We start from the raw sequence: 69,527 nt of genomic DNA, 5'->3' as shown, positions 1-69,527 counted from the left end.
ATATTTCACCCAAATTTTAACTGCTATACTCCACCATTCCGGACGTCTACGATATTCTTGTAATAAGTACAATATCATTTTAATAGCATATTTTCTATGCTTTTACCTGTTATTTAGCTCGTTTTATGCGCTTAAGTATTTAAAAAGCTCATTTAATAGATTAAATAATAATCAGTAAATTTATTATAATTATCGTGAATAGTTATCGTATTTTTTAGATTTGGTACCGCTTTTGAAGTTTATATTTTGTAAAAAAAAAGTATATGAAAGAAAAAGAAAAGCATCTTGACATTCACTTTTATTTTCATACTTTGTAGGATCATATCTAGAAGTACATGTGAAGCAATACCAAAGACTTGTTCAAATTTCTTTTGTAATACTTTTTTGGCAAGTGCATACTGCATACTAGTTGAGTATTAGTAAATGATGAGGAGTCTTGTTGTTTAAAGGTGCATTCATTATTGATTAGCCTGCTCTACATTGACAAACATCCCCAAAAATTGCTGGCATCAGGTATTTTATACGGGTCAAATATAATACACCTTTTTTTTTTGGCGGCGGTAAAGAAAGGTATCAAATGAGCCATCAGAGGTGTCATTTGAAAGTTTTTTCTTTGGTATCAAATGAGCCAGGGAGCATTACGTAATAGGACGTGGAAATTCGAACTTGGGACATGATGTTCATGTACCTGTCTTAACCACTATATGTCATTTGAGAGTTATCGTGATTAAGCTTTGAGCATATGTCAATTGTATCTATGGTAAAAAGATGGAGATAAGGGCACATCAATAAATCTAGAACGAAACAAATAAAGTAGAAAAGTCGAGCATATGAATTTCATGTTCGAATTTAAATATCGTCATGTAACAAACTTGTACCTTTTGCAATAAAGAAAAAAGACTTCCATTTTGTATTGATTAAGAAAAATAACATATAATCTTGAATATTTTAATCACTGGTCTAAGACCTCTTCGATAATAATGTAAACAAATGGGAGGGATGACGGATTAACGGTGAACACAAACTTCCAAGTCTTCAACTGCCATGAGACTAACGTGCTGGTTGTACCTCGTTAGCCAGAGAGTAAATTGTCAATTATTAGTTGGTTTGGAAGTTTAGAAACCTTCCAAAGTCTCTAAATTATTATTAGGATAACTGGGCATTCACATACTACAAATGGTAGGGACTAGGGAGTCTAATCGGTAGAGGTGGTAAATGGGTCAATCGGGTTGGGTATGGGTCGGGTCAGTTTGGATCAGATCATTTCGGGTCTGTCATACATTTCAGGTCGGGTCATTTCGGATTTCGGGTCAATTTCGGATGACCTGTTGTCGGGTCATTTCGGGCTGGGTCAACTTTATATCAGGTCAGGTCGGGCCATTCGGGTCGGGTCGGGTCGGTATTCCCTTTGACGAACGTCAAACTATCATTTTCTCAAAGAACTCGAAAAATGAAACTAGACTAACAACTCGAAAACCTAAGATGAATGTGGTGACTATAATAGGTGAAGGGCAAAGTTTAGCCAATTCCATTCCGTCTTGCAACTGTATTGCCCTTACGGCTCCTTAGTCCTTATATAAAGAACAAGTCCATTGACGATGAAATAATTATCACACGAAAAAAATACAGAAAAAACCACAGTAACTAAGCATCCATAAGTTAATTATTCAGTTTATGAATTTTATGCATAAGGGATGAATACTATCTCCACCAAATCCAGACCATGTGTGACCAAGTACAGATGAATCTAACCTACCGATATCATTGGTCACATGCTCTGTGGTGCAGTAACTCGTCCCAGAAGAAGAAACAACGAGAAGGGCAGTCGGTAAACTTGGAACCAACCAAAGTGGACTGGTTAGCATTAGCAGCACCACAACCTTTGTCCAGCTGCTGCTACTTTAGCGACTTGTACTGAACTTTGCACTCAAGATACCGCAACCACCCTTCTCTTTACTACTGTAAAAAGATGCATACAAATAGGAGAAAATATTAGAACGACTGACGATTAAGTTTGAAGATACGCATAACAATACAGATAGTCCGGTCTGGACCGAATGCAATCCGGTCCGCTCTCCAGGTCCACATAAATATTGTGACCGGTCTCCGGTCCGGTCCAAGCAACAAAAATCACCTCAAATTACCTTTAAAAATAGAGCGGTCCGGTCCAAACCCGGAAAAAACCGGACCTAAAGGGTTCAGGTCTGGTCCGGTCCGGGTTCCCACCTACCTGGTCTGGTTTCCGGGTTTGGGATATGGGGTTGTCCGGTCCGCCGGTCTTTACGGTCCGGTCCGGTTTTGGACCGGTGAACACCCCTAATTAACCATGTCCTAAACAATTTAAAGTACAGAGTGGTGTAAGCGGTTTCTAAGCAATAATAGCTGCATAGCATTAGAGGATAACTGGAACATAATGCAATAAAACAAATGCAATAGCTCTCAACATCCTTCCTAGTCAGGTAGTTTCAGATCCGATCCAAATATTGTTGTTATAGGAAATGTTGGAACGGAGTTAGATAGGCAGAAACAGCAGAACTCTTCATATAACAAACTATGATTCCTAAGCATGAAAAAAGGTTTTGGATGTTTACCTATAATGGTACAGACTAGTATATCTCATCGTCAGGGATTTCTGGTGTCAAGAACTTCTTGATATCTTTACTGATCTCCACGTAGTTCAAGGTTGACTTCACTCTCTCTGGAACAGGTTCAAGTGGAATAATGCTATCTCTATCAATGACACCATCAATGAGGCCATATTCAACGGCTTCGATAGGAGACATATAACGATCCCTATCAATATCTTTTTCTACTTGTTCTAATGGCCGCCCTGTAAACTCGGAAACAATTCGTGTAATATTGTTCTTGCTCTGCATGATCTCCCGGGCTTGAATTTCAACATCAATTGCTTGTCCACTAGCACCTCCAAGAGGCTGGTGAAGCATTATTCTTGCATTAGGCATTGCTAGCCGTTTGCCTTTGGTTCCACTACCCAGGATGATTGAGGCCGTTGATGCAGCAATGCCAAGAGCAACTGTGGACACATCAGCCCGAACAAGCTGCACAACATCAAATATCGCCATTGTAGCACTGGAAAAAAAAAAGCCAAAAGGAAAAGCCATAGTTAGCAAGTTGATTTTCAAGAAGAAGGGGAACGTGATTTTCAAGAAGAAGGGGAACGTGAGCTGCATTGGCAGGTAAAAAAAGCAAAAGGGTTAATTTCCGACCACAGCACCACCACCTTTTCCAAATCAATAATCAATGAACATAATTATAAATTTATTTATTTTTTGGCCTAACAAAGCGCGCACTTAGTCGCATTACAATAGATCAGTCTTAACAACTAGACTAAGACATCCTCGGTAATGCACATAATTATAAACGGAGAGGGAAAATGGTGGATAATCTACCATCCCAAGTTATATAATTTTTCTTAAAAAGGAGAATTATCCTGGAAAATCAAATTCGTAACAGTGTACATATGACGGACACCAAACTAGCCTGTGACATAATTGATCTTTATTAACAATTAATCAGCTTCACAAACTGTCCATATTCTGATGACTGCCTGGATTTACTTGTATGAAGAAGTTTCTATTGGAAATGGTGATTTTTTCTATTGTTTGACTTTATTAAGGAACCGGATATGGCGTATTCTTTCGAAGCTTCCAACAAGCATAACTAATTATATGTACAAGAAATTCCAATCAGCAAAATAACAACCAAATAGAGGTTAGAAGGTTCGTGTACTACTGGACAAGTAGTGTGACCATCAAAGATCATCTAGCAAGGATGTTGCTTTAGTTTAGTTATTTTTCTATCATAATTACATCCACTCCACAATCCACGATCCAAATGACCACATGCCTAATTCTCAAAAACGTAGCTCACTATTTGTTTTGAAAAAAAACATTGAAATCACTCAACCATTTATTACTGTGTTTTCTGTTTAGCAACAATCATTCAGAGTTGCGAAACACTTGAGGGTATTACTATCTAAGGACTTTGCCTACAATGAAATTGTATAAACCATGTTTCGGGAAAGTTTTGTGGACAAAGCATGATGCAATCCCTGACAAAATTCCATTCACTATGCAGCAATGATGATGCACTTCACAAAGTACCCTAAATTTACATGCCACAAAAGTTGCATATACTACCGAGGGCTTACTTTCATTAGCAGAGGTAAGTTGGTGCCACTACTCACAATTCACCAAACATTCAAACAACCTTTACTCTATCAAAACATAAATCCCACACCATCATTACCCAAGTACCGGTACAGGTTAGTATATGGCACATAAAGGAACATGTACACGGTCCCTCCATGTGATCATAAGCTCAAATAAACATGGCCAAACTTTTTGCCTTTCGAGATAAAGCATAATGTAATACCAGAAATACTTATAGTCACTATGCAAGTATGCAGCAATGATGATAAACTTCGCGGAGTAGCCTAATTTGCAGTTCTCGCAAAAGTTGCACCAACCACCGAGAGCATACTTTCATTGAAGGTAGGAAAGAGGTGCCACTACTCACCATCCACCAAATATGCAAAGAGCCTTACTCTATCAAAACATCAATCCTAACATTACCTCATTACCACACCGTCATTACCCAAGTATCTCCAAAAAGGTCAGTGTTTCAAACGCACATAAACAGCACAAACGTACACAATTCTTCCACAGCCATTAGAGAAATGTTCTTTCCAATGACCTTCACCAAAATCGGGGCAGTCATATGCTTGAAAATAAGTTTAAGGGTCTTAAAATCCATTTAAATATACTCCATATCTGAAAGCCAGAATAATAAGGTTTCGAGTTGCGATTGATATTTGAGGAGATGATGAACCACATCCTCGCCCCTCATACAGAACCAGCTGAACCTCTGGCTCCACCAGAAATATGGACGCAATTCCGACATAACTTAACTTCTTATGCCCCACAAAAGTTGCGTCTGCCATAGGAGCAGTATTTGCACTGATCTCAAAACCAAACATACCACATTACCACCCCTTCTCTTCTCCTAATAACAAAATAGCTGAAGCAACGAAGCCCTGCCGTTGATGATCCAGACCAGCCTCACAGATTCCTATTGTTGGTTCACTTATTCCTCTTTGTCAGACTGAAAATTTAGGAGAGGAAAGAGATGGAAAGGGAGGGAAGGTGGAATGGAGCCCTGGTTTGTTTCCTTCAGATATTTCCCACGTTTTAAGGATTTTAATTTGTATTATAGGAGGGAAAATACATCCCTCCTGTTCACTCCAAGCAATTCGATATCTGAACAAGGGAAAGTGTTCCTCTCCCCTTCGCTCCAAATCTCTCTATCCAAACAAAGGGTTAGAGTTTGTGTGCTCAAAACATTCACGCCTAGAGACATGTTTTATCCAAAGCTTCCACCTTTAAAACTTTAATTAACAGTAACGTACGTATACAAACAAGGGTTACATAATTTGTTCAGTTTAGCCTGTACATTTTATTCTCAATTCGAGCCTGATAGGCTCCCAAACAATCAGACTCGCCTCTTAACCAACCTAGCTTAATCTTTACAAGCTAATCTACAGTCAATAGTACACATAAGTCACATTATAAACAATACGTCCAAGCCAAATTGGGCAACCCAACACAGTAGAGGAACTAGGGGGCTAGCAGGAGCAAACGCCTCCTCACAACAACAAAATTGAACATTTGGACTCTTTTTACTAGTTTATGTTATTGCATTACTAATTAACCCGATGAAAATTCAAATTTCCGCCACTAATTACAAACATGATTCCAGTATTCCACTAGTAACAACTATCCCACCATTATAAACAAAACGACCTGCCAAATAGCAGCACTCAACACAATAGCGGAACTAAGGGGCTAGCAGGTACAGTCGCCCCCTAACACGAACAAAGATTGAAACTTTCGACTCTTTTTACTAGTTCACATAACTGCATCACTAAAGTACCCCATGTACATTCAAATTTCCGCTACTAATTACAAATCCATGATTCCACCACTAACTCAACACATCCACAACTATCCCACCATTAAAAAAATTCCGACCTGCTAAATTGCAGCACTCAACACAATCGCGGAACTAAAGGGATAACAGGTACAGTCGCCCCTTAACAACAATAAAAATTGAAAAGTTCGACTCTTTTACTAGTTTACCTTATTGCATTACTAATTTTACCCCCCAACATTCAAATTTCCATCCCTCTGACAACAAAAATTGAAAATTTTAATTCTTTTAACTAGTTCACCTTATTGCATTACTAATTTTATCCCCCAACGTTCAAATTTTCGCCCCTCTAACAACAAAAATTGAAAATTTCAATTCTTTTAATTAATTCACCTTATTGCATAACTAATTTTACCCCCCAACATTCAATTTCCGCCCCTCAAACAACAAAAATTGAAAATTTCAATTCTTTTTACTAGTTCACCTAACTGCATTACTAATTAACCCCATGTAAATTCAAATTTCCGCCCGTAATTACAAATCCGGGTTCCGCCACTAACTCAACATATCCATTTATCCACAACAATCCCACCATAAACACACAAATCGAAACCGAAACAATAACAATAACAATAACAATAACAATAACAATAACAATAACAGTGGTAAAGGTACTACCTGAGAGAACCACCAGTGGAATTAATAAATAGGCGGATATCCCGGGTCGGGTCGACAGCATCAAGCAATAGTAGCTGACTAATAATGGCGTCGGCGACGAAATCATCGATACTACTACCTAAAAACACAATCCTCTCCTTCAACAACAACCCCATAACATCCGCCTCCGCTGCCCGCATCGCTGTAGCCGGCGACTGAGGCCCCGTTGCTGTTATAGCACCGGCTCTGCCATGAACGGCAAGGACGGCGGAGATAGGGCGGCGGTTGGTGCGGTGGAGACGGAGGTTGTTGTGGTTAGGGTTAGGGTTGAGGAGAGAGAAGCGAGGTTTGAGAGAGGAGGAAAGCGGTGAGAGAGTGGTTGCGGAAATGGCGAAAGCTTCCATTGTTGCCGGTGGTTGGTGGTGGTTTGTGCGGTGGAGAGAGAAAGACAGAGGAGTTGTGTTTGGTTTGGTTGGTTTGGGTAAGGTTGGTTAATGAGAAGTGTTGAAAGTGCAACTGAAGTGTTTATCTAATCCGTGTTTCACTTTGGTTTCGGATGTTGGATTAGTAAATTTTTGTATGAGACGGTATTTATAAAACGGTTTTTCTAACCTATGCCCTTTAGGAAAAGTAAAAGTAATACGGAGTAGAATATACCAATTTTCCATAATATCCTCATTTAATTCTTTCTTTTTTTGTTTTCTTATCCTATGTCTATTAGAAAAAGGAACATACATCGGATGTATTACCTCAGATTTTACTTGTTTTTGAGCATTTTTGTATTTTTTCTGAGCTTATTACCTCAAACTTTATTTGTTTTTGAGCATATCTGTATTTTTTCTGAGTTTATTAAAGTTAATAAGTTAGATTTTAATTTTTTTCCGTCAAAACTCAAATATAAGTAAGTTTGTATGTAATTTTTTTGAGTTTTATTGTAATTTTTTTGAGCTTAATGTTTTAGTGAATGAACTCAAAAACTTTATAATAAGACTCATAATTTTTAAAACAAAGCTCAAAAACTTTATTATAATGCTCAGAAAGTGTTGGAAATAGGAGAAAAGGAAGAAGAATAGAGTAGAGTAGGAATTGTGTTGTTCATTCATTAGCTTGGTAGAGAATATATAGTACAATGGTGGGAGACAAACTCATTAGGAAGAGGCCTAAAACAAGGAAAGGCAACACCCACTTGCCACAAAACAAGGTCCCTAAAACAAGGGATCCCTAATATCCTAATAATAAGCCTTTCCTTGTTTTAGGCCTCTTCCTAATGAGTTTGTCTCCCACCATTGTACTATATATTCTCTACCAAGCTAATGAATGAACAACACAATTCCTACTCTACTCTATTCTTCTTCCTTTTCTCCTATTTCCAACATGGTATCAGAGCCTCTTTCTTGAGGACTCTAGAAAATCGTTTCCGCTTTCTTGCCGGTGGGCGAAAATTTGTGACGCTCACCGGTGGGATTTTCACCAAAATAAATAAATATATGTCAATCTTTGCTCTTATCTTAGCCGATCAAATAAGAAATTCCATATGAAAGTCAAACATATGATGATTTGTTTTTTTTCCAGCCGATTCTGAAGTTTGTGGTTCATGAACTCTCAAAGTCTCACGCTTCATATTGTATGAATCTTCTATCCTCTTTGAAATTTACAAGTCTTCTACTTCGTTTAAGATGGTACAAAAATTGATCAAGCGAGTTACGCAATTTTAATCACCATGATGGTGGTTTTGATCTATTTGGAGTTCGAAAAACTTAGCGTTCTCCAAATATTGATTTTGACGGATAATTTTCCGTTTTTCTGAAATTTGTTTAGGTCCGATTAGTGTTCCTAACAAATCATTTGATATTCGACAAGTCCGAAAAGCTTAACGTTCTTGTTCGAATAAATTTTCTACGAGTTTTATACTCGTTTATCTTACCTACCTTTGAAGACGAAGAAGAAGATTACCGAAGATCGAAGAAATTGAAGATTTCAGGTTTTTTTTTATATTATTTCTCTTGTATTTCTATGTTTTTCTTGTATTTCTCCAATCGTAAAGTTAAATGCTACGATCGCTTTTACGATTGCGGGAGGAAGTATTAGGATATTAGGGATCCCTTGTTTTAGGGACCTTGTTTTGTGGCAAGTGGGTGTTGCCTTTCCTTGTTTTAGGCCTCTTCCTAATGAGTTTGTCTCCCACCATTGTACTATATATTCTCTACCAAGCTAATGAATGAATAACACAATTTCCACTCTATTCCATTTCTCTTATGCATCTCCTTCTCATCTCATAATTCCAACAGAAAGTATAAAACTTGTGGTAGTACATCAGAGGTATAATCCACTTACTGTAAGCCAGAAAAATTACATACAAACTTACTTATATTTGAGCATTATAATAAAGTTTTATAATCCTCCGACATTATTCGTCTAAAGCTGTAGATGGATCCTCTCACAAAATGCGAGTGGGGGTATCAATTTCCAACCCACTTGCACTATCCACCGCATTTTGTGAGAGAGACGCTACCTGTCTACAGCTTTAAACTGATAGAGTCCGTCTGAGAATTTGAGTTAATTTAATACTCCGTATTAGATTAGGTAATATTTCGTTTAAGTTATCAATTTTGGCTTTAGTATTAGGTTTACTGTTGATAGTGGCTTTTTATCTGAAGGGTTATAAGTTTATAACCCACTCGGAAATGTACTTTGTCACTTAAGAAACAACTTAAAATAATTATATAGTTAAGCTATGAGAAAAATTATGCTCTCACATAAGGGTGTTCACTTATTGGACTGGTCGGATGGACCGGCAGACTGGCCAGCCTCATATCCCAAAATCGAGTACCAGATCGGTTAGGCAAGGACCAGATCGGATCTCATTAGGTCTGGTATTTTCCAAGCTTGGATCGGACCGAATCAACTATATTTTTTTTTTTTTGGCAGCTGGACCGAATCAACTAGAAAGGGTACTTTGCGGGGTTTTTTTTCCAAGTTTGGGTATACATCTCCGTTTACACATCTGATTTAATTGTAATGGAAGGCAAAGAAATGCATATACATTATAAACTGAACAATTTAATCTCATTTATGTAAAATCTGCTGCTTACTCGAATCCGAGAGACAGTAAGCTGCAATAATTCCATCCAATACTGTATCAGGAACTACTCCTTCAGACAACATTCTTTGATAAAATAGATTTGCTTCTCTTATACTCCCTGCTCTACACAAACCATGGATAACAATAGTGTAAGCGACAACATCCGGCATTAAACCCTTGTTAACAGCAGAGCGGAAAACAGTCAACGCTTCCTCAATTAGTCCTCTTTTGCACAAGCCATCCATCAGAATGCTAAAACTCACTATACTCGGTTCTATGTTGTTTCCTGACATTTCTTCGAATAACCCAAAGGCGTCCTCTATCTTGGAACATTTCGAGTACCCATCGACTAATGAGCTGTATGTGACCACGGTAGGAAACAGCCCCTTTTCCAACATCTTCCTGAACATCATTACCGCCTCATTTAGTCTACCCTCTTTACAAAGGGCATCAATGAGAAGAGTAGGAGTGATAACAGTGGGCCTGATTGGTCCATCGGAGAGGGTTTCATACAACTGAATTGCTTCATCCAACCTCTTGGATGAGCAAAACCCGCAAATCATTGTGTTGTAGGTCACAATATCAGGCTCTGGCCCGTTAGCAAAAAGCCCTCGGAAGATGGTAACAGCATCTTCTGCTCTGGAGTGTTTGAACAGACTGTGGAGAAGCACATTGTAAATCACAATATCGGGTTTCACCCTCCCTTGCAACATCAGTTGAAACAGGTAGAGAGCGGCTTTTAAATTTTTTTGCTTGCATAAGCCATGAATTAGTGTGCTATATGCAATGACATCCAACGACATATCCAGCTTAAGCAATCGAAAGAAGAGACTTAATGCCACATCATACTTGGCCATACCAACCAGAGCTTTGAGGAGCAAGGTGTATGTTAAAGTATCAGGAGTCAAGTCATTCATCTGCAAAAGACTATACACCTTCATTATGTCGTCCATTTGGTTTAATCGACAATAACCGTCTATTAAGCTATTAACAATATACACATTAGGCTGTATACCCCTCATTGCAGCTTGGAAAAACAGTTGAAGAGCTTCAACCATGTACCCTCCTTTGCTAAGCCCATTTATAAGCACAGAATACAAGACGAGATCTGGAACATGGCCAATAACCAACATCTTTCTATACCATCTAAATGCTTTTCTCAAATTTCCCAGTTTACAGAAACCATCAATAAGACAGCTATAGGCTAAAACCGAAGGGTGTGATCCACACTTCAGAAATTCCCCAAAGACGGCAGTAGCATCAAGAATACGACCACCTTGACATAACCCCTTAATTATAATGCCATTAGTAACTACACTAGGAGAGATGCCTTCCTTGCTCATTGTATTGTATACCTCAATTGCCTTCTCTAAGTCTCCTACCCTAACATAAGAATCTAACACCGAGCCAAAGATGACCGAGTCCAACTTGATACCTCTACCTAAAGCCTCGGCTAAAAGCTGGTAGCCTTTTTCCACCTCTCCATTCTTAAAAAGGCCATCAATTACGATACTATATACAATCAAGTCCGGTGCTATTCCCCTCTCAATCATCAAATTATACAGTCTAAATGCCTCATTCAAGCTCTTTTCCTTGCAATACGAATCTATTAAGGTACTAAATGTCACCAAATTCGGATTAGGGCCAACTTTAATCATAGTATCAAAGAATCGTGATGCAACTTCCACCGACTTTTCCCTACAAAGAATCTTCAAGATCTTATTGCAATCAACCACAACCGGCAAAAGACCCCTATCAATCATCTTGCGATGAAAACTCAACGACATCTCGAACAAATTATTACGAATAAAACACATCATTGTAAACTCATAAACGTTAAACCCTTCCTTCAACTTTCTCTCGGACTGACCACACAACTCATCAATTACTCTAGAAATGCCGTCAACATAAGACGAGGAAATCAAAGAATCCACCATAACTCTCAAAGCATAAGAAGCAACATCAATCCCCATCCCCGACATTTTCATCAAAACATCAATTCCCTCATCAAATTTGCCATTTCGACAAAACCCAGCTACCAAAAAGCTATAGCCAGTATTGACATTACACCTATACACCTTAAACCCCGAAACAAACACCTCACAAACATCATTCCCATCACAAACTCTCAGAAGCATTTCATCAAACACTTGGTGTGCACGACTAAATAAACGATGATTAAGCAACACAAAAACAACAGCAGAGTAATGTCGCATAGAATGATGAAATCCCAACACATTATGAGACCAATTAAAGAACTTAACCGCTGAATCGGGTTTCGACCGAAGAAAGAAAAGGAGGTGATCAACAATGGTGGGTCGATTCTTCAACAAATTAGGGTTTTGCAAGGGTTTATAGTTTTCATCTTGGAATGCAGTTGAAATGCGGATACGACGTCGGATTGGAGAGAGGGTAGATAAGTAGCGTAATGGTGAAGGTTTTACTAACTTCCATGGCGTCAAAATCATAGTTTGAAGTTTTTAAATGCTGAGGAAATTGGAGACGTGATTCCATTTATGCCAACAAACTCACTTGTTCAAGTATCTATATTATATATTAAAGCAACAGCCGGTAACCGCCGTTTTAGAGCATAAAAGGTGACGTGTCGCTCTTACATTAATTGACCGTATATGATACGTACATATACAAATCCATATGCGTATAATAGCAAACACGACTTTCCACTAACCCGATAAACTACCCACTATTGCTTCAATAACCTCCCCTCAAACATATCACTAAAACCATCGACTATGACAGAAACTACGGAGTATACAACAATGAGATCTTCTCCTTCATTCATTATTGATCATTAATCATCTTCTCTTTACTCCATCATCCTCAGCATCGCCTTCGTCACTCCTTACGCCCCAGTTTTAATATGTTTAAAAACGACACTCTTCTGTTTCCGATCAATTTCAACTTTGAATTTATTAGAAACTATACTTAGTTACAAGTTTATCGACCTGAGATCTCGGGTTCAAATGCATCAGAAAGTTTATAGACGCTTCTAAGGGGTGTTTGTAGACTAACAGATCATAATCGTATCTGATCATTATAGGACCTGCATCAGTTCTGCAGAACTGGGAGAATGAATTCTCTAACTGGTCTACTTTTCGTATTTAATGTAAGTTTTCAATTCAATTTCCATAATCACATTTCCATAAATTGTTTACTTATTCCATGATTTTGTTAAGTTTGATTTACCCCCCTCCTCTAAGTTACTGATAGAAATTCAAGCTGTGATAATTTGTCAATTTTTTGATCAAGTTAAATGTTGTTTATTGAATCTTAGGATCAATATGGTGGATTTGTAATGGAGGAACGTCTTCTACAGCTCTTAAACTCAAATCTCTTTCTTTTCACAGTATTATTATAGTTAGCCTGATAATTAATCATCAAATACTTTATTAACTTCATACTATATGTAGTACTGTCATTTTATCTTAAGTAACCATATTCAATTTCGAAATAACTGTCTTCCATTAAAAAATAATTTACTAATGAAAATACTAATCACAATTTTCCGTAAGTAACTTAAAACAATGTGGTCGTCTATAAATTAAGAACTACAATAATTTTACCTTTTGTTAACCAAGTTCAAGTGTTTGGGTTCCAAGTTCCAATGCATGAATATGAACTACCTTATATCATTTCGCCTATGTTTGAAGACGTGCGGACAGTACAATCTTCGTATTTGGCATGGGCAGCCACCATATTCTATAGGGATGTCTACCCAGTGTTTAGTCTATAGATGATATATTTGTATACAACCATAGGAGTATATAGTAATAAAGTTATACGGCTGCTGGACGTTATGCTTGAAGTGCGTTTACCCTGCTATGGCGGTGACATTTGTAGAGTGTTCTAATATACATAATAGTATAGGTATCCTATGAATAGATTTCCAAAACTAGCTCCAAGTCGCCTCTATAGCTACCTGCATCCAAACCCGTTTCCATAAATTTACCCCCTTTGTCCTGTTCGTTTTTTTACCTTTGATTTAAATACCTCTCACAAAGAATAAAATGAGGTAAACAAATGATTGAGATGGAGGTAGTATTACATATTTGAGGTGCCTATATTACTTATAGTGTGTGCTTGGATACATCATTAAGAGGGAAAAGAAATGGAGGGGTAGATGTCAGGGGAACTGAGGGGTAATGTCTTTTTTTTTTTTTTTTGGATATGATGTCTTCAATTCTTTACTCATTTGGAGGGATTTTGTTTTTTTTTTTCCTGGAGGATGTAGAAAATGGATCTTCCTATGCCTGCTACCGGTCATGGACAACTTTATATCTCTATTTCAACAGCCACGAATAAGCAATGAGAATTGAGAAGGGTTTGAAAATTCTAATTTAGAACAACGAAATTCGTACATGTAATACAACTATAAATGTGGTTTACAAAGAATTAAATGGCAGATTGGCAGGTGTGTTGCATGGTTAAGTCCATGCTACTGTTTTGCTAATAGCTTATGAGATTTCCGTTCCTTTATAAATGGAGGTTATCCTCTGAACACCTCCCATTCTTCTACTTCACTTAATATGTAACTCCTCGGATAATTCCATTATTCAATTTCTTCCAAATACATATTTAATATTTATCACCCTTTCATTGATTTTGTTAGTTGAAATATACTCGAACATAGAAATCCAACAACTGAAAGAGTTAAGAAGCCTCAATGTTATCATTCTTGGATATTTGATCTCTGATAATCCATCACTTCCAACGGATATTCAAATACACTTAACTGATTGTGTTTGTCGGTCAAAATTTAATTAACTAAATCGTGTTAAAGTGTTTCTTTTTTATTAGGTATTTTTATATGGAAGGCGCACTTTAAGTTCAAGAGAAGTCTTTAGATGCGAGTAGGTAAATCATTGTTTTTATTCCTAGGGATCTCTTAAAGCAATGTTTTAATCTCTATTGCAACTCATATATGTGTATCAACAATTGCGGGAATCTTATGGTGAATTTTCTTATTTATTATTTTTTCCAGGGACACGGTCTGGTGTTTCTCTCAGAGAGCCAACAATTGTACGAAGATCCAATGCCAGTTTCTTAATCCACCCTACCAGCCCTAGCTCTCTTGAGGTTCCTTCTCTTGATATCAACTACTCTTTACCTTTAATTTATTTATTTTGTTGCTTTGGATTGGAATGGGAATTTGTAAACATAAGCAATCAAGTGGAAATTGCTCACTGATCAAACAACGATTTTGGGTGAATGTTTATGAAGTTGGAGTATGTGTATTTGATGAACTTGGATCTATTTTAGCAATAAATGTTTAAATTTCATTTCAGGTTTGATGTCTTTTAGTACTCCATTATCCCTCGCTTCAAATGTTGAGCACCATTAGTAATGTTCTATGCTGGAGAGTATCCCCGAGATGGCTGGCATGACTCTCCAAGTCGATGAGATAATTATTAGCATGGATATACTGATGCATAGAGATGCAGTTTGGCTAGACAGCAAGACGAAGGTCGTAACAAATTAGATGATGTTCAAATGTTCAGTTATGTTTGGTACGTGCACATGGGATTAAAATTATCAAAACTTTGCTAAGATGTACAGTAAATAAAATGTGGTTTTGAATTTTTGGAAAGTTATCATTTTACAATAGATGTTACATGCTCATTTACGTAAATAATGATGAGACTCTTCAGCTTCCTTAAATTAATTTGGTTTTCATGTGTTTATCAAGTAAAACAATTCGAGTAATATTAACCTATTTCATATACGTGTGTACATTTTTGGGGGAGGGAAGACTCATGAGCCATGACTATTTCCGTATCACGCCCTTTGACTTATGTTTTGTTAAAATACTCGCAATGTATGAATAATAAACAAAATGTTGAGCTGGGCTGAGCAAATCCTACCACATTAGCAACAAGCACACTTAAATACGAGTATAGCAAATAAAAAACAAGTTCTCAAAGGTTTATGTTAGGCCCTTAGGGTGAATCTGGATGACATTTAGCTATCAGAAGTAGGAATGACAATGGATAAGATCTGGATATGATCCTATAAGATCCAGATCCGATCCATATTTACAGGATCTGAAATTTCCATATCCATATCCGGATCCGCAGGATCTGGATTGGATCAGGATATATCCATATCCTTTTGATAATAAAGAAAAGTCCTTAAAATATGAAAATATTATTTTTTGTATTTTACTACGACGTAACATACTATTTTCCTTTATTAGATACTAATAATAAAGCTAAAGTTCTAAAAACATAAAAACATAAAAATAAAGTCTTATGAAATTACAATAACACTAAAAAAGTATCTTTTTTTAACCAAAAAATGTTAATCAGCAAAAATCATGGTTTGATTATGAAAAAAATTAAAAGAACAAAGCATATAATTTTACTATTTCTTCAGCTGAACTTATTTTTTAAGAAAATGAAATAAAAATGGATCTAAGGGTAGGATCTGGATCTCGACCATACGATCCATATCCATATCCTTATCCACTGGATCTTAAATATCGCGATCCATATCCGCTCCGTAGGATCTGAATCTCAGGATCTGGACAGGATTTAAATTCTGTTGTCATCCTTAATCAGAAGCCTGATTTGAATTGTATAATATTATGACTATACATTTAAACCATTTATGAAGTTGTCATTGTATGAGTACATAATAATTTATCAAAGAGGAGAAATAAGCAAAGAGGAGTATTTGTAAATTGTAATAGTCTTTATATAGTAACCATAAGTTATAATCTGTTTTAATAATATGCAATCATGTGTTTTCATGAAATTTTAAATTTTTGTAATGTTATTTATATTGATTATACATCTAAATATTTACTAATTTAAGCATCTATATATTTCTACAAAATTATTATACATTGACTCATATTATTCCCGTGCATAAATGCACGGGTTACACACTAGTTGGTACAAAATTGAGAGCCCTAGTTTGTTGTGCACGAAAGTTTCAAGACTTCATTGTAGGTGAAAAATTTAGTTGGATGGACAACTATTTATCGGGCCGTTGTCTTACTTAAACTGTTTTAATTTACCAAGTCCCTCCGGTTGACCTGACCAACACCCGACCCCTAACCTGTTTACCGAATCTAATTTTCACTAAACATTAGCTATCTTATTCCTTAAAAAAAAAAAAAAAATAGGTATTTTATGAATCTTATCCAATAACCATTATCATATCAATGTCAATTAATCTCTCCCTTAACCCACACTGAATCACAAATTCTCATTTTAATATGTCTAAAATTATACAGTCCGTCTTGCTTTAGACCGCAAGATACCACCCATGTGATTTCCCACTCACTTCCTAAATGGATATTTTGTGAGAGGAAACAATCCGTCTTATTATTTCAGACGGATCTTACGGTCTGAAATAAGAATTTGTGAAAATTATAAACTGGTCAAATATTATATCATTTTTATAATAAGACAAATAACAATTGGAATGTCACCACTTTATCTTATTATATAGGTGATGACATATTTGATCCGTATAAGTTGTACCCTTTAAATGAATACCGTGTAAAGTGAGACTAGGGCTTGTTTGGTTGCCCATTAAAATCATGGGATTTTAAACTTGCTAGGAAGTGTAAAACCATGATGTTGTTTGGTTGCCAAAATCATGGGAAGTAGAACTTCCCACATGAATCTACTTCCTCCATTATGTGGGAAGTCACTCACCAAGCCCCCCTTGGTCATTGGAACTTCCCACATGCAAACCAAACACTTTTTCCAATTCATGTGAACTTGAATTTTCCGAGAACTTTAGTTCCCTTTATGTCAACCAAACAAGTCCTAATTGAACTTAATTACACCATTACTACTCTCCAAACCTTAAGATCAAAACAAAGATGAACCAAACACACACATCATCCAAAGAATCAAAACACAACATCACTTCAAAAGCAAACTTCTTTCACCTCTTTTTCTCTCTTTCATTACTATATATGAATACTTTGGATAAATCTATTGCTTTTATCCCAAGTTTTATGTCTACCCATTAATGTAAAATTTGCTTAACCTCTAAGAAACAACAAAGTGCAAAAAATGGTGGGAATTTTCTCAAAGTTTTCAAGCAATAAAACTAGACATCAAAGAACTCAAAGTGCCATTGTAAGAAACAATACTTTTTTTTAACATTAATTATTTAATTCTATTGTTTTCTTGATTTTAGAACTATTTTATGATCTGGGTATGTGTAAAGTTTGTTCCTTTCACTCTAATTTAATCAAATTTTGAATCTTTTGTTGTTTGTATTATGAAAATCAGCTGTTTTAGGGTGATTCTTGCGGTAAGTAGTTGAGTATTACCTAATTTGACCTCCTAATTGACTTCTTTTGTGTGTGTTGATTTGATTTGACCTGTTTTAACTATTTCATTTGACTCTTTAAGATCTCAATTGACCCGTTTTAAGTTTTAGATGGATATATGCTCGTCTTAAACAAGAATTTGTTGTATGATTGTTAAATGGGGTTTGTCTTCTGTATTGTCTCATTCTTGGGTTTGATTTGTTCATGATTCTGTGTGAATGTCCCTTGTGAATAGACCTCACAAAATTGACCCGGCTGAATTTACTATAATCTATTTAAGTTTTAAGTAGTTGCTTTAGTTTGATATAATTATTTCTTTTTCCATGCTTAAACTCAGAATTTTGTACTGCTGGAATTTTGGGGAGTTTGTTTATTATGGATTGCCAATTGCCAATTGTGTTTGGAATTTATTTATTTTTTTGTGAGATTTGATATTCTTTATTGAGCTCTTACCATGCAATTTGCGGGAGCCCTTGATGCACTGGGGTAATGTTGTTGTTGTCAATATTCTTTGTTGCATTTCACTGCAATGATTAGGATTTAGAACTTATCTGATATGCTCATCTCAGTGATTTGTTTATCTTTTCTCGAGTTAATCTTGTTGCAATTGTGATTACTCATTATTCCGTTCCTGAGGACTGAATTGAATGTTGGGTTGTTTTCTTTTGAGATGAGCAGGACGAGAGGGAAGTATTGCCGCCAAACCTTGAGACGGCTGAGGTTCCTGTGGCGGCATCTGGAGTTGCTCATGGGATTGAAGTAACCAGTGAATTTAAACCCCTTGAACATCCAACTGAACCTTTGGATGATGATAGACCGGTTCAATGCCCGCTACCAGAACCTTCCATTCTTAATGTAAGGGTTAACTTGTTAAAAAGGATAATTCCATGCCGGGGTTATCATTAATTAAGTCATAGTGCTATTAAGTTGAATCGATCTCATTTGGGTCATTCTTAAGGTAGATTATTGTCAGATCATTAATCAAATTGGGTCAAAGGGCACCTCGGGTAATTTGGCTAGGGTTTTCGTGGGACATATTGGGCTGTATGCATATGCCAATGGATTCCATTGAGGTTGTTTCGTTTCTTTAGGGTCTCAATTCACAAGGTTTATGCGATATAAACCTTTTTAGGGGTTTGCTACTCTGCTACTTTGATGGACACATTGCCTTGTGGGTGGTTTGTGCCCTCAAACCTCATTGCTAATAGTCTCCAAGTATTGCTTGTTTCGAACAACTTTGTGTTCATGTTTGGAATGTCGGTTGCATCTGGCCAATTTTCGTACCCCTTGTTCATATAGGATCTGGATTGTTGTCCATTTAGCTCACGTGCCGTTTACTTGTCTCTGATATATTAATATGCTTGATCTAAGTTTATAGAAGAACATGTTCTTAAAGTCTAAAAAGTTACGGAATATATCTGTCATTAATATTAGGCTTTTGTGAATTTAGCTGGGATTATAGTTTTAGGAAGGGCCAATATGTTGTACTAGTATGTCTAACAAAGCGGACCGTAATTGGTGTGAGGTGAAATTTGTGGGGAAGGGATTTTTCAGTCGTAGGTTTTGGACTGACTGGTGTCGTATTTCATTTGTCATTTCTGGTCCTTTCATTGTTCCCCCTGCGACACTTTGGACCAGATGCCTGTTTTCGGCCATTATATTTTTTGTGCAGGAGAGCCACAAGGACAATTCCTGCTGCTGATGAAATCGTTCTCTCAATGAGTTTGACGGTTGAACTGTGTATATGAATGTTACGTTTGATATTTTTGACGTCACATTCATTCACTTGATATTCATGGCTTTTTGCTCATCCATTCGTATCATACAAATATAGCATTACAATTCTTGTGTCCATGATGAGAAAATCCATTCTTTTGAATCCTTTGGCAGAAAAAATTAAATAAACGAGTCTAAACGAAATGGACATTGATAAATCGTTAATATATGAGCTTGTGATGGATAAACAGGATGGGAGACTATGGAAGGAGCGAGTTTCTGCTGCAAATGTGCGGAAAAGAGCGGATATAGCCCTTGCTAAAGAAGGGTCAACAGTTGATGATGTGGAATCAAGATCTCAGTCCAATCGGATGATGTTGCCATCCCTAAGCGCACCTGAGCACCATCTCCTTAATTTGCTCGATGAATGCAATGTTTCAAAAATGTAATAATCACACGACGTAGCCATTATCCTTATTTTTCTTACTTCTGCAGGAATGCCCTCCTGCCCTGGGTCTTATCATCTTCCGAAGATAAATACCAATGAAATCGACCACTAATGAATTCATGTATATTTGTCTTCCGAAGAAGAATACCAATGAAATCGACCAGATTGTATCCATGTATATTTTATGTAAGAGCTGGTTTATTGCACCCTGTGTAACTCCATTACCACCAGCATGTCAAAACATATTATTAGATCAATGAAGCTTCCTTTCGCCTGTATTTATTGTTCACATTATACACACCTGTATTTTGCCGGAAACTGTAGACGGAAGTATGTCTGACGGATTTTGAACCTCAATCATGAGAACTGCCCTCTACAGATTTTACCTTCTTGCCTAAGAGTTGGTCTTATGTAAGACCGTTATACTACAAATCTTTTTTTTTTTTTTGGACAACCAATACAAATCTTTTAGGGATTCTTGTGCCTGCTCAATTATCTAGGGGGTTTATTTTTATCGACAAATGATGACAAAGCGTATGCTCGAGGTTTTTGACCTCAATTCAACAAATACTTTCGAACCCACCTCAACTCGACTTTTTTTTTTTTTCCCAAGCTATTCTTCAAAATAAAATTCAGGCTCTTTCCAAGAATTCGTCCTGCTCGATAGTTATCTATATATGTTCCGCAGTTAAATATCTATGTTCAATATGTGATTGTATATACAACAATTGGTGGTATATTTTAATCATATTTCCTTAAGATAAGATATGAACAATTTGAGATTTTTTTAATAGGTACTCCGTATTTCCTTAAGACCATAATACTAAGGTAATCACATGGAATTTGCTTAAGAGTTGAAAAAGATAAGTTCATGAATTGTTACTCAATCCACGGTAACATTTCCTTGAAATGGTTGCACACTTATCTCATGCTCCCGTCTTTATGATATCAGCACCTTCATATTTCATCCGACTCTCCAAATGTCAACTAACTTAATTACTACTTCTAATAACGTCATGAGAAGTTCTAACTTGTACTCATGGCCCGGGTTCAAAACCCGTCAACATCAATTTTGCCCTTATGACTTATTTTACACCAGAAAAATATAGTTTATCCGCTATTAATAATGTCACTAAATTAAAATCCATCTTCATATTCATGCAATTTCCTCTTTAATTTTTCGGTGACATATATATTATCGCGTCTTTTCAGGTTATAATATATAAACTCGGTTTTTATATCCCTAAAATCAACATATTTATATTTATTCTAGGTAAATAAATGACCTGGATGGATTGAATATATTCTCGCCGTCTTTTTAAGTTCTAATATATAACCTCAGTTATTATTATATCACTAAATTCAACATATTATATTTTTTCTCAAGTTGTAAAATATATAAACTTTTGGATTGTAAGAAATGTTGAATAAATTGAAATTGCAAGTCAATTAACCTCACTTAATTCGTACGTACAATGTAACATGCATAGATCATGACTAATTTTGGAGCAAAGCAAAACTTACGCTATAATGTAGCATTATATATAACGTAGAAGTAGCCAGACGTATAACACAAATTAAAGTACTCCAATATAATTCATACAATTACGATATAATCTGATAGTTATTAATTGGTGATTTTTAAGTAGCCAGAAGAAGAATAATTATTGGCTAGAAAAATGGCCGTGCATGATGAAATTCCGCCTCCGTCCGCAGCTCCAGCCGCTAGTACTGATCGGGTGTTAACGAGGCAGCCAACGTCTAACATGTTGTGTGTTTCGCTTCTTCAAAAGGTGCTCCTTGTTATACTAATTATTTTGATTTTTTCTTTTTATTTTCGGTGTTACTCGTCCTCGTTCATTTAATTAAAAATCTTGATTCCGCCACTGTATATAAGCTGAGAGACTTAGGTATATCAAATTTTGCATATGACATGGTTTAACAAGTTGAACCAGTAGCGTAGTCAAAATTTTCCGTCACGGGATGAAAAGTTTCAAGAGTAAGTAGTGTCAATAAGCATGCATAAATAATTGGAAAATTGTTCATTTAACTAAAATTTCGGATTTTTTATTTTTCAGCGTGGGTGAGCGTCTCTGCTATCTAGACCTGGCAAAACGGGTCAACGGGTCGAGTTTGGGTCGTGTCAGTTCGGGTATCTCATTAAATTCGGGTCGGGACGGGTCTTTTCGGGTTTCGGGTTTGTTGTCGGGTCTGTTTCGGGTCAAGCGGGTCGGGTCATTTTCGGGTCGGGTCATTTTCGGGTCAATGAATAATAGAGAAATAGCCATTTCAAGTCTTTTCGGTTCAATTAGAGTTATATTTTGTCGGGTCACTTTCGGTTTTGGTGGTTTCGGATCGGGTCATTTTTGGGTCGGGTCAGTTAGGGTCAAGAAAACTCGGGTCATATTCGGGTCGGGTCAAATCGGGTTTTCGGGTCTCGAGTCGGGTTACTTTTCCCAGGTCTCCTGCTATCCCCCTTAATCCCCCACTTCTTTTAACAAGCTAATTTCACAATGGAGATCCTCTGTCCCATTTCGTATCCCATTTTATGTCCCATCACTTCTAATGATGACACATAAACACTTTGTTATTTATTATTGCCATTTTTATCCTTTAAAGTGATCTTAACTCCTAATTTCAAGCTATACATCTTATCTTACGATAATAATTATGTTATATACATACATGATACAACGGTCTTTCATAAGATTTAACGATTATATACCACAGGGCGGAGCCGAGTTCGTCGGGACATTCATACTAGTATTTTCAGCAGCAGGAGGCCCAATTGTTAACCAAAAATACAACGGTGCAGAAACTCTACTAGGAAATGCAGCATGTTCTGGGTTAGCAGCAATGATAGCTATTCTTTCAATGGGCCACATTTCTGGAGCCCATATAAATCCGGCAGTAACACTTGCATTTGCGGCCCTAAAACATTTCCCATGGGCCCATGTACCCGTTTACATTGTGGCCCAATTCGGTGGCGCGATTTCAGCCTCTTTTTTGCTTAAGTTGGCTTACCACCCCTTTATGTCGGGTGGTGGCACGGTCGCTACGGTTGGTGATGGGCAGGCGTTTTTGTTGGAGTTTGTCGCTACGTTCTTTCTCATGTTTGTTGTTACGGCTGTTGCTACCGACACTCGTGCGGTATATTACTATCTTGATTGTTATTTTATTTACGCATGTTTATACATAAACCTGGCGAAGCTGACCCAACCCTAGTGACCCCACCCGAACCCGAATTGAGGTCTCGAATTTGACTCGAAATCCGAATTGACATGACTTATTTAACGCGGCCCAAAAGTTTATTATCGCATCGCATACTGATCGTTATATATCCCCAAATAACTTGATAACAACCCACCCGAAAATGAGCCGAACCCGAAATGACCGGACCCTATCTGACCGGAGTTCTTATATACCCTAACAACTCGAACCCAAATTGAACCGACCTAAAATCCTGAACCTTGCTTAATTGACCCGTTTGTCAGGTCTACTTGTACAATGCCGAAATGAAATTTATTAGTCAAAATGGTGTTTATGTAAGATCGGATTTTGGCCAGTCGAAAAAATAATTAACAAACTTATTTGCTTTTTAATGAATGGCATCTTTAATTTTCAGGTGGGAGAGTTGGCAGGCCTTGCAATTGGAAGTACTATACTGCTTGACATATTGCTAATCGGGTGTGTTATACTTAAAACATCATGCAATTTTTTCAGGAAAATGAGATAACGTCACTAGTTGATATCAAGTGTTAGTGTCACCCTTTTAATCTCTCACATTCATCATATAGAGATTGTTAATATATTATGTTCCTACATAAAATATGTGATAAAATGATACTGAAACTCGGTACTACTTGGTGACAGGCAGTCTTTTATCATGATTAAGTCACCACAAATTAAATTACTATCAAAATATGAAATAAATGTAATCAAAATACATTAATTTGCAGGCCGGCTACCGGTGGGTCTATGAATCCGGCACGGACCCTGGGTCCCGCAATTGCAGCAGGCCGATACAATGGGTTATGGATTTACGGTTTAGCACCCGTTGGAGGGGCGATTGCCGGAGCCGCCGTTTATTCACTCATTAAGCTTAGGGGAGACTCTCATGATGAGCAACCTCGTTCAAAAAGTTTTAAACGCTAAATAAGTAATGTGCTAGCATAAGTGTGTAATTAAGATAATTGGTACACCATGACCTTGACATTTATTTCAAACAATTGATGAATTTATTGCTAAATTTGTAATTTGATAATGTTTTTATGAATACAATTAGTTGGTTTTATTGACTAGGAAAATTATATGTCGTGTTGTTTAATTTATTCGGAGTAATTGAAGCACGGGAAATTAATCTTTTACTAAAAATATAAACCGGGTTTATTTGTAAATGCATAAATTTTCAAATGAAAACGTCTCATGATAGTATAATTATGAGATCACTTCGTATGAGTAATTAGTTTGACAACACACAAGTTAAAAAATACTTTTTGAGTAGGTCTTCTGAGAGACGGTCTTTTAATAAGCTTTATTGAGAGACCATTGTACAATTTTAAGAAAAAGTGGTACTAAAGGTAATAAATAGGTACAAATCATGATTAATGATAAAATGGGTACATTTATTATGTAAATAGGTATGAAATTACTATGTCACGATCAACAATAAAAGGGGTACGAAATACAAATAAAAGGGTACGAAAAATTGGTCTCTCAATAACTTAGTGAGAGACCGTCTCTCCCAAGTTTTAGTGATACTTTTTTATTCTCGATATTGAATACTGAATACAGTTGAACTAAATTGAATAAATCTGAACTGCTAAACTAAATTTTAAAAATTTCGGACAAGTATTATCTTTCTATAACTTGAAATACAAGTGTCTACATGCTTTCAATAGCAATCATAAAATTAATTTACATCATTAGCAAAGTCAACAAGCTTAATCTCTTATAGAATTCCATTAATCTTGTAGGCAAGCAATTTATCATCTAATTGATCACTTTCATTTGCACTAATTATTCCGAAATCATGATGATTATATCCATGTTTACTATCACTATTAAGCTTCAATTGCAAGGAGCAATCACTCGATCCGCCTTCTTGCTTAATCTTCATATTATTTTCCTCGCGATCTTGTTCGTTTCCTAGTGTTTGACGATGATGATCAAGATAAATTTGATTGTAAATCGATTTAGTTTCGTCATGACGAACATTATTACTATTATTATGGCATAAATTGTTGATGTTCATATTACTACAATTTGTGGAAAGGCCTTGTTGTGCTTTGTGTAATATAGCTTGTAGGTACTTTCCTTGTGCTTCCATCCTTGTTTGTATTCTTTGTTGTACCTATCATTCAACAAGTCTTCTCATTATACGGTTTTACAATAACTTTATTATCGAGTAGTGCATTTAAAGGCGCACACTAATTTAAAGGGCCGTTGGCACTAGAGCTGGCAAATAATGACACGACACGAAAACACGACACGAACCCGCCACGAAATTAACGGGTTTGAGTTGAGGCTCAATGACCCATTTATGTAAGTGAGTCGACACGAAGACGACACGATATTTAATTGGGTCGGGTTTGGGTTGAGCTCTCTAAACACGAACCCGACACGAATGACCTGTTTAATAAATTAATCCTAATAATTTTTTTATCTTTCATCACATAAATATACTTAAAAGATTTAAAACTTTCCAAATATTAACATGACACGAAAACACGACCCGAACCCGACACGATATTAGCGGGTTAGGGTTAAAGCTTGATGACCCATTTATGTAGGTGGGTCGACACGAACACGACACGAGATTTAAACGGGTCGGGTTTGGGTTGAAGGGTTTGTGACCCGTTTACATGTGACACGAATACGAACGCGACACGACCCGATCTGTTTACCAGATCTAGTTGGCACCAATAAAGTTGTTTCTGATAGTACCTAATTAAATTTGACGGATCTATGATTTAGATTCTATACACTTGAGTAAAGTCGTAGTTTTAGATTGTAAGGTATATATACCACATTCCCTAACAATTTTGACTTTTTTTAACTCAGAAGTTAAAGTTGTATTCCGAAAATCAGAAATTATCTATACAAACGTGGGGTTGGGATCGACGGACAACCTTGAGAAAACGTACCTGAAGTTGCTCTTGCAATTCATTCTGAATCTCGAACTGAGATTGTAATGCATCGGCCGTTAAAGGGAAATTACTGTTTCTACTGATCCAAAAAGAGAAGTATTAGTAAGAATATATGTTGCATTATTTGTTGCTTACAACCGTTGTATTTTTTTTACTAGGGTAAGCCGGTAAGACGCTCAAAACGTTAGACATACGACGACTTACACTTGATTATCATTATTGTTTCCATGAAATCTGAATGTAGATGCTCCACTGGTACTGGCTTCTACGCAACGGTCGCTATATCTTGTGTATGAATGCTTTGGTACTATTAAAACATGATTTACACTCGGTTATATTACAAAATAAATAAAATAAAATAAAAGGTGATCATAACGTCACACAGAAATATATATACTCTATCACTCAATGAAAATGTAATACTACGTACATGTTACCTATACAAGTTAAACTATTAAAATAATGCTCTTACATAACGAGTGATAAAGTACATTTTCTCTTTGACGTTATTATCAATTCCCAAAATAAAAAGGAGCTCACCTGTTAACTCTGCCTTCAATTGAGAGCTACTATTTTGCTTTTTTGAATGCTGTCCTAGTCTGTATTTCTACGCACAATACACATTACACAATTAGAAAAGCATTTTTTGTATAAAGGGAGACACAAGGATGAATATGATGCTGACGAGGTTTGAATCAGGTCATGATCGAGTACAAACCCTCGTGACTTTACCAATTAAGAAAAGCGTAATAGTACTGTTTAGAGTGAAAAGCATAAATTGGTAAATGAATATTGTAATTGAGAAGCAATGTTAAACCTGTAAATGAGACTTCAAATGGTACAATGTCAACCCTTTCATACCCATGAGCTTTAATACAGCCTTTGGAGTAGCTTCTGCATCGTTAAACCGGAAATGGTTACTTAAATAATTTACCAAGACGAAGGAAGTAGCTACGTAGATATGTAGGGGTCCTAAATCGTATCCCTTCGTGATTTTAATTTTTGTAGTTGATGTCTACAACAACATTTTATTTACAAATCAATCTAGTTTGAAATATTCTCATATATAAGAATTAAGAACTAATTAACTAGCTCAATTTTGCTAGAATAATGGAATGGACAAAATATTTTGAATATAAAACGTAAGCAAATGACTGAGACGACTGAAAAAGTATTGTATATTCATGAGAGAAAGATGATGACATACTATCCGGACCACCAAGTTTGGTGACAGCATCAACAAAGCGTTCATGAAGATCAGGAGTCCATCTAAGTCTTGGCTTAGGGTCCCTTGACATCATCACGCCTCCGTCCACCAACGGGTGGTGGTACGAATACCCGGCACATTCACCGCCACCACCGTACATTCCGTCGCTCATACTTCTCTCCATTTTACTATTTTTTGTTGGAAATTCACTTTGCACAAATTTTATTTCAACCCTTTTTACAAAAGCTAAGGAAAAAACTTAGGTCCATATATATACATATGCATGTGATTGTGTGAATATGACAATTCCATTAATTTGTGTCAATACTATATTAGGGGAATCTTTTATTTTAAAATATGGCGAAGTAAAGTTAAATGATCTTAAGCGACCGTCTAATGTAAAACCGGTTTATACATTAAATTAAATCAATAAACAAGTTATTATAAGTAGTTACTTTAGAAATATGTTTAAGTCAATTTAACTTATTATTTTACAATAATATTGTATTTGGATAAAATTTTAAATAAAACTTTTATAATTTTCATTGTTCAATAGAAGAGAGCGTACCTAAGTACCTAACTCTTAATTAATTATATTACTCCGTATATAAGAATGGGATCTTGGGAAACATTGACAGCAAATAAAGTAGAAAAATTCAACGGTGAAGTTAGAAGACAAAAGAGAGAATTTGTTTGCATCTTGTAAAAGGTTCAAAGAACTATGTATAACATGCAAGCTAAGGACGACGACAATCATATTTTTTAAACGAATTATTTTGTTATTTTATGTTGGTCCGACCGACCGTGTCATGCAACATTATCAAACGTTATTATTTACCCCCTAAATCCCTAATTACCTAGATTTACGTGTGTTTATTTGGTTTGCTAAATTGCCATGCAATTAATTAAGGAAAATACGTGGAGTAGCATGGATGTTTTATTAACTTGGTAGCTTAATTAGCTAGTTAGGTTTTGGCATCCTAAATTGTGTTTGGTATCTCCTAGATTAATTATTTAGTTATAGTCTTTAGGTTGTCTTTAAGGGTGAAACAAATAAAATAAAATTGTAGCATTAGTTGATGTGCAGTTGCGGAGTTAGGATTTTAGGTTAAGGCTATTATGGGTAGCGAAAAATATCAGCGGAAACGTGCAAGTAATGTCATAAATAAACTCGAACAAAGTTCAAAACTTTTAACTAAAATTAGCGAGTATTAGATGGGTATATGGTAGTTTTGTTTTAGATTCGTTTCACGTTTACAGTTGTCTAAATAAGAATCTGTATTCTTACTTGTAATACGGAAAGATTAACTGCTAGTGACCGTCTTAACTTTATTTTTCTGTGATGAATTATGGTGGGAATTCTTTATTTTAGAGCGTAAGCAATGATACATTTATTCGGAATACCTTTTCGAAAACTCTCTATATTTAATTATTTATTAATATTGATTTACAGAAAAAAAAAATATCGACAACATAATAAGAGGATCTAGTAAAAGGACAAGAGATGAACAACAAGGTTACATGACAACCTTAGAATGCATTAAAGAATACGGCAAAGGGATTGAAGTAAGTAAGAGTGTAAGACATGTAGAGGAAAGAACGGCGACGAATATGAGAAGCCATGATCCTACTTTTTAGATTATCTTACCTTCTTATTCATTGAGTCAATAATAATTATTTTTGAATTAATTATTTCGATATCAAATTTACTACTACTTTCATAGATATCGAGTAAGATGATTGTATATGTATCTGACCTCCTAAATATATGGAACTGATTTAAACGAAGTGAGAAACATTTAGTAAAGTGTGTATACGTATGAAAAAATTTTTGTTGTATACTTTGATGAAAAAAAGGTATCTGGAGCGCGCTACTAAACAGAGCCGTACTACAGTACTACTAAGCAAGAAATATCGATTCTTGTAATTTAAGGCCTTGTTCTTTTGGACTGAAACTTATCTGATCTGAACTGAACTAAACTTATAGGATCTGAACTGAACTGAACTGAACTTATAGGATCTGAACTGGACTTATTGGATCTGAACTGAACTGAACTTATAGGATCTGAACTGAACTTATAGGATCTAAACTGAACTGAACTTAACTTATAGAATCTGAAGTTAACTTAAATTAGTATCCCAACCAACATGACTTGAATATGTTTTACTTCACTAAAAAAAAGTACCTTTAATTTATGAAATAGTGAAAAATAAAAGTCTCCCATAGGCCACGACTAACGTTTAATTTGAAGATCAAGCCAGCACGAGGATATTTTGTTAAACACAAAAACTCAAGAGAGACGGTCTATCAATAGCGTTATTGAGAGACCTCTCACATAATGGGGTGAGGGACCCATTGAATTTCTTTTTTCTTTTTTTCCCTATTATGTCTCACACTAAATTAGTGGAAGACGGTCTCTCATGAGACCTACTGTTTAGTAAATACAGTTATTGTATTTAGAAGATCATTTTACACAATAAAGATCAAGAATATAGTCAACCAAATTGATTTAAATATAAATATTTAAATTGATTAAAATATAGATTGAATTTTTTCTATAACTAAACTGAAAATAAAATGTGGAAGTCTTGGTTAGAAAATAACTTAAACAATCAATAAGTTAAGTAATTATACATAAGTGTCTAAATTGGCCTTAGGCTTTACATAATAAATCATTTATTAGCTCCTTCCTCCAAGTTATTTGTTCCCTTATTTTATTTTAAGGTTTTATTTTAGGATTGTTTCTAATAGATAATTTGATTCTTTACTTTTAATTTGATCCACTTATTATTTATTAATTAAGCATCTTTTTTTTAGTATTTAAGTTAAAATTATAGGTAAACAAATAATCGGAAGAGATAGATAAAGTATTGTTTTGGAAAAAGAATCATAAGGTAGAGTAACTACGAAAGGCCAAAAATAGGAGATGGACATATCAAAATGCCGGCGCGAATATTAGGGGTAGTCACGTGCCACGTCGGCTATAATGTAGTTATACTGTAGACCGTTAGACGGCGTGTCCATGTGACTAATGAAATGAACCTAGTCGTTTGCGCGGGTGGGAAAGTTAGTCGGATCTTTCATGAAATTCATAAATCTTTTGAGGTTCATTTTCAATTTGGTTTTGTTTAACTATATTAATTCACTAAAATTTTATAGACGATCTCTCAGTAAGTTATTAATATACTTGTATTAAATATTTTTTATTAAGAGACCTTAGCCTAAGTTAACCCTGACTCGAAAGTCAAATTAACGAGCGAAGCATGATACGTAACCCAAATTGTCCCACTCAATATGTCCCCACACAAATGTTTACTGTTGTAAATTAATCATGGTTCCTAATGAACTTAATAATAACAATAAACTTCTAAAGGACTTGTTAAATTCAACTACGGGTCTGGGCCGTACCCAAATGGAGGAGAAAGAGTCCACAACGTAGGCTAAGAGGGTTCCACTCTAAAACCAATTGGCGATAGAGGGAGTAGCCCCTTACCTTATAAAGTGGTAATTCTTCTCCTCTTTTATCAATGTGGGACAACCCTCACATGTGGAACTTTGAGTTTATTCACACTCCCTCTCACATGTGAGGCCCACTTTTCACACAGACTGGACAAATTCATTCAACTGAGCAACTTTGCTGGAGCAACTTTGCTGGACTCCCTCTCACATGTGAGGCCCACTTTTCACACAGACTGGACAAATTCATTCAACTGAGCAACTTTGCTCGTCCGGACAAATTCAACTAAGCAACTTTGACGAGCAAACTTTGGCCCATTGCAAACTTTGGCCCATGAAACCCAGGTCTTTAGCCATGGGCTCTGATACCATGTTAAATTCAACTACGGGCCTGGGCCGCACCCAAACGGAGGAGAAAACGTCCACAACGTAGGCCAAAGAGGGTTCCACTCTAAAACCAATTGGCGATAGAGGGAGTAACCCATTGCCTTATAAAGTGGTAATTCTTCTCCTCTTTTATCAATGTGGGACAACCCTCACATGTGGAACTTTGGGTTTCTTCACAGGACTTGAATCCAAATGGCCCGACTCCCCTCGAGTTTTAGCAAATACAAAAATGACCCTACCCAAGCACGACCTTGTTCACCCATTTTGATGAGTCTAATTATGTTTATTACAAGTTCATAATACTGCAAATATTGTGAACATAGTTTAAAGTCAAAATTAATTCAAGTCAAGAATAAATATTAAAGGTCAAAATATTGTTTGTATATCATATCACTGCAAGCATCATTTTGGCTTAAATATCATTTAATCAACTTTTTTTTAACTAATTTATCACAAATCCGAGCTTTTGTTTTCCTCATTCATTATACTGTCCAAGACTCGCTATTTTTTTTTTGTTGATTTTCGCAGTATATATTTTCCTCATTACAGTACATTTTGACCATACTACCTCTCTCATTAAAAAGTGTACCGGATTGAAAGAAAAACAAACACGCCAACTCTTATTCACCTGAGTGGCTCCTTCAACACCAAATTCAACCCAACCTACCAGAATCGCCGCCATTACTCTTGCCCTGACTAACCACCGCTGCCTGTCTCAACCTCTGTTAACACCGTCCTTCTCCCTCATACTCTCGCTCCTTGTCGGCCAATGACTCACTACCTCGCTCACCTATCTCGTTGGCCACACGCAAGGCAACAACCATCCTTGCCGTCCACCAACACCAGGCAACCACTGTAACACCTCCCATTAATTGGGAGGCCTTCCTCAAGATCATCCTAGTCATTGAGGGTGTTACACAACTTGGTTTCCCAATATTGTAGTGCAAACAATCGAAATGGAAGCAATTTCAATAGATAAGTTTAGCGTTAATTAAAGTTAGAATCTAACTACAAATCCCAAATATACAAACCAAATATAAAGTGGAATCTAAATATCAATGTCAAAAATTAGATAAGAAAAAGTGGTGAGGTGTCATGCTTAAAGGAGACCGCTCAAAGCCTTGACTCATCCAAATGCGCAAGTTATCTGTCAAACCATTGCTTTAGTACTTTTCATATAATCGGAAATATCATATAGTTCAGCACAGCCACGGATATTTTAAAACATTTTATTTCAGTCTTAATAATACGAGTGCCTACAAAGACATGATTGCTACAATTGAAGCTTAAGAGGTTTGATTTCACTATTGAACAAACTTCACAAAAACTCTGCAGAGACGGTCTGGTGATTGCCACTTTTGCGTATAAAGAAACGGTATGATACTTAACCCCTTTTTAAAATTAGGCTCTGTTTGGCAAACTACCTGAAAAGGTAGCTAAAACCTGAAAAGGTAGTTGGAAACTGAAACCTGAAAAAGTAACTGATAAGGTATCTGAAAATTAGGAGCTGATAAGGTAACTGATTATATAAAAATGTGTTTGTTTGACCAAATAAGTTACTTGCCAAACACTTCCAAAAAATTTAGGTAGCTGAAATTTTGGTCAAATAAGCTACTTGAAATATCGTACTAAACGAAGCCTTAGAGTAGGTTTTAGTGTTAAAGTTAAGACGGGTAATATCGCCTCATATGAAAATTTATGGTGTTGATGAGATAATGGCCCACTCGAGGAAAAAGTTTGAAACACAAGTTCATGTTTAATCCCAGGCCAGTACACTACTCTAGTGAGTCTAGTCTCTGGACATTGGACAACAATCAATCTTTGAAGAATGTTGTTTTCAGGCGCCAATTTCACAACCTTAATACCCTCCCTCCCATTGCACCATGTAAGCTTTTATTACTTTTTTCCGTCTCGATCATTTATTTAATTAATTTAATTTATTTTTTAATCAAACGTAAATAAATGTTTAAAAGTATTGTCGATGAAATTACCGCATCGGAGGATGAAAATTTTGAAACTTTTAGTTAAAATAACCGACTTTTTTCTTAATTGACTTACGTATTACCTGAAATAATTTGCCCTTTCGGAGTTCAAATACTGATTCCGCCCCTGCTTGTTGAATTTACGAATGTCAGGGTGGGAAATCCCAATTTTTTACGAGGCGGGAAAGTTTGAATCAGTATCAAAATGGTGGTGAAATGATGAAGAACAATGGTAGAAATTATCAATTGGGTTTGATGGTGCATGCTGTTTCGTCATCTGGTGATCAAGATTTTGCTACTAGTGTATCTGATATACCCTTTCCATCTGATTACTCTCAGCTTCTTCGTCAAGTAATTCTTCTGTTTTTGTTATTAATCGCGACATTATGAAGTAATAGTCATTCGATGCAATTCTTAATGCAAGTTTTATTTTGGGTCTTCGAGGGTAATGTTGCATCCATCTGACCCTATTAGGCATTAAACCACAATTTGTGGGAGCCCTTGAGGCACGAGGTAATGTTGTTGTTGATTAATTCATTATTATCTGATAATTGTCATCTTCAATCCTATTATAAACTTCCATTTATCAGAGCCGTCTCCCATGTGATTCACTCCTTAGGTTGATAATTAGGCTGTCAAAGCTTGTGAATTAGAATCCAAGTAAAGGATTCACTCCTTAGGCCTAGGTGTGTTTGGATTGAGGGATTTGGAAGGAGAAGAAAGGGAGGAAGAGTAGGGGATTTAAAATACCTTGTTTGGATAGCAAATAAGGGTAGAGGGAAATGAAGGGGAAGGATTTGGAGGGATCAATTTTCCCTCTTTAAGGCAAATCAAAATCTCTTCACAATAGGGTAAGATTTGGAGGAAAATTGTATCCAAACACCCACACCCCAGTTCCCCTCCCCTTCCCTTCCCTCCCTTTTTCTTTCCTCCTTCCCCCTCCCCTCCCTTTGCCCGGCCTCCACTTTTGCTATCCAAGCATACCCTGGGTTCTCTGTACCTCTGATGTCAATATTGCATATAGGTATAGACAATTGGTTACTAGAGGTTTGTTTGTCAAGTATACAGTGCTAATGACAAATTTCGGCACTAGTATGTGACTATGTGCTGCCATCTTATCTGATTTCCTATAGTTTAAACCTTCTCATTTGTCATGGTACAGTTCACTTGCTAGCGTTTTAGGCGAAACTATATTCAAAGTTCACTGCTCTGAGATTTACTCTTGCGCTTCCTACTTTTGATTTACTGGATAAATGAGACAGCCTGAAAATTGAATGTCTCCTTGAGTCCATAGTGTTGTTTGTAAGCAAACTTCCTAGAGGCTGAGCTGTACAGCCTGTACTTCATCGTCGCACATTCACAATTCATGTGAATTTATATTGTTGTCTATGTCGTGATCATATACAGCTCAACTCTTTGTCTCTCACTCTCTACTTTAATACTGTGTGAACTGGCGGATTCAAGTGTAGTTAAATAGTAAGCCGTAAAGGCGTAAACCAATTTTTGAGCAGTTTGTTTAATTTTGGGTTGATATAAAATAATCTGCAACTTTTACAACTGATAATTTAATAATTTTCAGCCGGACACCCTATACAAATATTTTCGGTCTGCCACTGACTGTGTAGTAATTTACAGGCAAAAGAAGCAACTGAATCGGCAATAAAGAATAAACTCCAGCTGATGGTTAGGATTTAAATTTTATGAATCTCACATAAGCCATTTAGCCAAGTATTCTGATCACGGGACCTGCTGTTTCTAACGAAATTGGTATGCAGGAAATTGAATTCCCAACTTCTGGACTACAGTCAGTACCAGGTTTGACATACTTCACTTTGTACGAATCTTGAGATTGAGATAATATAGTAGATCTTTAGGTGGTTATGGCTCTATATCTCTGTTCAGGTGATGGTGAAGGCGGCAACGAAATGACTGAAAGCATGCAATTGATTCGTGAGTTCTGTGACCGTCTTGTAACTCCAGAAAAAGCTTCGCGTACCAGAATAGTATGGTTGTTTCTGGGAAATTCTATGTAGTTTTCTCCTCTCGTAAAGCTCGTTTGTTTGCTGTTTACCAATGTGAAATCTCCCCCCTAATGTGTGCACTATTTATGCGATGACAGTTCGTTTGTTTGCTGTTTACCAATGCATGCATTAATTATGGAGTACTTCATGGGAATTTCTGTCTATTAGAGTTCAGAGAAAATAAGCGGCTGTAATATGTTCAGTGTGGTCGGATAGTTGTGTATGACATGAATCTGTTTAATCAACCGGATAGTTGTGTATGACATGAATTTGTTTTAGCCTTCATGAGTGTAATAAAAGTTGACTATATGTTTTTGCCTTGCCCATGTGGTTGATTTTGTTTAATTCCTGCTTTCCGAATGTAGTTTTTCCCAGAAGCTAGTGAAGTGACGGTTGCCAAAAAATCTGTTTTCGAGGGAGTTACATTCAAATTGGATTACCTGACAAAGCCATCATTTTTCGAGGATTTTGGCTTTAGCACAAAAGTCAAAATGGCAGACCGTGTGCGACCAGAAGATGAGTTGTTCCTTGTTGCATATCCTTACTTCAATGTCAACGGTAGGTTACTTAATACTGCATCTCCTATCCTGCCCCTTTTAACCGATTAATACTACATTAACCTGATTTTTTTTTGTAATTCAGAGATGCTTGTTGTGGAAGAGCTTTACAAAGAAGCTGTTGCAGACACATCAAGACAATTGATTGTTTTCAACGGAGAACTTGATCGAATAAGGTCCGGATGTATCCTTTTGTTGACATGAATACATGAGTTTACCAAATGCAATAAGCCGTTAACTGAATGTTCTTCTGCTGAAATTACAGGCCAAAATTTCAGCATCTGTGTGTTAGCACTCTATTAACTTCTCCGTTTTTTATATACTACCCTCTGTGTGCTTTCTTCCCAATTCTCAAATTTCCCTTCACATAATTTGAGAAGTGGGAAGAAAATTTAAATACGGAGGGTTTGCACTGTGTGCAATCACTCACATACAGTGGCAAGGAAATGCGCTTTATAAAATGCGAGGTCCTGTGATACGAGAAAGCTAAAAGTTGAAGCTTGTTTTGATCAATCAACATTTTTTCAAAAAATTTCAGGGTCCGCCACTATATGTACAGTTGGTCAATTTGTTCAGGTTATTGAGAGTGAGTTACCTATTCTCTTAATTCAATAGATTAGAGTTGTCCTTAATGTCAAGTTGTTAACCATAGACTATCCATCGTTCTTCTATCCGAAGTTGGCCACACTTACCAAAACCCTGTTGCCAAAGATGGAAACTGTGTATTATATTCACAATTTCAAAGGACGAAATGGTGGCACGCTTTTCAGGTTTGTACTCATAAATTTATTCTAGGCAAGTATTAATTGATTTTTTGCCGACTCTTGGAGAATCATATATGGTTCTGAATATAACTGTTTCTTTATCCACCCTGCTTTCTTTCCAATGCATAATTGTAACCAAAAAATGGTAACTGCAGATGTTATCCAGGCCCATGGAAGGTTCTTAAAACAATTGGCAGCAGATACATGTGTGTTCATCAGCAAGAAACTATGCCATCTCTGAAAGAAGTTGCCTTGGACATCCTTCCATCAGCTTGAACCCGGTAAGTCCTTTCAAGTTTTTCATAAATCGCCAAACCCTGCGTCTGTAGTCAAAACTTGTATCTATTTTCTGCCGCACTTTGGCTGTTTAGTCAGGATTGTCTTCATTGAATGGAATACCCTAAAACATTGTTTAGAAAGAACACACTCTCTCAATAAGATTTCTAGGAGAAATAATCCCTGATTTTAGATTAGATGCTATTTGCTAAGCCTGGCTTTGTATAATTGTAGCAAGGGTAATTAAATGAGTTGAGGGCTGATAGTTTAAGTTACCGAAACATAATATATTTGTGACTCCCTTAGAACCGAGGATATCAAAATGTGTTTAGATACTGGTAATAGATGCTAACAAGATTAACAACTCCCACCAAACATTCTAATTCGCTGCAGCTTAGAGCGCATGGTGTTTGGATCCAAATGTGTTGGTGAAGTAGAGCTTAATGTTGGAAAACTTGCCAAGTGAACAATGAGCCGACATGGAGTTTGCTTCATGATCATATCTACAAAACAGTCGGCAGAGTAGGAAGAAAATCAAAGCTCTTTCTTGATCATGCCGTCGTTGATATCTGTCAGGTTCAGTCATCCCTTCATTCGCCTTCCCTTTTCTTTCTTTTAGCATTTACTATGTTCCTTCAGGAAACATTTTCTTGTAAATGGTATACGCGTGTATAAAACTATGTACATCCTACCTTCATACCTTTCCGTCGTTGAGGAACTGGCCTATTTTCCATCTTATGTTATTGTTATTGTTTAAATATAGTGCACACTAATAAATTTAAGGTTTTTCTGTTCTCTCTAGACTCTAGAGTACATTTTCATTTCTGTTTCCAGTTAAGGCAAAAACTCATTATTTTTTGGTTTCGAATTTTGATGGACTAAACCACAATGACTCACTGAAACTAGTTCCGCCTAACGAAAAACTCTGAATCCGGCACCCACCGTCTTCCCTCCCTTTCTGACCAACTACCAAATTTGTCCTTTTGAGTAACTTATGACTAATTATTTCAAAGAAAAAAAGCTGTTTAAAAGATGTGGCGCATACTAAAGGAGACCAACTACATAAGATCTATTACTAAAGAAATGCCCCCAAAGAATTGTAATCCATTAATAAAGGGACGTTCAGGATTGTATTTCTGTAAATAAAAATGGTTTTACAAGGCGGAGATTATCCGATCACGAGTTTTCTCAAAATAATTTGTTTTAGTCAAACCTTTACTACAAAGAGAAAGAACAGATAAAATTAGTTAATCGTACCTCCACCGAGTCTTTGACAAATCGCATTTAAATTTCTTAATTTTTTTTTCATTAGATGATTGTGATTTTTAACCCGATAATTTTCCTAAAACCGCAATTTCCTTCACATATTATCCTTTCCTTTTAATTTGTGTGCTCAACAAGGTAGGAAGTTTCAGCTTTGTCAGAAAGAGAAGTTCCTGTATAAGCTGTCATCTCTTAAGATTTAAGTTATATAATATACATGTTAGGTAAAGTGTAGCTGAAAATGTCCCTACTCTCACACTTTATTATGGTAAATATGTTCATGAATCTGATTATTGAAGTTTAGACCGAAATCAAAACAAAGAAAAATGATTGATTTGAGAGCTTTTTCTCTGTTGCTACTGCTACTGCAATCGCCATTTTTTGCAGCATCACAATCTCTGGCACAAAATTTTGTTCATTGTCTAACTTTGAAGACCAACATTCCAATACCGTTTTCTAAAACTTTCTTCACTCCGAAAAATTCATCCTTCACTTCTGTTCTTAACTCCACTGCTATGAACTTTAGGTATCTTTTACCTTCAGTTAAAAAACCCGTCATCATTTTCACCCCAGTCACCTATTCCCATGTCCAAGCAGCAGTTATATGCACAAAACAGCTTGGAATTCACCTTAGAGTCCGCAGTGGCGGGCATGACTATGAGGGTGTCTCCTTTGCATCTGAAATTGACTACCCTTTTATCATATTAGACCTCTCAAAAATTCGGGAAGTAGCGATTGATATAAAGGATGAGAGTGCATGGGTTGATGCTGGAGTAACTACAGGTGAATTTTACTATAAGATAGCCGAAAAAAGTAAGGTTCATGGTTTTCCTGCTGGTATTTTTACTAGTTTAGGAATTGGTGGGCATATTACAGGTGGCGCGTATGGTGGGATGCTTAGAAAATACGGACTTGGTGCTGATAATGTGTTAGATGCTCGAATAATTGATGTAAATGGCGAGATTCTAGACCGAAAAAGCATGGGGGAAGATCTTTTTTGGGCTATTAGAGGCGGTGGTGGAGGAAGTTTCGGGGTCATTTTAGCTTGGAAAGTCAAGTTGGTTCGAGTGCCTGAAATTGTGACGTATTTTGCTGTCACAAAGACAATCGAAACTAATGAAGATGTTAAGCTTTTTAATACATGGCAACATGTGGTTGATAAGCTTGATGAGAATCTCTTGATCAAAGCTACAATGGTTTCGACAAACGCAAGCATAATTTATGAAGGATTGTTTCTGGGTAAATCCAATGAACTTCTGGGAATAATGGGCAGAAATTTCTCAGAATTCGGGTTGCGTAATAAAGACTGTCTGGAAGTATCATGGATTCAGTCAGTTGTTTACTTGGGTAGTTACCCAATTGGGACTTCTGTTGAAGTATTACTTGAAGCCAAGTCTTTAATCAGGACTTATTTTAAAGCGAAATCCGATTACGTCAAAGAACCAATCCCAGAAAATGCAGTGCAGGAAATGTGGAAAAGACTGAAAGCAGGAAATAATGCAGCTATATTAGTTACTCCTTATGGAGGAAAAATGAGCAAAATTTCGGAATCCGAAATTCCTTTTCCTCACAGAAAGGGAACAATTTACATGGTTCAGTACTTTACTTCTTGGCAAGACGGAGAATCGAGTGAAGAAATGCATATGAATTGGATTAGAAACATGTACAAGTATATGACACCTTATGTTTCTAAGAATCCTAGAACTGCTTATGTTAATTACAGGGATTTCGATTTGGGGATGAATCGGAACGGTAATGGTATTCGGGTTGATGACGGAAATTGTTGGGGTTATAAGTATTTTAAAGGGAATTTTGATAGATTGATGAAGATTAAGAGTAAAGTTGATCCTGATAATTTTTTCAGGCATGAACAAAGTATTCCACCTATTTCTATTTAGCTTTGACTGATTGCGTCACCGTGTGATACCGAGTTTCGGTATGAAAGATGTTTAATTAATGATGGTTATTACTCTAAAACACTTAATAACAATCGTCATTATTGTTACTGTTTGATGCTTTGCAATCATGGTAAGTTGGTAGTGGACAGTGGTGTGGTTTTGTTGCCCATAGTTCTGATTTTTTTTTTTTTGTTTTTTTTTGTTTTTTGACAGAGAGTTGTTCTGATTTGAGTATATCTATTTGTTTTTCATTGCCAATCTTAAGTCTTACACAGTTATACTCCTCACAAATTCTCATGTGAGATGAACATATCCGATTTAACTTTAAACGAGTCAAACAGTATAGGTAAGACAAAATAAGATGAAAAAAAATTGTCTTATCTAGGCAAATATGTAGTATTTGACCCGCTTTATTAAAAGAGATAGACACCTAATTGTACACTCCTACTTTTACAAAACAGTTTTAGAAAAATAAATGAACAAGATAGACAAAGAAAATTGGAAGCCAAGATTATTGATTTTGGATAAGTCATTTTGAACTTTTTCAAATTTACCTTATGAAATTTGTCGCCCCTTTAATAAGGAATACTGGCTCCGTCACTAGTCTAGGAGCCCCGAAAAAGGGCTCGAGGATTTGCCACGATTACTCGGGACAAATATATTACTGACGGGATTCAAACTAGATTATATAAACAACCCTCCAACTAAACTAACTGACAACAACGTAGTCGGTGATTATTTACAACCAACTATATAAGAGTTGATCTTACTTAAAACCGTCTTAATAAAAACCTCTCATAACTTTCTTTTATTTTCACCTTCATCTTTAATCAAGTGGTCAGCCGTCTTAAATTAAAAACTTTTAAATAAGAACAAGCGTCGGTATAAGACTTCAATTGTTTTAGACGCGTATGTAGGTTTGTCACTTATATGTCATGATCAAAGTATCAAATTATATCAACGTACCATAAACATTCTACTGAATTTTCAACCAATAAAAACTGATATTTAAGTTTGCGGCAAGTAAGATAAGATTAACTTACTTCATTTATTATAAGGTCCCATGAATAATTATTCAACCACCTTAACAAATAAAATAAATTATCATCACTTCAAATATAAATGTATAAATACACAAAAAGAAAAAATATAATTACAATTAATTTGTTTTTTCAGTACACAGCATACATCGCTTTTTTTTATAAAAAAAAAAAAAAAAAATTGTCTCGAAAATATAAGATGGGTGATAATGAATATGAACATGAAGTGAGAAAAATGATAGTGGTAGGAGAAAAATATTGTTATAATGAAGAAATAGAATTAACGGTACACAAAAAGTCAATGTTTAGGCAAGGTGATGGGTTCATTGTATACGACCCAAATGGAGATATCATATTTCGAGTTGACTTATATTCTCCTATGAAGCCTCTTGGTCTTGTTCTTATGGACACCTTTGGCAAGCCTCTTCTTACACTTCTTCACAAGGTATATCATAATATGGAATGGATGATTTAGTTTTTAATATGAAATTTTTGATTTTATGTTTTCGATCGGTTTTTTAAGTTCGGGATCATCATTTACAGTGTTACACACTTATTCAAATAAATATAGAAATACGAGAAATTTAGATGTATGTAAATAGAAATTTTGATTTCTGATATCGATGATCTCTCATAGTTTATATAACCCTAAAAAGCAGTAAGGTTAAATGATATATATGCTTGTTTGTGGGTTGGTTAGATGCATGGTTTTAACTTAATTATCAGCTGTGACACTGAAACTCGACCGAGTTATAAAGGTTTTGAAGGTTAATATTGACTATATTTATAGCAAAATGATTGAAATCAATAGGAAGACTAAATAATACATTTGCTTGTTTGAGAGTAGGTTATAATGTTAAATGCATGATTTTACTTAATTATATGTCGTGACTCGTGACACTGAAACACGACCGAGTTATAAAGGTTTTGAAGGTTATCATGACAACAAAATAGGTTAATAATGACTATAGTTATAGCAAAATGATCGAGACCAGTAACAACTATTGAGTTTAAGATCAAGTCTCAAACCGAGATTTAATACTATGTTCAGATGCGGGGTGTATTTGATTTCATTGTAAATTTGTATAATTTTGGATGTTTGCTTTGTGGAATAGAGGCCTACACTTCACCATAGATTGGAAGGGTTCTTGGGAGAGACATCGGACGGTCAACAATCAATCTTAAGCATATGGAAATCAATGATGATCGGACAGTCCAAGATGATGGTGGAATTATATCATGAATCTTCACCTGATGTTCCTATAGAATACCAAATTGAGGGATCTTACAATGAGAGGAGTTGCACCATATTTAGAATGCAGCATGACACGTCATCAGTACACGTGGCACAAATCAAACGGAAAGTGGAGCCCACTAGAAACATGGTGTTAAGTAGAGATGTTTTTAGCCTTATTGTCCAGCCTGGTGTTGATGCTGCTTTTGTAATGGGTTTGGTGTTGGCACTTGATAAAATTGATGGTGATGACGTGGCACTTGCTCCGTCGGGTGGGTAATTTATTGCATATTTGGGAGATGTTATAGTCTAGTGGTTTAGTGATGGCTTGACAGTTGACACTAGCTTAGTCGATTGTTTATTCCCTCGACATTATTTCGTCAAAGGTGTTATAGTCTATTGGTCTACAAATAAATTGGTAAATGGTAAATCACATCTTTCGATTTGAGGCCTGTAGCTAACATGATTAGAGGCTGGGTTTATAGTCTAGAGGTTGGGATACCGTTTACAAAAGTACAACTTGTAGTAAGGCTCTGGCTTTATAGCTCATCTTGTGTGGGGTTTATTTTCCATTTTTTAATGAGTTTTGCATATGCTTGTCAATTGTCTCTCCAGACGGTCTGAAATAAGACGGATGAAATGTCAGCATTTTTTTAATAAAATGTAACCATTTAATGACAATCAGACGGTCTAAAATGAGACGGACCAAATGTCAGCATTTTTTAATAAAATGTAACCATTTAATGATAAAATGTTATTAACTAAAGTTGTTACTTTTTACCTTGAAAATGATGGTAATATTTTATCAGAAAATAGTACATTTTATCGTAAAATGATTACATTTGGTCCGTCTTATTTTCCCATCTGAAATAAGAATTTGGGTAAAACCAATGCTTTTCTAAGTGGAAGAATCAGAAGCCTCTTCTGAGTTCTGACCCCTTCATTCTACAATGTGGCTAGGGATGACAAACGATATAAACCCTGCCAATTTTAATTGGGCCCGATACTGCAAAACTTGGTTCAGGCAACATCTACAAATCCTACAGTCACGGCAGCAACTAAAAAAAGAATGCATGGCCAACAGATTTTTCACAATCTACATTGACTGAACAGAGTAAACTTCAGGCTTCAATAGAAAGCTGTGTTTGGAAGTCTTGGTCTATATTGTGTAACAAGAAATGGAGTAGAACCAACCGACCTCATCGTGGAACCTTTGATGCTACGTAACTATATAACGAGTGACTAAGCGAATAAAAATGACCTAATGTTGATCGAAGTATCGAACCTTGTGAATTATGAAAACTTGAACACACCAACACATCTATAGAGCTACGGCTGTAGAAAATGCAAAGATGGTTGGTCGATCTCGGACATTGCTGCAATCTTCTTCCAGTTCGGAATTTTATACTGAGGACTCCTGGGGAGGGTTGGTTCTTCATGACTTCGATTGAGCCGGCTGATTTGTACTCCTATCTTGGTATTCTTTTCCATCAGAATGAATATGGTTGGTCGCAGTAGAAATGAATGCTATATCCAAAATTAACAAATGCACATATAACATGCTAATTCACCAGGGGGATTTTATTCATCAGTTGATGGATCTGGCTCCAAATTTGGCACAATTGCAGAGGATAGCTCAATATGAGATACACGAACTGCGCCAATCAACTTCTCTGGCAATTCATCCTCAGTATTTGCCTGAAATAAGACATTAGGATTAAGTAATTTAGAGCGCAAGTAAGCAAGTACCCAAAAAGGACACGGTACAAAATCCTTGGAATATAAATCTGGACAACCAAAAACAGAATTGCCTATCTGAAGCAATATTTTTGCTCCAGTTTTATGAAAGCAGTTGAGGTTTCAGCTTTTGTGGGTTTTCATACCTGTACAAGGAAGGCCATATCAACCACTAATGTTGTAATCACCCCAAAAACTAAGCCTAAAACTCCATTGGCTACTGTTGAAGAGCCGATATCAACATCAACCTACAAAAAGCGTAATCAGAATTAAGTTTACTAGTTAAAGAAATAGAGAAAGCATTAAAATTAATCCAAGATTTTCCAGAAGAGAATGGTTACCTCTAAGTAATCAGGCCCCCGAATATAGTTGCAGTCAACTGCTTTCCCTAACAAACAAGGAGTGCTTCCAACACTCTGCCGTACGATCCAAGAGCCCTGCAGAAAGTGCGGAGCACAGAGAGAATGCAGAATTTGACGTAAGTTTCTGGACAAAGGAAAAAATACCTCCAAAGCAAAATAAAATAAAAACGGTGATTAAACAATAAAGGGTTTATTACATTTGCATTTGAAGACTAAGAAAATACATTAATTATACCCGAAAATTCCCTATCTAAATTCATCGCTTCACATAACCTCAGCAATACAACAACAACAACATTACCCCAGTGCCTCAATGGCTCCCGCAAATTGCAGGGTAAGGGGGGGTCGGATGTACAAACTAAAAAAAAATTTAAAATGAGTTTGTATAACTCAATTTCAGCTATACTAACAAGTAACATAGATCACTGTTCACGCGTCCGCATCTGAGTCAGGTAATTGCTAGACCTTTTTCACACTATCAATCAAAGACAAGTGTATCATGTCCAGAACCATGCCAAATATACTACAGCCTCAAAGGTGCTCCTAAGCAGGCTGAGTGACACAGAACGGAAGGTAAAGCGATGACATAATTCCACACCTGTCAGTGATACCACTCTAAGAAAAGGGTGGGGACAAGAAGAAAGAGAAAAAAAACCGCCAAATACTTCAAGCACCATTGTCCATAAAACTTGATCAAATTTTCCTAAATGGTGTGTGTCACAGATACTTTTAAATGTCAAGTTGGTATAGTTTACACCGTTGAAAACATATAGAGCCGGATTTTTAGCTTGAAATTTGAAATTTCTGCAAGTTCCATCTTCCGTACAGAGAATTCAATAGCAAAATCATATACAACTCAAACTTGCTACGATGGTTGTTTTTCGAAATGGAGAACGGTCAGTAACTAATAAGGGTACTAGCACTATAAACAAGGTCACAAATAATATACAAAGGATCACTTCAAATATTGAGTAGTACGACAATACGACTAGTGGGCTTGTAGCACTTTTGAAAAATGGTTGTATGCTGATTACCTTCGGAACTGAAGGGATGAGTTTCAGGCGACTGTTACGGAACTCATCATCACCATCCACAAAACGTTGCAAAAGTGACCCGGGGACTAATTTAGCAGCCACAAAATAAAAGACCATACTGTAGTGAGTTGAAGCAGGTACCTGAAAAAAAATGTGTGAGTATTATTAACTCAGGCAAGTCACCTTTAAGATAATGGATCTGCTATAAGGGACTTACTTGAACATTTACAACCAAAGAAAACAACCCTTTCTCTGAGGCAACCTGAGAAGAAAAATATAGATGCATAAGCTTACTGAACACAAACGAGCTGTCAAATGCAGCCACATGGACACAAAAGTAGAGGATCAATGTTGATATTATCAACAATTAGTTATTACGGTACCCCTATAAACTGCCAATAGGCTAATCAGACACTGCCACATGAGTGAGGGGGCTGCGGGGACAAAGTCTACAATCAGACAGAACACTATTTTATCATGGGTAAAGGAAAACAAGAACTCCTTCATTGGATGCATAAATGTTACAGGCCCATATAATTTTTCTTGCGACATTTCTTCCTACATTTCAGTTTCTTTCACCTTAAGAATGACCCACTGCTTAAGAAGTTTCTGCCAACACATGCAAATATGATTTTTTGTCTGCTTCAGGAGCAAAGGAACATATAATGTAGTCTAAGAGAGCTAATCCCACAAAATCTACCATCAGACGTAACACTATTCTATCTTGAGTAAAGGAAAACAAGAACTCCTTTACTGAATGCATAAATGTTTCAGACCCATATAATTGTTCTTGCGAGATGCCACCTTCATCCATTTCAATTTCTTTTACCGTATAGAAGCCTAGGAGATCTAAACCCATTCACATGATTTAGCCAAAAGCAAATTTAATAGCGGTGTATCCAACAGTTTACAAAAGCTGCTTATCTCGCAATACCTAGGCAAGGTCTAACAGTGATCTCCCCACCCTACCAACCCAAATCTCTCTATAAGCAACTTGGAACTATGGATACATCTTAGACTACCCAGTAGACCCTTAAGCACTGAAATACTGAACATGTTACAATCAAAAGTGCACACCAAATTAATTGCATAAACATATCGAATTCTAGGTTATGAAAATCTCAAATCACACAAGCCCACCATCATTGAACAGGTAATTGCCAAGTTAGATAAGAATACATCATATGTTTGCAAAAAATGTTTGGAAATCCCGGAAAAATCAATTCACAACTAGAAACTACCCAAATTAGCATAGTGCATGTCAGCACAAGCATTGTGTACTAGGATCTGAAAATTAGTAGAGCATAGAACTTTTGCCATTTTCTAGTATTTCTTGCAATATAAGTGAACTTTTTTCAAGAGAAATGAAATTGTTCAGGCATCCACTATCATGGAAAAACAATTTAGATTCTCACCTGTGCTGCACAGCCTTGACGTCTAGCAACATGGTCCATCCGTCTCGTGTCCTTGAGCCAATCAACTGCCACAAGATCCATCAAGTGTTTTCCTGCTGGAACCTTCGATTTGTCGCGACTGTAACCCTTTCCCCGAACTTTAAAGTTGTTTCCATCAGATATTCTCCAACAATTTCGAGCATTTTCATTGTCATCTCGTTTCAAATTACCAGAGAACATCGCCAAGTCAATGTGATCTGTCACTTCTTCAACAGCTTGAAAATAAAAAAGAATTTATCAATCTATGTTTGTTATGAAACTACAACAAGTTGTGGTCATTGGCAGAACAGAAAGGTGAATAAAGCAGTCCTACCTGTTTTCTTGACATCATTCTCAGGTGTTGGAGGGTAAACCTACAGAATTGATAACATTATGTTTAAAATATAAGATTTCACATAAAGTTTAGGAGAAAAAATCTAGCACACACCTCTTCGTCAGCCTCAGCTATCTGGTAATCCTCATCCTCGTCAGATTCATCATCCATCATCACAGAGTTTCTATTCGGAACAATATTTGTATCAGGAGAACTCGGATGGATAGATGACTCACGAAGCTTTTGATTCTTTTTTGAAGGCATAGAAGCAGAAGTCATATTGACCATAACAGGAATTCTTGGTGTAGCAATTCTTTCATCAGATTGACTAAAATATTCACGCAGCCCTGTTCAAGATAGAGAGAATAGTGAACTTAATCAAATAAATGAATCTAAGAGGCAAAACTAGAAGCTTCCTTAAACCAACTAAAAGAAACAAATACCAATCCACCAATAGAAAATCATCATTGTATATTTGCTACACAATTAAATGACTTAGCAAAACGTGTAGCATGAAGTCAATAATATTACAGCGTCAGTTATATCTCAGTGCAAGTTCCGATCAGTCTGGGATGCAGGTAGTTGGTTCTTGATCAGTCAAGAAACCAGAACATTATTGCTGAAAGTTTCCACTACATGAAGATAAATTTAAAATCATCTTCAACCAAATTAATTCTAGATTATTGTACTTCCAATACTTTCTATTGATTTATGTGAACCTACAAATAAAAAAAACTTAATAAAAATAGAAGTTGCTTAAAGCCTAAATAAGTGAGAACTAATCTGCACAGTTTTATATTGTTCTTCTGTAAGTAATCCAAGATCAACAGTCACAAAACTGTTATGGAAGTGTCATGCCGTTGTGATACCCAATATTAGAGCAGAAAAAAAAATAGTACTTTGGCAGTGAGCTCACTGAAAAATAAAGTCCATAACCAGTCGCAATGAAATCCACTCGCTAAAAGACGAACTCTAAACTGAGAAGAACCAGACACACAAACAATTCGCAAAAATTACAAAAGATGCTCTTAAGAGATCACCTGCGACACTGTTTAACATTTGCAGGAGGCAATGTTGCTGAAATGATGAAAGGTAGCCTACACCCCACCCTTTCAGATCAATTTGCATAAGATGTTGCACCTGCGATCTGGGTCTGCCATTTCGAGGTTTCAATGGGGAAATATTGTACCCACCACCTGAGAAATTGTGCTATAATTGTTATTAAAATGTTTATGCAGGAAAGAGACAAATCATATGTGCTTCGCATCAGCAATTTTGCGTTCTACCAAAGCAAGAGGTCAGAAGGATATCAACAAAAGATGTGAATCTTACTCTCAATGTGGGCGCGCACGAATCCTGGCTGTGGGCCGCAGTTTTCATGCACCCTAGAGCAGAACAATACAACTGCATAAGAAGAACAGTGTAAGATGAAGAGAAAGGGACATTAAAGTTGGATGAGAAAGAACTACAAAGATTAAACTTACCATAACTTCCATCATCATTTCGGCGCCAATAACGCACATAGCAAAGGTCACGAGGCCAAATTAACCTGGAGAAAGATCAACCTCATAAAGCTTAACCCCGAAAATAATAGAAAAAGGTTGTAATTAAGAAAAAGCCTTATAAATCCATTATGTAAAAATGAGAACACAACTACCTAGTCACTAGTCACTTTTCTTTGGATCTGATGTACTAAATAAAAATGGCTTTTTATACTAGATTATCAAACTCGTTCACGCCCTCGTATCTCACACTCATGGGGTTACAATTTTTAAGAACTATATTGTAGATGTTACGAGGATAATGATAGTGCATCAAGAGAAATCTGGCATAAGTACCTAAAGGAAAATTGAAGTTTGAAAAATAACTCGTGATGATGAGAAGTTACTGCTTCTTAGTAAAATAAAAGTAATGCTTTCATTTAAGCAGAAATGTATGAACAGGGGATTTAAACATCACTTCTGCAGTATGTTCCAGACTGATCATACTAGTGAATTGTATATTCTAAAAAAATTAAATTATCCTATTCTATACAATAGATTCATTGTAGAGGTAAACCGTACAGGATGATGCATCATCAAGGTTCCTACACTAATACTATGCACATTGAGATACATAATCTCCCAAAGCCTCCTGTGGAGCTAACAACAAAAGTACTCCCTCCATAACTCCAAATCCCCTATTTGCATCTTTTACACTATTTTTGAGTGAAAAAATCTTCATAATTCTTTGCAAAAAAATAAAAGGAAATATAGTCATGCAGCATCTTGTTTGATTAATTTTCATTAGTATAATAAAAATAAAAGGAAATATAGCCATGCAGGCAAGCAGCATCTTGTTTGATTAATTTTCATTAGTATAATTTTCATTGTATAGTAGAGGTTTTTCTATCATGTGCACATTCCAATGGGAACATGATAAGAATTAATTATCTGACTAACTTTAGCAAACCAAAAGATCATCTTTATATATTATTAATTTCCTCTCTCTTCAACTACCCTTTCCAATATCCAAATAAACTTTAGCTTTACAGAAATTGAGAGTGAACTTCGCGTAACAGAGCAATTTCAAAGAACTTACATCGAGTACCAGTCGAGCTGAAGTCTATGATATATAACTGCAGTATGTCCATCTACCTCCTCAACTAAACTCCCAAACTGGAAACTGCAGTCCCATCTACACCACCACACAAAAAAAAGTAACTAAAATTAGAACAAAAGAAAAGAAAGAACTACAAAAGAGTGGAGGTTTGAAATTTCTTCAATCGAGGTCGGTGGTCTACTTATGACTTATGAGAGCGGTGGTGCATGGCCGCTTGGAATGGTTCAGGAACGTGTCGTGTTTAATAGAGACGAAGGTTGTAAACCAGAGGATGAGAATATACAATGCAATGACTAGCAATGTATAGGAAAAATAAGCGTGAATGCACCGTGATACCCAGCATTAAATTAAAAGTTTCTGCAGAAGTAATTGACAAAGTTCACAGCAAATATGAAACTTACTCAAACCGAGTCCCATCCATACTCATTACAAGTTCAAAAATTTCTTCACATGAAGCTTCAACAACTCCCACAGCCTTCATTGCTCTACTACAACTCCTTGGCTGAATAACAGGAAATTCGTGTGATAAACCACTAATAAAAAAAACGGAGACAATCATTTTCAGAGAAGAAATCACATACAAGGTAATCAACATCAGATAGCTCTTCAAAAATTCGGAGTCCTGTGATACCCAAAAAACAATTACCATAACAAATAATTTGCAACAGATATTTTTCTAACAGATCGCTAGCTCGAAAATAAAAACAACGATATCATAGGAGATAGTCTTACCATTTTGACATTGAAGAAGACGCCAATGCTTCCTAGAGAATGCTTGACTGTTGTTACTTTGGGAAAGATCAGAGTCAATTTCTCGGGTCCAGTCAAACACAGCCTCTGGAAGTCCTGCAAGTTGAATAATATGTATCAAGCAAAATGAGAACGATGCCAGAACAAGTAATTCGTATTACGGGGGGACTGACCATTTCCAATTGTTGTCCTCCTCAACATGTTAGCGGCGGTGTCCTCGTCATCTTCCTGAGCGCTAAGCCTGTCATGAGCCATGGATAAAAACGCAATAATGAAATTGACATGGGAGCTTATTACTAAAAAAGGATGGGGATGCAAAATTCTATGCATTCTCTAAAACCAATTATTACCAGCACCAACCACTGGTAACAATACAAAAAATAAAGAAGCATGGATAGTTCACAACTTTGGTTGGAGCATCTCTAATCGATGTATATTGCCTTGGAAGCACAGGGGTCGACATTGGTGTTTTAAGGCTAAATACGGACAGTGCTTCACACTTTGTTGTGTATTTATAACAGCAGAGCAACTTAGAGGCTCTAAAATGAGATCTACGACATTGTGGCTAATATCTCTGTTTCAAAACCATCCACTTCTTCTAAATGATCACTGATCGTCTGAGTAACAGACCTAATCATCCAAGTATGTAGTATACTTTTCTTATGTTAGCCCAACCGTCAAGGCAGCCGAATACAATGCTTTTATATGAAGAAAGTTGTGGTTTAATCACCAGGTAATGAACACCGATTTGAGCCAGGTTTCATCATACTTTGGTTTAAGTGAAGACAAAAGTTTAAACTCAAGCATGCTTATTCCTCAGCTTTGGCTTTGTTTTTAATAATCGATACAACCTCATTCGTAATGTGTTCTCCAACACCCAAGAGTGGTTTTAAATCCTTCCTCATTTTCACAGTTTTTTTTCCATATTCCATTTAAGGAACTCTCACCGTTTTCTTCTTATTTAAGAACTATCTATTTTGGCCTAATACTTACCCCTACTTTTCACCCATAATTACCTATTTTGCCACTACTTGCATTGTACTATATTAATATTATACTCCATTTCCCACTTAATTTATTCTCATTCTCCACTTGCATTGTACTATATTATTATTTCACTCTATTTCTCAAGAATTGTGCCCGAACACAGAAATAAAGGGAATAGAAAGGAAAAATGTGAATTCTTCAACGTGATACCCATAACCTCTAACTCGCCACCTTTTGAAATTACCTATCTGGGCATTGCCTAACAAAAATTTGTCCACCATAACTAAAAAAAATCTCCAACAAGGGACTATACACAATTCAATCATGGTTATAACTGGTGGTGGAAGCGCGAAGAAATAAGAGGTGGGATATATGATCTATGCTGCAAAAATATGTGGGTCTACGAATAAACAAGTCAAGTTTATTTAACACCATATAAAATTTGTTCTTGATGTGTACCAACTCTTCAAAAACCCAATTTCTAACTCCAAACCGCTACTTTATTTTGAAACAGACACCGCCTATGGAGTCAATGCCACAATGATTCAACTACACTATCTCAAACAGATGCACAACTAGTATAAATAATTAGAAACATGCATGATAATTTCAAGCTCCAGAAATTAAATAAACAAGCCAGAGCCACTTACTGACTTTCACGGTCTGAGGAAGAATCATTTCTCATGGATTCTGATCCTGCTTTATACTCAAACGATATGTACTTTTTGCCGTTAGCAACTTGTGATTGCTGGTGCTGCAAAAGGAACTTCAGCAAGTATATTATATATTCATGAATCGAAGAAAACAACAAGTTAGAACTAAATGATAAAATCACGCACTGCAACTGTAACTGCACATATAACAGGGGTAGACCTGGTCAATAACTTGCTCAATTTTTTCCTTCCAGATTAGTGCTTCTTGGATGTTGAATGCTGCCATCTTCACCACAAAGACAGATCAGAATTTCATTCACAAGATGGCATTTTCTAATGCTGAAATAACTGAAGGCCACTACATCATGACAAACCATGATCAGATACGTTTTCTAAGTTAAATTCTCCTTACACAAAATGAAAAAGGGACGAGAATCAAAATGTCACTGTCACACGAATAGACAGCTAACACAGAGATCATAATATTATTGCACGTTTTGGTAGTACTCTGCACAAAATTGGTAAATTCCATATATTGTTTAACCACTCAGACGCAATGCACGAAGACTCACGTCAAAACCTCTCAAAGCGAACTTCACTCTGATAATCAGCAGTTTTCAGAGGCCTCCAGAACCAACATTTTGACAGTACACAGGTGATATCTAATTCTGAATGAGCTCAAACAAAAGTTATTCAACATCGAATCAACAAAAAACGGGGAGAAAACAGACCTAACAAACCTCCCATAAGGGGCAAACTATCACCCTGCGTTCCCTTCAGAGCATCAAGGGTTTAAACATCATATTTTGTTCTAAATGTAAAAAAGGCTTAGAATCTAACAGCTAAATTAGAACGCCATAAAGGAAAAGAACACAAGGTGCAAAGAAAAAGGAGTGAACCTTCACCAACTTAGCAAGAATCATATACAGAAGTGGGAGAAGTCATAAACCAGGTATACTTAAAAATGTAATAGTTAGAAGAATAGAGAGGAAGTGAACTCACCGTAATTCGGTGATACTTGTCCTTCATGTTGTACACGCATAAAACATAGACCATCTGGATATCCAGCAAAATAAATACAGTAATAAGAACATTAAATAATTTATTTGTTTATTTATTTAAAAAAAAAAAAAAAAAAAAAAAACTTCTCTAAGATGACTCAAAAAGGAAACCATAACGCTAGTAAAGGTAAAAAAATTATAAGAGTATTATTAATCATTGGACATATGCAAATGCAACCTATGCACTTTGGTACACTGGAAGTCTGGAACACAGTGGATTAAGATGATTGTATCCTTCCAAACAAGTAAAAGAAGTAACCGTGTAAAATATCAAAGGTAACGCTCACATGTCCATGATGAGTCTTCAAGCCTCTATCCTCCACTCTACAATTTCCATCAATAACAAGTGTCTTCACTGGTACCTAATTGAGCAAGAAAACATAAATAGTTATGATGTATATAAGTTGGTCCACAACATCCTTAGAAAAAAGGAGTTCAAAATAGAGAAAATTACCAAAAAAAAATAAAGTAAAATAAAATAAAATTTGTTTCTGAAAGCAATAACTTCCTTCATCATGTGCAAACCTATTTTACTGAAACACTAAGGCTAGTATCTTTGTGTTTTAATAAAAGCTACACACTTTACTTGTAGAACTACCACCACTACCATGCAAAGCCGTCAATTGATGACAAACTTTCCACAAAAAAAGCATATGAAACCCAAATGATACTAAAGAGAGTTGTGTACATCTTAAACCGCCCTCTCAGCCGATAAAAGTAGCTTCTACGGAGAAGGTGGTGTAATACTAAAACTAGAAGAAAAACATGTACTCCCATAGTCCCATCCTCACATCTCTATGTTTCTAACTACTATGATTTCACTTCACATTCCACCAACTTATTTGACAATCTCACATCAAGAGTTCATGATATTAACTATTAAGGCCTCGTTCCATAGTGAGAAACCAATTTCTTTGAAAATACTTTTCCTTACGTCCCAATAGTTTGGTTGTATAAAGGGGAAACATGAGGTAAGTACGAATGGTAACCTCATTTATTCTCAGAATTACCAACTTTTCTTTTAAAAACATAAATGAAAATTTTCTCCTCTTCCTCCTCTTTTCAGACCATTTCTCTATAAAACCAAAAAAAATTGTTAGGGACTCGATTCTACACTTAGTTTTTCTGCGGAAAATATTTCTCTCCTACTGAAGTGTATTGAGAAAACCTACAGGTTCCTCCTGAAATCCCCTTTCTACCTTTGTTCTCACTCAACAAACCCACTAAAACTCTATTGGAAATGGAAACAGGTAGGTCTACCATTCTTGGGATTTCTGCTACATACATACCTAGCCAGTAGCAACTCTATCACGGAGCATAACTACAAGTTATTTAAATTTTCCACACAATAATTCAAAGTTTGAGACAATCCCACAGGCCACGTCTAGCGTTCGCGCCCAAACAATCAGCATCTGTCACTATTTCCTCAATTCAATCACACCTAAACTAATCCTTAGACCTCACTCCTACCTCCATGGTCTTGTGTACATTTTATACCAACTACCTCATTTCATTCCAATGCCATGGCCACATCCCAACCAAAATATTTTACCTCTCACAAATACTTTTACAAGATTGAGATTATCATTTAGTACACTACATAAAGGCTCTTCCAAGAAACAACTCCTTAGATTACCGAAAGAAAACATTTTCATCTCACAACCCGAATTTAAATTTATCACTGCTTGTCGTTCTACAATATTCCATACCCCAATCAACTAACACAGTAACACTTAACTACGTCATCATAGAGTTGCCACATTCGAACAATAGATCCACTTCTGGTTATCTTACTTCGATACTTCAATTTAGTTGTGTGTCATGTGTCCGACATGACACGACACTACACTGCATTTTAACCAAAACAACGAAAACATTACACAAATTAACGTATCCAACTCTCCCACACTGTGTCGTGTCTGATACTTGCACCCAACATAAGCTTCCACATTAATCCAATATCAAGATATGGATCAAAATGCTAATTTCCTTCCCGAATTATTGAACATTTCATACCTAAAAAAATCAAAACTACAACTAAATAATCCTTTAAAAAAATTATCAAACTTCATAACTTCATTCAGCAAACAAACTAATCACGAAATTCGCTCATCCTAGTTGATTACTTCACACTTAAATCAACACTAAAACTAAATCATCCTTTTAAAAAATCCAATTCAACTCCATCGCTTCATTCACCAAACAAACTAATCACAAAATTCGCTCATCTTTGTCGATTATCTCACACTCAAATCAATCAACACTAAAACTAAATCATCCTTTGAAAATAAACTCGTTCAACTTCACCACTTCATTCGGCAAACATCTAATCACAAAATTCGCACATCATCTTCGTAGATGATTTCATATCTAAATCAATCAAGACTAAAACTAAATCATCTTTTCAGAAAAAAAAAATAATCAAACTTCACCACCTAAATCAGCAAACAAACTAACATCGCATTTCATTTACACAAAACAACAAAATCACTGAATAACAAACTTAACAGCTACACAAATCAATAAGTAACTCTACGATCAACAACAACTAAAACAATCAAATCGTCCTCGTCGATTATTTGCTACTTCAATCAATTCAATACTAAAACTAAATCTTCCTACAAAAATAAACTCATTCAACTTCATTACTTCAATCAGCAAACTAACACACACCACAAAATCGATGAAGCAACTACCTACACAAACCACGCTAACTCTACGATCATCATCCTCGACAACAACAACAACAACAACAACAGTCAAATCATCCTCAATTATTACATACTTAAATCAATCAACACTAAAACTAAATCATTCCGAACTTCATCACTTCAGCGATCAAACTAACACCGCGAAATCGTCGAAAAACAAACAAACTAAACAACTACACACTACAATCATCATCATCAACAATAACAACACAAATAACAACAGAAACAACAAAATAACCTGATTATCTTGAGGTTTACGCTTATAATAAGCAAGAAGACGAGGCTCAAGAACAAAATATCTCATATGAATAAAAGATCGACCGATTTTCCTTCTCCCAATCCTAACCATCCAACCTTCATACACAACTTTCGAATTCGATGACGATGATGCCATCACTTTTTCCTTCTCACTTCCCAAAAAACAAGGAAAATGAGGAATTTTACTTAGTAATTCTGCTATACTTCAAATCGTATAATAACAATCTCTTGATTCAATTGTTCTTCAACAAATTCGCAATAATTCGCATATCAATTGTTCAAATTAACTGAAAATTGATCAATTATTCATCAATTTAGGAAAAAAAACAGTGGAATTTTACAGTGATTTAGTGATAATTTTGATCGTTGAAGATGAATTTGTGTAATTTGAATGTGATTAATGTGAATATTAGGTTTGAAAATTGGAGAAAATTGGTAAAAAGATGTGTAGAGAGAGAAAGAGAAAGGAATGCAAGATCTAATTTTTCAACTATTAAAAATAATAATATTAAAATAATAATATAATTATGATTATGAATTTAAGATTATTTTATTTATTATTTATGTGTTAGTAGTAGTAGTAGTTAGTTGAAAACTGGGATTTTTTGAGATTAGGTTTTTGTCTTTTATTGTGTTTTTCATTAGTTTATGTTATGTATGGTTGGTTAGTTCTTTATACACTCTCTCAAATGCTTCAAATTCAATGAATTTGGTTTGAGAAAGACGGTTGAATCCAAGTTTTATGTAATTAGAAAGTCTATTGTAAAATCGTATTATAATAAAATATTATAAAACTGTCTATAAATTATTTTGGTGAACATAATACTTTAATAGGTCAGGAAAAGAAAAAATAGTTGTTCGTTATATATTGATAGATATTGAAAGAAAAAGCTAAAAATGATATACTCCCTTCAAATGGGAAAAACATATATATTTGGAGGGAGTATTTATTAGAAAAACAAAGGTGCTAACTACTAAGGTAGTATGATTTTATCGTACTACTTAACAATTAGAGTAGTGTATACTAAGTAAGGAATTGAGAGATTCAATTCTCCTATAAATACGACATTAAAATTTATATTTGTTTTTATTTTTTAATACATTATTTTTCATCTAAAATTAGCTGTCAAATGTTTTAATAGAAATCTAAACCATCAATAAGAGGGTGATCTCCATTTAGGAAGAAATAGTTTTTTGTTTTTTGGAACAAATTTATGAAGAAATGGTGGGAATCAAATCAGTGTAGATCTACTCCTCAATAATAAAATTTATTTTTCCTCCCTTAATCATTTATTTATTTATAATTCCATTACAAATAATATAAAAGGTAAATAAGACGAGATATAAAACCGAGAAAGTACGGTAGAATTGTTATTAAGTCCATAGGATTTTGTTAGACCATGTACCATATTACAAGTCATTAGAATAGCTATCTACCTTTTCTTCTACATGCTCCTTTCACAATCAATTAAATTTTCTCCATTCATTTGTCTTCCGACTCTACACGACAAATACTAGTTAAGCCATTATAATTCTTTTTATTTATTTTACGTAGTTGCTTTTTCATAAACATCGTTTACCACCATTTTCCCCCAAATTTATGTCTTACAAGTTACTTGTACAAGTATACCAAGGCTTCTACTAATAATTAATGAAAATATCAAAGAAAGATACCTTGGTTTAGTTTAACTAATTGTGTGATTGATCTTCATAAACTACTCACTACTCACCTAATGCCTATAGACCCCACAAATCAAGAAAAATAATTTAAGGGCTCATGTTTGAAAATTATAAATTATTTATATAAATATAGTAAGAAATTTGTGTAGTTAGTAAAAAAAATGCATTATAACATAAATAATTAAATATATATATATATATATATACGAAGTATAAAATTAGAAAATATACTCGTATAATACTTTGGAGTCTGGACCACCCGTAGACCGTAGTAGTATCTTTGGATCACCGTCTTAAAATATACTCAATACATTTTTTTCCCTGCTAAATACTCTCCATAGAACGAAAAAATGAAGAGCAACTTCTCATTTCCTCCTTCCAATAAGCACTTGTAGAGCAAATACAGAGATAAAGTTACGTGACCTGTTTCGGCAAGTATTCGGTAAACTGATGTTCGAAACAAAGGTAAACATCGAAAACATTAAACCGAAATTCGATTCACCATACCCTTTATAATTCTGGTGCTGAATCTCAATCTTATAAAAACCCACGTATGCAGACATTGAACTAGTTCAATCAAGAGAATGACAAACGACGTGAACGACATTACTTTCCAGTAGCACTAGACATCTGGAATGAGCTTCCCCTTTTGGAAGGAAGTATAAGAACTGATCTCCATCATATGTAGGTCCACCATGAAACTATATCAAGACGGAGACATGTCGGAAAGGTAATTTAGAATTTGAACGTTGCTGAAATCTCACTTAAGACCGTCTTAAACTGAAAACAACTTCTTTTCAAGCCATATAGACTAGTGCTAATAATAACGCCACAACAGTACGACACCAAGTGCTCCCTTGGTAAATTTACAATTACATGATTCAATTCATAACGAGATAAAAAAAAAGGTCGGGATAAACTAGAAAACCTGTTATGGCTCAGAAAACAACAGAGCATTCGGGTTATCTATAAAACTGAAGCATATACACAGAGTATAATCAAAGTATCTACTACTATAATCAATTCCTATAAGTCCTTTATTTGGTTCGATTTTTGTGTTCGAAGCATATGGGTAACGAACGAAGAGCTATGTTAGTATGGAACAATCGATTCTATGAGTTCTTGAAGCGGAGCCAGCTCTTTCTTGTCAATGAGTCCAAATTCCTATAGAAAAGCCAGAAAACAAGAGCAACCAGTATAAGATCTTCCAGGAGGCAGCAATAAAGTTATGAAAGCGACTATTTTGCAAGACAACGATACTTCAAGGAGCATGTATTAAAATGCAACACGAAGAGGGCCGCATACGAAAAGAAAAAAGAGAAGAAAAGGGTAATGAGAATACGATGCTCTAGAAGGCAACAATAAAGTTGTAAAGGCAACTCTTTTGCAAGACAAAGATACTCAAAAGAGCATGTATTAAAAATGTAAAACTAAAACGGCCTCACACTATGATTTTTGTAAGACCGCTCCATTTACTCAATTCATTATGTGAGAGAGTCTCACAATAATGCCAAATATTCACAAGTCTTCAAGTTAGTGCTCATAAGTCATATTCGGAGGGGAAAAAAAAAAGAACTGCTGTTCGTCTTAGCCAATATTGATATCAGACCAACCAGCAGCCAATGAACAATTTCGTTTCACCAAGCTATATAAAATTTCTTCCAAAATCGGAACGATTTGGAAGGAATCTGACCATCTGCCCTCCCCTCCCCTTCTCCTCAGTCCTCTCCACATTGTATATAAACGATAAAAAATCATGCAAGCTAGTGAAGTGTCTAAGTCCAACATCACAATCCCTTCCATCAAAAGAGGTGTGGATTATCTACAAAAACTTGAGTTGTAATGCACTTGCAGACTTTTGAAAGCATGTAACAGCTGCTTGGGATATTGAGTGGAGAAAAGATTAAAATACGACAGAATAGTACTTTTATTACTATAGGCAAAGTTATTCTCTTTTAAAATGAATAAAACAAAAACTTTGTAAAAATAGGAGTGATGAATTGACGGTAGAGTAACAACTAATAAGACATGGGAATTCAGCTACATTTTAGGTTGTCCATATTTTGGAAGTCTGAAAAAATACTCCAATTTATAATGAGCTTCAAACATATGAATATTTATTTTCCTAATTAGACATAAGAAACACCCAGTAAGTTGAAAACAGTAATTTCAGCGTTCTAGAAATATCAATTATAGAGCATAAATAGTTGAAACTAAATCATGGTAGCTTTCAACAAAATGCGTTAAGGAACTTACAAAGGTGAATAGTATGAAATGCTTGAAACAAGTATTCAAGTGGGCCTCCTCCTTGAGACTGATGATTTTCTGGAAGTGCGAGTGATAAATATGAGCATAAACCCTAAACAACCGTTTGAAGATTGTCTTGACAACATCTCGAAAGTTTGAGGGAAATGGTGCCCCTACAAATGAATAATTCCCCAAAGTCACATTAAAAACATTGGAAACCTGACAAACAGTTGAAACAATAAAATAACACCAGGCAAATGCTGCCTGGGCAACACTTATTAGTTACTTCAAATGTCGAACGCTACCGGATATCTAGTTAATTCAAATGTTTCATGTTTTTGCACTCAAATGAAATACTTCCTCCATCCCAAATTTATAGTCCCCGCTCCCCATATGATTTGGGTGAACATTGACCGTTAATTTCTACATATATATGTAGAGATAAAATGTAAAATTTGCCATGTTAAATTTTGTGACCTTATATATAAACACTTAAAAAATTGTGTATTGAGGACATTGAGAACATCGGTCAAGGTCAACATAATTTGATAACTGAAGTCAAATGGGGACAATAAATTTGGCATTAGAGTGTCATGTCATGTTGGAAGGTCAGAGTGTCCACATGCAGCCATAGTGGAGTCTTGAAGTAACAATGCTTATCATTTACTATCCACTTTTAACTTCTAAAAATATAGTATACATAATAACACCATAATAATTCTGTTTGGGCTATGTTTCGAAACCATTGTCAAGACACTCCATGTTATGCCAAAACACGTCAATTTTTTTTTAAAAAAAAAAATAGTCGTGTCCACATCTACGAAAGCACCTGCGCCCAGAACCAAGAGCCAAATCAAACAAAAATAGTATTCATGTGAAACAGGGTCATTGTGGCTAGTATACCAGCTCTATCCTCCCCCTAAGTCTTCGAACACAAATTATCCCTGAATAATTGAAATGGGACTCTTTCTCTAAACCCCATGAATGCAAAGAAAACATTTTGTATTCTATGGTTTATGTATCACTTCAATAACTACTAGCACACCCTTGGTGGACAAATGCGCTAAAAGAGGATTACCAATTTTCTGAGGGAATATGGATTCATCATCCAACTGAGATTCAATCCAATCCATCAAGTATTCAACATATTTTGGAGCAGAAACTTCAATAGGTTTCTTGATTTGCACGCCATCAGCCCATCGATATTCATACCTGTGAAGCATAATTCACAAAATCCAAGGGTAAGTTTATTTCTGACATCATCGCTTGAGATTTTAATACAGGCTCTGAAGGATGGCAAGAGCTGTGGTAACTGGTAAATAACACGCACACACATTTACACAAAAAATTGAATGAAGCAAATCTATTCCCATAAACAGTAGGGAACCATAACAGCAGCACACATATAAAAGAACACAATCAGGAACTGAACATTTATCTGTGAATCGAGGAAAAAAAAATTATTAACCCCTGCACAAATAAGCTACAAACAAAAAAGGATACTCATTCTAACAAAATATTCTGTATATTATGGGCTTATGGCTACAAGCCTACAATTTAAAAGAAAAAAAAAATTGTTGGATCAATTTTATCCTATAAGCATGAAGGTGAACCTATTTTTGCAAATATTCGTCCAAAACTACCTCAGTAACTACCACCGGACCTTATTGAAAGCTGAACTACCCTAGTATCCATCCTTTACCTTCTAACAACACTATTCAAATCCCTCTATATCATTACAGATCCAAGGGATACATGGTGACCTACTCCAGAGTAAACGGGGAAGTGCAACCACACCAATTAAGACCAAATGTCAACATGTGAAATAAGGTGCCTACTTGGATACAAACAAAAGGTGCTCAGATAATAAACACTCTGGTCACTGTCCCATACAGATCCAGGTGCTACGGCTGGCAAGATGTGTACAACCTCGTACCATAGCCGCCTGAGACTAATAAACTCCATATTCCCTTTTGTCTTTCTCCTCACCCACAAACTAACTACATGCAGGGGATGAAGCTCAATTCATCTCAACAATTTCACTTAAAACCTTACAACATCATTATTCTAGTGCCTTAGTTATCGAGGAGCGGATGTATGAAGTCTTATCCATGTGTTGTTTCTGACACTGTTTCTGAAGGACACACACTGACATGGTTGGATCACTTGGATGTATGGAGTCTTGTCCATGTGCTGTTTCAACACAGTTTCCGAACGATGCAGACTGAAAATTACATCCATAATTCCTACTTCACAGTAAAAAAAAAAAAAAAAAAAAAAAAAAAAAAGGTGCACCGAGTTTTGTGAACCATTTTGGTTTACACCATCATACTTGAGATAAAAAGAATTATGAGTATTCGGCCTCGCTATGAATGGAAACTGGACTTTTACCTTAAAATCCAACAATAGATTATATCACAAAATATAAATGATAAAATCAATATAGTGGTATACAATATACTCCATAACCTAGATAAAACCACAACTTCGCATCAACGGAGCATGTAGAGCAATTCTCTATAACAAATCTAAATGCCAACATCAAGCAACACGGGTAACTTTTCTCATTCTACGAATTTAATTCCCATTCACTCATTTAGAAAGAAGATATTCTAACTTCCAAGCATTAACTGTGTTATCAAAAAGGTTATAAAAATTCCTCAAAGATTGATCTGCGATTGATACTAGGAAAAAAGTCCATTTATCAAATTTATTCTCTGAGGTCTCGTATATATAGAGGTCAAATTAAACAATAAAATATGTGTCATGTAAGATCTAGCTTTCCAAAATTTTAATACCTGCTGGCTCATAAGAATCAAGGTCACATAGAACAACGTTTTGGCAATGCTAGCTCAAAAAAAGCGGTTTTGAAATTCGATTATGATTATGACAAGTGTATTTTCTATAAGAAGAATATAAACTACTACTCCGTAGTAACTTAAAGGTTTATCTGAAGGGAATTACTTGGGGCCTGCTGTCATGGTAGGACAGCTCTCCGCTGTACAGAACTCTGTGAGAGTACCATAGAGCAGGTTCACCTGGTTGAAGAAATCAACAGCTGAAAATAGACGAAAGAATGAGAGTCAAATATGCTACGCCTTTTGAGGGATTTCTGTCAAAATAAGATAGAACAGGAATTGTATTCAAAGAGGCTGACATCTAATATAAGCATTATTACAAAATTGTGTCAAAACTGTGTAACCTAAGACAAGTATGATCACTGAGAGGATATGGAGAATGGTAAGAAAGAAAGAGAAGGCTAGAAAAGAGAAATGTACTGTTTACGGCAAGCCATTCATTCAAGTCCTCCCCTGGAGGAAGTCGCACAGCTTCCCTTAAATTCCCGCTGCCTAATGTTGCATCAATAATCTGCCTCAATTGAGCCCCCTGCCAATAGAGGAAAACACAATCAAAGATGCCGGTTCAGGGATATATAACAATCTAACGTTGTCTCCAAACATTTATTTTCGGTTTCAACATGCCGTTGTCTAGAAACAAGAGCATGATTAAAATTAAGGTGATCTACAAATAACCTCACATTGCTAAAAAGAATTGTGCAAGAAACCATCGCACTTGTTAGATAGGAAATACTACACTAGCAACAACTCTGGTTAATCAAAGAGCGCGTAGGAAAGAAAAAACAGCCACACCTCGTAACAACTTTCCATAGCCACTAAGTGTTTAAGTACAATGGAAATGCCCCTTTACAATCCAGTCTTTTCCAGTCTTAACGGTTTGTTTACAAATTCCTCTAGTTAAAATTCCTTGACAAGGGTATAAGAAATCATACAATGATTAGAGTAAATGCCCATGTATATAAATGAAAACAAACCTTACTCCCAGAAGGGGCACTCTTCTTTGGCCGAAATGTTCGCTGGTTCCTGCCAGAAAATACTAGCTGTCAGATTTCATTTACACCTCAAAAGGAAATCTTAGCAAAGATTGATCAAGGATCATTTCTCCACTGATACTATCCAGATTTTGAACCATATAAAGCTTTTCGTTAAATAATTCGTTAGATGAATACACGGCAATATAATAACAGATTATGCTTCACGAACATCTCAGGTACATACATAGAACTACATTGGGCTCGCCTCTTTTTAGGGGTAGATTAATGAAAGTACGAAACTCATCTAATGGCCCAGAGATCCATTTTTATTCTCTTTGGGACAGTCCTAAGTACAAAACTACAGACGCCTACCAGTTAACATCGTACGCATCTTCACATTTCCACATTATTGTTTGAAGATGACACTGAATTGTCATGCAGTAGAATATTTAATTTACTGGCGAGAACAATATGGAATGATAATAAATAGATGATGGAGTTTGGCTTAAAATTTTGCTTATTTTTCATAACTTCGTCACTTCAATATCTTTTTTAAAATAATTCCAAATTCACTTATCTTTTCTTTTGATTTTATATTGTTTTCTTTCCTTTTAATTTTTTTTTTCTCTCTTTTGTTACACATAGTTGATATCAAATTTGTTGATTAAAACTAGCCGATCAAAATAAATATGGAACGTATATCCAACATGGCAACACTCCTAGGTGAGACCGAGTAACATACCACGTGGGTACAAACCGTACAATGGTGCATGAGATAGCATAAAAAAATTCATGGATTTCTTCTCACAATCTATTGTCACTACGATATTTTAGTCAACTTTTGCTTTTACTTCCCCACATCACGAGCGAATTAGGTTAATTCACGGAGTTGGAACTCTCCTCATCTCCACACTTTAAATCTAGTGGTTAAGACTAAGGTAATGGCTACAATATAACCGAGATATAGCACCCCCTCCCTTCATAGTAACATTTGCCTCAACATTCGTAGCTAGACCTAAAAAATTCAAAAGACTATTTTTTAATGATTCACTTGTACGTTTACAGTTTACACAGTATTTCAACAGTTACAATCAAGTACTCCCCTACCTTCAAATCCAAGTGCCCTCGTAAATTTAAACTCCTCTCACAAAACTTGTGGGGTGAGAGCATGTTTGGAATTGAAGGAGTAACATCTTAATCATAACAACTAACTTACGTATGATGGTCACACGAGTAAGAAACATTCATCGTTACCAACTGTGCTTTAACAAAATAAAAATCTCCATGCATCTACCTTTCATTTCTCTCAAAACAACTACCACAAGTAAGAGACAACATTTCATAACTCAGCTGTCCAACTCTTATTTTTTCCCTCCCCAATCCCCATACAACCAACAACTGAAGTTACTCAAAAATAATCTTCGCAACTTACTGAGGTTACTCACTTCAAAGTGTTACTCCTCCCACCCCCATCTCCGTCTCGACAAGCTAATTATATTGCCTATAATGTCCTGATCACTAAGGCATAGAGTTCAGTAGTACCAAGGAGCTCAAGCAATAACCTCCATTCCCTAATCTACACACTATTTCCCTACCCTCCTCAGCACATTACGGACCCGAAAAGGCAATAAGCTAATAATTCAAGATTCACTTAGACTAATTCACTTATTATCAGCAATTAACCCCTTTAAAACCATCTCACCAAAGTCCAAATCTTTGATTATTCTCCAACCAACATAATCACAATCTGGCAGTAACCCAAATGAAGAATCTACCAAAACAGTCCATATTCCATACCATCTAAGCTCAAGACACATACTCCCTCCGTCTCAATTATTTATTTAACTTCGATTAAAACACCTCTCACAAAGAATATAAAACGTAAACAAATAATCGGTACGAAAGAAATACATGAAGATCACATCAAATTACTAACATAACAATCATATAGATCTATATTACCAACATAAGCAATCATAAAACATCAAACCCTAATCAAATTAAAACAAACCCAGTTCATATTCATATGAATTCATAAAACACAAATAAATTCAGGGATTATAATAACTAAATCAATTAAAACCTAACCTTCCAAGACCAAAGAGACTCATAGCTGAAATTGTTATAATCAGAAATTAAATTAAGAGTGGATATTCAGTGATGAGTAGTACAGTTTTAAGGGATTTGGTGGAAATTTGGGTTTGAAAATGGATTTTGAGGAGAAAATTAGGGAAAATCACGTCACTTTCAATTGAATTTTACAATTTTTAACTCTTTTGTGCGGAAAAAAGGTGGTTTTTGCTTGGAATTTTGTCTTTTCGTAAAAAATGATATAATACGAGGCGCGGATCAATGCTGTCGTTCCACGCTATGACTCGTGCTTGTTTGATATAGGGAGCGGTCCGTTTTTCTTAAGATTATTGCTCTTTTGCTCTGAAATAAGACGGGTAACATGTAATCATTTTACAATAAAATGTTATTATTTTTTTATAACATGTTACCATTATTGTTCACATCATTTTCAGGGTAAAAAATGACATCTCTAGTCATAACATTTTGTGAATTAATTGATTACATTTTCTTAAAAAATGACAACATTTTATCCATCTGACAAATAAGACCAAAAGTGTCCGTCTGAAACAAGAATTTGTGTATAGGGAGTATCTAATTCGAGTAGCTTCTTTGTTTCATTCCACAAATATTATCCTAATCAATTATATACAGAGGCGTTTTTGGCAGGGTTTAGGGGTTCATCTACACCCCCTTCTAATTACAATATTCTTTACTAAAAGAGCATATTAGTTATGTGGATCTAGTGGTTATTAAGACTATTTATTAATTAGAGGTCATGAGTTCTATATTCTATTGAACAATTGCTATTTAATGTTTATATATTATATATTTTGTCCAACTAAACAATATTTTTTTCCATATAACTCGATATTTTCATTGTTAAAAATTTTAACACACCCCATTTCATCTAATCCTAGAACCGCCTCTGATTATATATTAGCATTATACAACTGGTCTAATCCAACCTCACATTTTAAAAAAAAAATATACAAAAATAAAATATTAAACTAGATCCCTCTTTAGAAAACTTCCACTGTGCACCTATTCATCATATAATGAAGAAGAATAAGCAATTAACAGTACCATAAAAAGAAAAAAATGCCTTTAACAATATTTTAAGCTAAATTTCTACATCAATTTGCATATTAATATGTATTTTTTGGGAATATTTTGAGATCTCGAGTCTTGTAAGATACATTCCGAGCTTTCGAGTAAACTTCTTGAGCTCTGAATTTTCTTTAGCCTTGTATTTTTTTGAGTTTATAAGTAAAAGTTTTGAGTTTTTTAAGATATATTCCGAGCTTGCGAGTAAGTTTTTCGAGCTCTGTAAGATACTTTTCGAGCTCGGTAAGAAACTTTACGAGTTGTGTAAGAAATATTATGAGCTTACAAACAAATTTTTCGAATTTCATATGTATCAAAGTGTATTGCTGTGAATTATTATTAATAAAGGAAATCAAAGATAAAAACCTAATATATTGTTACGTGTATTAGGCCCCATGCTCGTCTAAACGTCTTATCTCACCTTATTTCTTCATTTCTCCTTCTTCTTCTACCATTCTTTTACATTTCATTCTACACCTCCATCAATCCATCATCATCTCGTCATTATCATCCCGTCTCCATCACCGGTTTACTGCTAATGGTCCATTAAATCTTTGATTTTTTTAGAGAGAATTAAATAGTCGACGAAATAATGATATTAAAGGAGAAGATGATTGAGTAATTATATATATTGGAGAAGCAGTTAGAAAAATATGGAGAATAGTGAGAGGAGAGGAGAGATCTAATGTACGTTGAATTTGTGTTTTAGGTTACAACAATAAGCAATTATATTTTTCCCCTGGGTTTATGTGACACATTCCTTACCCTTATACCGAAAGTAGATCATCCACATACAGCTACTCAATTCAGGCCAATTGGATTGTGTAACGTTTCTTTTAAGATAATAACGAAGACGATAGTCAATCGTCTTAAAAGAGTGTTACCAATCCTTATAAGCCCGATGCAAGTCAGTTTCGTTCCGAGAAGGCAGATTTCGGACAATATTATTTTGGTGCAAGAGGTACTACATTCCATGCGGGGAAAGAAAGGAAAAAAAAGGTTTATGGCGTTGAAGCTCGACTTGGAAAAAGCATACGATCGTTTGGAGTGGCCTTTCATTGAACATACTTTACAAGATATGAAGCTTCCACAACGTATGATAAAGACGATCATGAAATGCATTACCACAACCTCATTAAATATTTTATGGAACGGAGAGAAGACGGAGAATTTTTCCCCAACTCGAGGAATTAGACAAGGCGATCCATTATCTCCTTACATATTTACAATATGTATGGAAAAATTGAGCCAACTAATAATTGAGTCCCACCGAACTGAACAGTGGAAAGGTTTCAGGGCAAGTCGAGATGGACCGGTCCTAACCCATCTTTTCTTTGCGGATGATATTATTCTTTTTGGTGAAGCCACTTTAGAGCAAGCTACTGCCATAAGAAAGGTACTAGAAATTTTTTGTGCAGCTTCGGGACAAAAAGTTAGCTGTGAAAAATCTCGTGTCTATTTCTCCCCAAACACCAATGAAAATGATGTGAGAAGTATATCCAATGCAGTTAATATTGCTAACACGGAAGACCTAGGGATGTATTTGGGAATGCCGACGATCAATGGTCGTGTTACGAAGGAAACCTTTGATTATATCGTCCAAAAGGTAGATAAGAAATTAACCGGGTGGAAGGCCAAGCATATATCAATCGCAGGTAGAGCTACCTTGATACAGACCACACTTTCATCCATACCGGCATATGCTATGCAGTCTGCACATCTACCACGAGGCACGTGTGATGAATTAGATAAAAGGGCAAGACGATTCTTGTGGGGAGGTGATCCTGAAAAACGTGGGATGAGCCTTATATCCTGGGACACGGTTACGAAAGAAAAATCCGAAGGTGGACTGGGTATTCGCTCAATGAGACAAGTCAATGTGGCTTTCATGGCTAAACTTGGGTGGAGGATGCTTTCGGAGCCGAATTCGCTATGGGCTCGAGTTCTTAGATATAAGTATTGCCATGGGAGATGTGACATTAATATGTTTGAACCAAAACAAGCTTGTTCAAATGTGTGGCGCGGCATTGTAGATGCTGTGGACATTTTGAAGAAAGGACTGAACACGTCCCTAGGTAATGGTAAGAGCACACTCTTCTGGTCACAATGCTGGGCGCTGAATCGTCCTTTGATGGATTTTTCCCCTGTTGAGATACCGGCACATCTACGAGAGCATCAGGTGGAGGAAATGTGGGACGTAAATACTGGGTGGAAATGGGAGTTATTTGCTGATTTTTTTGCCAACTGAAATTTTACAAACAATTGCCTC

At 35.7% G+C, this 69,527-nt stretch overlaps 10 protein-coding genes and 1 long non-coding RNA gene across 15 annotated transcripts; 6 read left to right on the top strand and 5 right to left on the bottom strand.

The window, feature by feature from the left end:
* Positions 1-1,592: 1,592 nt before the first annotated feature.
* Positions 1,593-7,172, bottom strand: LOC141593633 (ATP-dependent Clp protease proteolytic subunit 4, chloroplastic). Its single transcript, XM_074414165.1, has 3 exons — positions 6,628-7,172; positions 2,592-3,090; positions 1,593-1,959 (listed from the first exon to the last, which is right to left on the bottom strand). The coding sequence occupies exons 1-2, from the start codon at positions 7,008-7,010 to the stop codon at positions 2,607-2,609; spliced, it is 867 nt and encodes a 288-aa protein (XP_074270266.1). The 5' UTR covers positions 7,011-7,172; the 3' UTR covers positions 1,593-1,959; positions 2,592-2,606.
* A 2,442-nt stretch (positions 7,173-9,614) lies between these two features.
* On the bottom strand, positions 9,615-16,661 carry LOC141593617 (uncharacterized). The gene is made up of 2 exons (XM_074414164.1): positions 16,597-16,661; positions 9,615-12,232 (listed from the first exon to the last, which is right to left on the bottom strand). Exon 2 carries the CDS (start codon positions 12,154-12,156, stop codon positions 9,673-9,675), a length of 2,484 nt encoding a protein of 827 aa, XP_074270265.1. The 5' UTR covers positions 12,157-12,232; positions 16,597-16,661; the 3' UTR covers positions 9,615-9,672.
* Positions 12,448-15,427, top strand: LOC141593601 (uncharacterized). 2 transcript variants are annotated; one of them, XR_012521681.1, is made up of 4 exons: positions 12,448-12,815; positions 14,490-14,563; positions 14,691-14,785; positions 14,995-15,427. It is a non-coding gene; the product is annotated as an uncharacterized LOC141593601 (long non-coding RNA). The 2 variants fall into 2 exon arrangements; XR_012521687.1 differs by having other exon boundaries at positions 12,524-12,815; positions 14,507-14,563; positions 14,995-15,367.
* An 842-nt stretch (positions 16,662-17,503) lies between the features above and the next one.
* Positions 17,504-20,444, top strand: LOC141593565 (uncharacterized). 3 transcript variants are annotated; one of them, XM_074414162.1, is made up of 3 exons: positions 17,504-17,805; positions 18,681-18,857; positions 19,970-20,444. In XM_074414162.1, exons 1-3 carry the CDS (start codon positions 17,740-17,742, stop codon positions 20,165-20,167), a joined length of 441 nt encoding a protein of 146 aa, XP_074270263.1. In that variant the 5' UTR covers positions 17,504-17,739; the 3' UTR covers positions 20,168-20,444. The 3 variants fall into 3 exon arrangements, with proteins under 3 accessions (XP_074270263.1, XP_074270262.1, XP_074270264.1); XM_074414161.1 differs by having other exon boundaries at positions 17,535-17,805; positions 18,678-18,857; XM_074414163.1 differs by having other exon boundaries at positions 17,800-17,884.
* A 711-nt stretch (positions 20,445-21,155) lies between these two features.
* Positions 21,156-24,540, top strand: LOC141645119 (putative aquaporin NIP5-1). The gene is made up of 4 exons (XM_074453980.1): positions 21,156-21,959; positions 22,897-23,316; positions 23,792-23,853; positions 24,126-24,540. The coding sequence occupies exons 1-4, from the start codon at positions 21,846-21,848 to the stop codon at positions 24,319-24,321; spliced, it is 792 nt and encodes a 263-aa protein (XP_074310081.1). The 5' UTR covers positions 21,156-21,845; the 3' UTR covers positions 24,322-24,540.
* A 512-nt stretch (positions 24,541-25,052) lies between these two features.
* Positions 25,053-27,706, bottom strand: LOC141641173 (myb family transcription factor PHL11-like). The gene is made up of 5 exons (XM_074449859.1): positions 27,523-27,706; positions 27,133-27,209; positions 26,864-26,922; positions 26,313-26,394; positions 25,053-25,519 (listed from the first exon to the last, which is right to left on the bottom strand). Exons 1-5 carry the CDS (start codon positions 27,704-27,706, stop codon positions 25,118-25,120), a joined length of 804 nt encoding a protein of 267 aa, XP_074305960.1. The 3' UTR covers positions 25,053-25,117.
* Positions 27,707-33,083: 5,377 nt separating this feature from the next.
* Positions 33,084-37,690, top strand: LOC141593532 (protein LPA3). Its single transcript, XM_074414159.1, has 10 exons — positions 33,084-33,251; positions 33,502-33,699; positions 34,984-35,031; positions 35,124-35,163; positions 35,251-35,351; positions 35,735-35,927; positions 36,012-36,110; positions 36,579-36,696; positions 36,846-36,971; positions 37,360-37,690. Exons 1-9 carry the CDS (start codon positions 33,195-33,197, stop codon positions 36,964-36,966), a joined length of 975 nt encoding a protein of 324 aa, XP_074270260.1. The 5' UTR covers positions 33,084-33,194; the 3' UTR covers positions 36,967-36,971; positions 37,360-37,690.
* Positions 37,691-38,527: 837 nt separating this feature from the next.
* On the top strand, positions 38,528-40,237 carry LOC141593516 (monolignol oxidoreductase AtBBE-like 13). Its single transcript, XM_074414158.1, has one exon. It carries the CDS (start codon positions 38,556-38,558, stop codon positions 40,125-40,127), a length of 1,572 nt encoding a protein of 523 aa, XP_074270259.1. The 5' UTR covers positions 38,528-38,555; the 3' UTR covers positions 40,128-40,237.
* Positions 40,238-41,178: 941 nt separating this feature from the next.
* LOC141593500 (protein LURP-one-related 12-like) lies at positions 41,179-43,004 on the top strand. The gene is made up of 2 exons (XM_074414157.1): positions 41,179-41,612; positions 42,283-43,004. The coding sequence occupies exons 1-2, from the start codon at positions 41,250-41,252 to the stop codon at positions 42,679-42,681; spliced, it is 762 nt and encodes a 253-aa protein (XP_074270258.1). The 5' UTR covers positions 41,179-41,249; the 3' UTR covers positions 42,682-43,004.
* A 482-nt stretch (positions 43,005-43,486) lies between these two features.
* On the bottom strand, positions 43,487-56,817 carry LOC141593474 (protein ENHANCED DISEASE RESISTANCE 2-like). 2 transcript variants are annotated; one of them, XM_074414156.1, is made up of 21 exons: positions 56,303-56,817; positions 53,641-53,715; positions 53,295-53,348; positions 52,513-52,578; positions 52,290-52,393; positions 50,826-50,893; positions 50,635-50,748; positions 50,484-50,524; positions 50,304-50,404; positions 49,882-49,977; positions 48,786-48,850; positions 48,634-48,705; positions 48,342-48,497; positions 47,416-47,648; positions 47,302-47,341; positions 46,950-47,203; positions 45,752-45,796; positions 45,535-45,675; positions 44,480-44,575; positions 44,285-44,386; positions 43,487-44,099 (listed from the first exon to the last, which is right to left on the bottom strand). In XM_074414156.1, exons 1-21 carry the CDS (start codon positions 56,456-56,458, stop codon positions 43,983-43,985), a joined length of 2,196 nt encoding a protein of 731 aa, XP_074270257.1. In that variant the 5' UTR covers positions 56,459-56,817; the 3' UTR covers positions 43,487-43,982. The 2 variants fall into 2 exon arrangements, with proteins under 2 accessions (XP_074270257.1, XP_074270256.1); XM_074414155.1 differs by having other exon boundaries at positions 52,290-52,405; positions 56,303-56,814.
* Positions 56,818-58,777: 1,960 nt separating this feature from the next.
* Positions 58,778-66,472, bottom strand: LOC141593548 (MOB kinase activator-like 1A). Its single transcript, XM_074414160.1, has 7 exons — positions 66,170-66,472; positions 64,082-64,130; positions 63,528-63,636; positions 63,214-63,307; positions 61,328-61,461; positions 60,259-60,422; positions 58,778-59,166 (listed from the first exon to the last, which is right to left on the bottom strand). The coding sequence occupies exons 1-7, from the start codon at positions 66,190-66,192 to the stop codon at positions 59,095-59,097; spliced, it is 645 nt and encodes a 214-aa protein (XP_074270261.1). The 5' UTR covers positions 66,193-66,472; the 3' UTR covers positions 58,778-59,094.
* Between the last annotated feature and the right edge of the window lie 3,055 nt (positions 66,473-69,527).

Source organism: Silene latifolia, chromosome 1, assembly GCF_048544455.1.
Source record: "Silene latifolia isolate original U9 population chromosome 1, ASM4854445v1, whole genome shotgun sequence".
Taxonomy (NCBI): domain Eukaryota; kingdom Viridiplantae; phylum Streptophyta; class Magnoliopsida; order Caryophyllales; family Caryophyllaceae; genus Silene; species Silene latifolia.
Note: the sequence above shows the minus strand (reverse complement) of the source record. Positions and strands in the feature narration are given on the sequence as shown.

Coding starts and splice junctions, on each gene's coding strand:
- LOC141593633 (XM_074414165.1), bottom strand. CDS start 7,010: ATGGAAGCTTTCGCCATTTCCGCAACCACTCTCTCACCGCTTTCCTCC. Junction 3,091..6,627: donor TCCACTGGTGGTTCTCTCAG/GTAGTACCTTTA, acceptor TTTTTTTTCCAG/TGCTACAATGGCGATATTTG.
- LOC141593617 (XM_074414164.1), bottom strand. CDS start 12,156: ATGATTTTGACGCCATGGAAGTTAGTAAAACCTTCACCATTACGCTAC.
- LOC141593565 (XM_074414161.1), top strand. CDS start 17,740: ATGGTGGGAATTTTCTCAAAGTTTTCAAGCAATAAAACTAGACATCAA. Junction 17,806..18,677: donor AAAGAACTCAAAGTGCCATT/GTAAGAAACAAT, acceptor TTTTGAGATGAG/CAGGACGAGAGGGAAGTATT. Junction 18,858..19,969: donor CAGAACCTTCCATTCTTAAT/GTAAGGGTTAAC, acceptor ATGGATAAACAG/GATGGGAGACTATGGAAGGA.
- LOC141645119 (XM_074453980.1), top strand. CDS start 21,846: ATGGCCGTGCATGATGAAATTCCGCCTCCGTCCGCAGCTCCAGCCGCT. Junction 21,960..22,896: donor GTGTTTCGCTTCTTCAAAAG/GTGCTCCTTGTT, acceptor TATATACCACAG/GGCGGAGCCGAGTTCGTCGG. Junction 23,317..23,791: donor TTGCTACCGACACTCGTGCG/GTATATTACTAT, acceptor TTTAATTTTCAG/GTGGGAGAGTTGGCAGGCCT.
- LOC141641173 (XM_074449859.1), bottom strand. CDS start 27,706: ATGGAGAGAAGTATGAGCGACGGAATGTACGGTGGTGGCGGTGAATGT. Junction 27,210..27,522: donor CAAACTTGGTGGTCCGGATA/GTATGTCATCAT, acceptor TTAACGATGCAG/AAGCTACTCCAAAGGCTGTA. Junction 25,520..26,312: donor AATTGCAAGAGCAACTTCAG/GTACGTTTTCTC, acceptor GTTGAATGATAG/GTACAACAAAGAATACAAAC.
- LOC141593532 (XM_074414159.1), top strand. CDS start 33,195: ATGTTGTTTTCAGGCGCCAATTTCACAACCTTAATACCCTCCCTCCCA. Junction 33,252..33,501: donor CCTCCCTCCCATTGCACCAT/GTAAGCTTTTAT, acceptor TACGAATGTCAG/GGTGGGAAATCCCAATTTTT. Junction 35,352..35,734: donor AAGCTTCGCGTACCAGAATA/GTATGGTTGTTT, acceptor TTCCGAATGTAG/TTTTTCCCAGAAGCTAGTGA.
- LOC141593516 (XM_074414158.1), top strand. CDS start 38,556: ATGATTGATTTGAGAGCTTTTTCTCTGTTGCTACTGCTACTGCAATCG.
- LOC141593500 (XM_074414157.1), top strand. CDS start 41,250: ATGTATAAATACACAAAAAGAAAAAATATAATTACAATTAATTTGTTT. Junction 41,613..42,282: donor TTCTTACACTTCTTCACAAG/GTATATCATAAT, acceptor TTTGTGGAATAG/AGGCCTACACTTCACCATAG.
- LOC141593474 (XM_074414155.1), bottom strand. CDS start 56,458: ATGGCATCATCGTCATCGAATTCGAAAGTTGTGTATGAAGGTTGGATG. Junction 53,716..56,302: donor GTAAACCTCAAGATAATCAG/GTTATTTTGTTG, acceptor TTGCTCAATTAG/GTACCAGTGAAGACACTTGT. Junction 53,349..53,640: donor TGAAGACTCATCATGGACAT/GTGAGCGTTACC, acceptor CTGGATATCCAG/ATGGTCTATGTTTTATGCGT.
- LOC141593548 (XM_074414160.1), bottom strand. CDS start 66,192: ATGAGTCTCTTTGGTCTTGGAAG. Junction 63,637..64,081: donor GTGCCCCTTCTGGGAGTAAG/GTTTGTTTTCAT, acceptor CTCTATTGGCAG/GGGGCTCAATTGAGGCAGAT. Junction 61,462..63,213: donor ACCATGACAGCAGGCCCCAA/GTAATTCCCTTC, acceptor TATGCTTCACAG/GTATGAATATCGATGGGCTG.